General features: G+C 37.5%; 1 long non-coding RNA gene across 1 annotated transcript; it reads left to right on the top strand.

Moving 5' to 3' along the window:
• The first annotated feature begins 32,456 nt into the window (after positions 1–32,456).
• LOC121313237 lies at positions 32,457–68,869 on the top strand. The gene is made up of 3 exons (XR_005949953.1): positions 32,457–32,579; positions 40,396–40,505; positions 68,748–68,869. It is a non-coding gene; the product is annotated as an uncharacterized LOC121313237 (long non-coding RNA).
• Positions 68,870–72,089: the final 3,220 nt, after the last annotated feature.

The following is a 72,089-nucleotide window of genomic DNA, read 5'->3' as shown; positions in this document are numbered from 1 at the left end:
CGTTATACGTTTAAGGAGCATGTGCTGCATGGAAATATAATTAGATAATTAAGCAGTAATCCTTGAACCTGAACAGTTCCTCATTCTAATACAAATTTCCATCCAATAAACAATCTGTAAATGACTAACAAGTACAACGAATTGGTACTGGAAGTACCTCATAATACAATCAAAAACTTGTGTTTCAATCATGAGATTTGTATTTAAAATCCAAGAATATGAAAGGATTTATAAACCCTGAAGCTGCCACTTTGTCATGATATAATGTCCAAATAAATCTGTCAGTAACGAAAACATAATTAAATAATTAAAATAATCTGCAGCACAGATGCTTCCGACATAAGTTAATTCTTCCTCCCAAAATATGTTTTGGAACTGTATTTTTAATTCAGCCACATAACTATCAGATTTAGAAATGCTGTGTGCTGTGTTAACCCTCTGAGTGGGATTTGGTTATTTATAAGACCTATTCATTAACAAATCCTAAACAGATCATTCCTCATTAAAAACACACAATGAAAAAAAAAAGAATGTTTACCATTACTTGTTACAGGGTAGTATACAATATATTTAATGGAAAAAAAATCATATGTATGTAAAAAGTGAATGTATTGCTTGGTGGTTAGGAGGCTGTGTGGTCCAGTGGCTAAAGAAACAGGCTTGTAACCACAAGGTCCCTGGTTCAGAATCCCGGCTCAGCACACTAATTCATTGTGCTCTGTCTTTCTGGTGAGATGTTGTTGTAAGTGACTCTGCAGCTGATGCATAGTTCACACACCCTAGTCTTGTATCTTGTAAAGCACTTTGAGATGGTGGTCCACTATATAAAGGTTATTATTATTCAAACTGTGTGTCATAATGGACCTCAAAAAAGTGAATTTCATAAGAGAACTGCACTTTCACACCATTTGAGGTTATTGTCCCCAAGTTATGGACCTGCAGTTGTCCATTTGATCAATTAATAAAAAAAATAGTCAGGAAAAGGAAATTCCTTTAAAAAAAAACTTTAGTTTTTTATAAATAGTCTCACAACGCCACATCACCTGTAGGCCTCAACACAGTATTACAGTTCGCGGCCCTTTAACGCTATTCCTGAGTACAATCTTCATTTGTGTGATATATAATAAGTTCAGTTGTAGTGCATACACTGTCTCTTACTGTACAAGAGATTTCATTTCACACAGTGTGAGCAGCTTAGCTTCACGGTCTTCTTGCCCAGACTGCACTTCATCCTTGGTTTGTTCAGTCCCTGGTATATACTATTCTGGAACTTGCTTTCTTCTGAAATTAAGGTCTTAAGTGATCTTTTGCAACAATGTAAAGATTTGGCTTAAACATTCTCAATTGAGTAATCATGAACTTATTTAGGATGTTTTTAGTAACTGTGTCACTGGTTAATAATGCATTAGGACTATTTTGTAAGCTGCTGATTATTATGTATGTACATGATTTCCATTACATGAGAGTAGATTTTGGACTTCATGCTCTCGCCAAGATAAGCACCAACTCATAGCATTGCAGTAAACTAGTGTGATCCATCTGATTCTCCATCCATTTGTGTTGTTTGCCATCTGATGATGTAGATATCCTTCTGTCTGGTGTTGATTGCTGAAGTGTAATGCTGGCTCCAGGGATCAGCTCATTTTGCCTCCCCAGCGCATCAGCACACACAATGGCTGTAATGCTGGCTCCGGGGATCAACCCACTGCGGTCTCCCCAGCACATCAGCATGACAACCGTCTGGATTGAGCTAAGCAGGGTACATCTCTAGGGTCTTCAAGTGGGCACCTTCCATCCTCTGTGTTTCGTTGACTAGCCCACGACACCTCAAGAGGGCTCAACAGTGATTCTGGCACCCCAGCATCACCCCCCTCCATCCCCCACTCAGCTCAGCCCAGCTTACTTACCTGTACATCAGCACTGCTTTCTTTCTATTGTGCTTGAGATTCCCATCCAGAATCTTTCTGTCTCAACCACAGCCAATTGCTGCTCCTTTCTGCAGCTTCAGATAAGTTCTTAACTGTGCGACGCAACTCTTGGCCACTGAATCCGACGTCTCTGAGAAACCGGGTTGTAGAGTGTGCGCCACAACCCACCTCCACTGGGTAAACTCGGACTCTCCATTCTCGCTGTTCCGCTTCAGCAGCTAGTTGAGCATACCGAAGTTTCTTCCTCTCATACGCCTCATCCACGGCATCTTCTCATGGCACTGTTAACTCTACCAGATGAACAAGGAGTGTTGATCCAGACCACAAGACAATGCCTGGTCGAAGGTTAGTGGTGGCAATCTCAGGTCGAAAAATAAGCCATTGACCAACATCTGCCAGCATCTTCCAGTCTCTAGCAGCTTCCAGTTGTCCCAGTCGAGGCTTGGTTTTAACACCTTTTCTTGGTGGTTACTCTCCTGGATGGAGGAATATTGTCTTTTGTATGTAATGCTTTGATGGAACTGGTGGCAACTTATTGGTCAGGTTATGCTTGTCTTCCAATGCTAAAGCCAAACATCGCAGCACCTGATCATGGTGCCAAGTAAACCGTCCTTGGCTAAGACCCACCTTACATCCTGTCAAAATGTGCCTTAATGTTGCAGGTGATGAACACAAAGGACACAAGGGATTCTCACCCACCCAGAGGTTTAGGTTCTGTGGTGATGGGTGTAACCAATTAGTGCAGGCTACGGTTGTAGTCATTGTTGTCATGTCATCCATGTATGCTCGAATTGGTGGTAGTCGCATTCCAGAAGCCAAGTTCTCTCCCCCCACTACCCATTTTGAAGCCTAATAATTACTTCCATTGCCATGGTAAAAGCAAGTGGAGAAATGTTACATCCTGCCATTATTCCAACATCTAGGTATTGCCATGTAGTGCTGAGTTCTAAGGTTGAAAAACTAAATTGTAAATCTCCAAAGTAGACTTGTTATTGTCATCGGTATGCTGAAAAAATCAAATGCTGCCCAAAGAAGTTCATGTGGCACTGAACCATATGCATTATCCAAATCCAGGAGCTCCTTCCTCTCCTTTTCTGCTGATTGAATTTGTTGCCAGATTACGCTGATATGTTCTAAGCATCCTGGGAAACCTGGAATGCCTGCTTTTTGTACTGAAGTGTCAATGAAGCAGTTCTTTAAAAGGTAGGTTGACAATCTTTGAGCAATAATGCTGAAGAAAATCTTGCCTTCTGCATTTAATAGGGAAATAGGATGAAACTGACCGAAGCTTGTAGAATCCTCTTCTTTTGGTATAAAGCCTCCACCTGCTCGGAGTCATGCTCTTGGCACAATCTGTTTTTCCCATGCCACTTTCATCAATTTCCACAGGATTCGCAGAACTCCTGAAGCACTCTTGTACACTCTGTATGGAACTCCATTAGGCCCTGGAGATGATGATGCCCTTGCTTTTTTCACAGCTTGCTTTACTTCTTTCCACTTAGGTGCACAGTCCTCCATTTGGTATTCGGGTGAATTGATAGGTGGGATATCTAAAAGAATTGACATAGCTCCTGCCTTTTTAAATCTGTATCTGTTTCCTCCAAATATCTCTCCAGCTCAAACTTAGATGATTTTAGTGTGCCATTTTTCTCACTGGTGAATATCTTCTTTACAAATTTGAATTGATCTTTATAAAAGTTAGTTCTCGCATGCTCTTTCTTTTTGTAGCGTTTCCGTAGGCGCTCATCTCTGCATAATGTTGCAAGCTTATCTTTTATGACCCTTTGTAACAGATTGAGTCCCTCCTTCTGACTTTGTTCTGCTTTTTTCCATTGCTTCCTCAACTGCCTCCTTTCTCTAACTAAGCGTTCAATCTCCTGCTGCCATTTAGACTTTCCAGGAATAGTTTGTACTTTTTCCTTCCTTTTTTCAACTTCAAACCTCTCGTTTCCATATGCGTAGATGATGTCCCCAAATGTATCCAGCTTCTTTTCAACTGTTCCATTTAACCTTTCCAAAGTAAAACAGAGATCTGTGTTTACTGTGTCCCATGCAGTTTTCTCACAAGCTCTTGGCCATTTAACTCCAGGCTTGTGCCCGTTGAGGTTCTTTTCTGTTTTACGTTGGTTCGTCTGACTGGGTTCGCAAGGATCATTAGGTTCATCACTAGTTGTATCCACGCAAGTCCTCCTCACATCTATGACAGGGGTGCTGATATCCTGTGAACTGTGGTTTGCTTCCTGTCGCTGGATTTCATTCGACTGACTTGACTGACTTCGTAAGAAGTACTGATCAATGTGAGGCCCTTGTCCCTTCTCCCTCAAGCATTTCATTCTCCCTTGATGAATCTTCAAACCCCTGACCGTTGTTGCCTTGCTCCATTCTCATATCCGTTTCCGTTCCTAAGTCGTTAACCGTGTTATCCAACGTTGAGTCATCTTCCGCCCCCGCTCTCGCAGACTCTAGGGGTATTTTTCTCTTTAATTTCTTAGAAGCCTTGGGTGGGTGTCTCCAGCATCCTGTTTACCTTTGAAAACATAGAGCTGGATACTGCCAACCAGGGTAGCTAACCCTTGCCAGCCCCAGTGGGGTCTCTTTCCTTCTGTCAGCTGTCTCTCCATGCTGTCACGAGGTCTTTCCTTGTTGCCAGCTGCACTATTCACAGCAGTCACTGGATGTATAAGTAATTATTATTTTTAATAGGTGATTTATTTATTTATTATTAAGTGACATTTTTAGAATTGTTGTAGTGTGCGTCCGATCTATAGAATGTACTATGTATTATATAGATTATTTATGATTGTAACTTTAGCTCTGATAAAAATAATTTAGAAGTGGGAAAAGGAGTAGTAGGTGTCACCGATGTCTGCCCTGGGACTATCAATGGAAATTCACCAACGGCTAAATTGAAAATACAATGTATCGTGTGTTATATAAATGACTCTTATGTTATTATTGTATGTATCCCTGACAAATAAATAAATAATACTGTGCCATTCTTTATTTGAAATCTTTAGCAGTGAATTTGCCGAAGACATGATGGCGGTGCTCTGAGCCTTCTGCAAACTCTAGCAATTACACAATGTCCAACTTGTCTGACTTGTGAAGAAGCATTAAGTGATTCAGACAGGCCTGGCTCATGGTTGCACAGAGTGAATTTTGTTTGCTGATTGCATTTTGTGGCAGGTATAACAAGTATCAACGTAATCAAAACCTTTTTTTCTTAAATAAGTTTTGACCGAGATATTAATGGTTGAAAATCAGAGTTTAACATAAAACAAAGTTAAAACCATAAATCGTGCCATTATAATGTTTAAGTAAAGGAAGCTAGTTTATAGCAACCATTAAATAGTTCATTTACAATCACTGTTAAGTTTTAACTAACAGTATAAAAGAAACAAGTGAGGATCGTCTTTAAATGCTGTTAATTCATTTACATTTATGGCCAGTCTGTGTTTCTGTGGCTTTCTTCAAAGATTTTTGAAGAGCAAGCTGCAGTGAGTGTCTGTGTAAAAAATAACAGCCTGTTGGGAGTGGCATGCAGAGAGAGAGACGGTCGCCACGCTGCTTCACGGAATAGTGATGGAAGTTTGCACTGGGAGGCTCGCGGCCTGAAATCTGTTCCATGAGGCCGTCCGTAGAGCCTGTATCTCCCGCCAAGCTTGTGTCTCTGTATGTGTGAAAACTGCCACCCCTCAAACATATTTGACACGTGACAAAAAACAACAATAAAAATAACTTAAAAACTACAAATCAAATTAAATTCTAACCGCCGTAGGAAACTAAGTCTATCGTGTTGTAAACAGGGCAGATTGTAAAATTTTGATCCCCTTTTTATCTTTTAAAATGCTAATCCTACTGAAAGACTGTAACAATTTAAAGAGATAATGTAGCAGTGTTTATGTTCCAAAAGACATCACTCTACCACCTACCATTTCTGAGATATTAATGGTTAAAAATGTAACATGGAAACAAAACTGAAATCATGCTGCTATAATGGAGAACAAAACTTGACCAGGCTCATTAAAACTGGCCGGACACATTACATTACTGTTCTTGAAAAAGAGTTTCAAATGGACATTTTAATTTTTTTTCTCTCAAAACATGCTGCCAAATCACCGTGCCCACAGGAAGTTATGGTTTTACTGCAAGAATATGCAAAAGAAGACTGGCAATGGATCTGTTATTAATAATAGATCCATTGCCAATCCAAAAAGCCTCAGAGTTATGAAATGCTTTTATAACAGAACAAAAGACACTGGCAAAGACTTATCATTGAAACATATGCCTTGTTTTATAAATGTATTTCCTCTGCTGCATATTTTATGGGAGAGTTTAAAGTTATGCTTGAAACCAGGGGTGAAATTCTGCCAGTACTCTGTACAGGGACTTATTTTGATGCTGGTACTGGGTACCAGGATTTATTTAATCTGCTTTTCATCCATTGTGGATGCATTCCATCCACTCACACAGTCCGCTAGTGCAACGTTTCTCAAAAGCGCTTTCATTCTACACAGTTCTTGCTGCTTGCATTCTGTTTCCTCATACTGCTTCTGTTAGCTACTATTGGCCACCATTAACGTCAGTATAATCATTGCATGTTGATTGGCTGAGCTTTTCATTCTCAGATCTCCACTCATTTTGCTTTGTATCAGTGCTCATTTGCTGATCAATGAGAGAAGACCTTAGCAGTGCAACGTGAAAACAGTGGTATGGAGTAATTATCATTATTATGAAGTAATAATTATTTTCTTTAGTGTGGCAGAGAAACTATCTGAAATACTCTAAACAAACATTGCTGCACATGAATTTGAAAGCAAAAATCCACGTCAGTGTTCTACATAAATTACATAGTTGATAAATATTAGAAATAATTATCATAAAGTGTTTTGCCTTGCACCGATTTACCACATTGCCAGAATTTGCATGAAAGTTTCTAAAATTGCAAGTGATGTGTGGGACAGTAGAGATTAACAATAACATAAAAAACAGGAGCAACATGCAGCTTGGTAAGCGTGTCAGAATTGGGATACAGATGGAGGTGTGCTTCACGCTTTTCAAACACGGGCCCAACTTGCAAGGTGCATGTTAAGCATAATGATCAACGTTTTGTTTTCTTGTGATCCTAGTATTTTCTGTTATGAGGACGGTAATAAATGAAACCAAAATGGTGAGGTGTTTTTTCTTTGTACAATGCTCCCTTTTCTAAAACATTTTTAAGAGTTTATTTAAGTTAAACATGAGTTTTCACTTTTGTGTACTTCTAAAAAATAAAAAAAAGTCTACTTTTATACTGTTTCTGCCTGGAAAATCTTTTTATGGAATAGATCATGGTAATCTATGCAGAAATACAACAGAGAAACACACAGAATATATTATTGAAGGATAAGTAATAAGTGAAAAAATACATAAAAGAAACTGGCATGTACTGTATGTTGTAATCCAATTATTGTAGCATTGCCAGGTCCTATTGTAGGTGAGTACCCAGGGTCTGGAAAGTATGGGGATGATTGCTGAGAATAGAGATTAAAATGGCCAAGTCAAGTACCCCTCAATTTCCCGATTTCCATGAAATCGTGATTTAGCTAGACCCCTAATCATTAGTGGTAGTAGTACATGTTACATTAAAAAAAAAAAAAAAAATTGAGCCCCTATTGTGCATTGTTTGACTTAAATCTTTTTGTATCATTTTATCATAGCACAGTTGTTATCAGAGGATACAACACTTTCAGTATTTTCAGCTTCCTTGTTTATGGTGAATTGATTATAACTGATGAGTTATTTTTTAAGGCTTATTTTGTGTTCATAAATGTATCATGTACAGAAATGTTAACATTTTAAAAGTTTCACCTCTGCTTGAAACATTATTTAATTGTACAAACAAGCTACTGTCCTTCAAAGCTAAAACTCATGCTATTTTGAGTTTCTTGAAAATTCACTTAAAAAACTAAAATAACAGTAATATTATAGCTGGGTTTTTTAAGGTCCAATATTCTTCTTCCTGCATTTTAGAAAGAAACAAAGAGCCAATTTTTTTTTAAGTTATGCTTTTATTTTTTTTATACAGTAAATATAGAAACTGAGGACCCTCACGTCTATGATTGAGTAAATAATTACCTCGATACTGCAGCTCTTTAGACTTATACAGATATACAAACAGAAACCATTCTTATTGTATTTGAAGAATAGGGACTTCTTAAATTATTTATTCTTGTTTTATTTGATGAATAGCACTGTCTTTGTTAGGAGAGTCCAAGCATCCATAATTACCTAAAATTAAGATTTTCAGGCTGTTTTTTGAACATTCACCTGAAACCAGCCAGAGCTTCTTTTAAACACATATGGGATTGGTTTACGTAACAAAGGATGGTGCAAACCCATGGGGGGTGGGGTTTTATGGTGCAAACCCCCCATAATGCTAGGGGTGGGTATTGGGACTGCGGATATGTACTGCAATATATTGCAAAACTGAAGAAAATATTTCGATATGTATTGTGATACATATTAGAATTCAACACCAAATAATGCTAATGATGATTTTTTTGCTACAAAAATAAATGTCAAGATGGAGACAAAACAGAGCTTCTTGAAGTACAACACTTGGCTTTATTTCGCACACAAAACACTGACCAAAATAACAAGTTTAAACAATTTCCAGGTCTCAGTCCCTTTTCTCCAGGCTACCTCATTGTCCAGCTCCCAGCTCCTTTTATAGGGGAGCCGGAGGGAGGCAGTGCCCGCTTCAGCCAATCCAGAGCGGACACTTCACCAGCCGGGAAAGTCACTGCACAGCAGCTGAGGGGAAACTCCCCAGCCCAAGGATTTTGGAAAGTCCCTGTCCGGCAGCTGTGGGGAAACTCCCCAGCCCAGGGATCCAGGAAAGTCCCTGCCTGGCAGCTGTGGGGAAACTCCCCAGCCCAGGGATCCAGGAAAGTCCCTGCCTGGCAGCTGTGGGGAAACTCCCCAGCCCAGGGATCCTAGGAAAGTACCTGCCTGGCAGCTGTGGCACCCACCGTTACAATATATAAACTGTGATTTTTATAGAATTTAAAGTATTAGAATGTAATATGACAAAAAAATCACAGAGAATTTACATATTTTCCTGGGTAGTTTGTTGAATAAAATTGAGATTTCGCTGACCTGTTTAAACATTATATAAACTTAAGTAGATCACATTTCGGAGCACTATACAAGCCTAAAAATAGTGGTACTTGCTTCCTTACTAAAAGAAAGTACTGTTATTTGTTAAAGGCAAGCATGTAACATCCCCCAGCAGTTGCTGCTGACATTTATACAGATGTGGAAATCAATTAGAAACAGTCCCAAAACTCAGTTACACAAGGGCATCTGGCATTCTTAATAAAGGCAATATATGCAGCACGTTCGTTGTCCCATCCAAGAATTTACTTTACTAGTACCGAGTCAAAAGAAAGAAAACGTGTCTATTCAGGTCTAAAATTCTAACTGCGTTTAAAAAAGTAAGCAGCAGGTTGTTTGAAGTGAGGGGACTGTGCTAGATGGTACTTGTAATAGCCTACTGATTTAACTTGGCAAAACAATTGACCTCCATCTATATGTAAAGCTTCTTTGGGAAATGTCTTGACACAACAGAAATAGACTTTGCTTTTTTTGCTTTGCCATTAATTTTTTATATATTTTTTTCTCTCTGTACTAGTCTGGTATACATTGGCCCCTAAAAGAGGTAAAATTTGCGGTGACCTCTCAATTTCCCTATTTCTAATAATTAGGTAACCCCTACTCATAGGAAATGCACAGTAACTCATTTTTGTTGGATCTCTGTAGTACCAGAGCTCCCAATAGAAAAACAGTACTGGTTTGGAAACTATTTCAAACTCTCTAAAAACACTGATTTTAAATTAAATTAAAAATTAAAAACATTTTCATTTTCTATTAAATATGTTTTTCAAAAGTGCATCCTGTGACTGTGGCCATAAACACGGATTTAAAGCTGCTTTATATATCGATCAGTGCAGAGACCCGGGATTTGGAATAAACGACTGACCTTGCTTTTAAGATTTATTAGAAATTACAAAACCATAAATAAGTGCAACACATTGATTTAAAATAATAATACAAACAAATACTGGTAAGTAATGTTGTAAACTATTTATTCATGTATCTGCTTTGTTTTTGTTGGTTTTTTTCTCACAACTTGCAGAACCAGAACCACTGTGTTTTTATCTGACAAGATCAAATGAGGTAGGTCCAGGGAAAAAAAAAAAAAAAAGAGAGATATTCAGAATATAGTGTAAAATGACATTGTCCAGAACTGTCGGCAGATAGTCTTTAACAATAAATGTAAAAACAATTAAAATTGCACTGGTACAGTTCTTAAATTGGGGATGAATAAAAAATAACTAAGAGCTTGCATAATTCATAATTTTATTGAATGCAGCGCGCCAGAAAAAAAGACGGGGGAGAATATGATATACTACACAGGGCATCATGGTTATACATAATCAAAAGACATAGAAAAAACATACATAAGAATAGCTAAAAAATAACCAAACCACCAAAGACAACATTTACCCGTTAGATGCTTTCAAAGCAAGCCAAATTTCGCTGGAAAAGGGGGAGTAGCCTAAAAGTCGTATGCGAGACGCACGCATTACCTATTAAATGTTATCTCAAGTTCAATGTACAAACTAAATGCAAATTCACATAATTTGCTTTAGAAAAATCAATAATTTAATTGGCGTTGTATTGCCTGATGAATATCGCAATATACAGGTATATCGGTATTATCGCACGCCCCTACATAGTGCTGCTGTAAATCGTGTTTAGTCGCCGGAAAGTCTGATTTTACTGGTCGCTAAAAATGCGGCGTATGTAAAGAACGGTGTTCACCAGACATTCTGCACCCGCTATCAAATTTACACTTTCCATTCAAATTATATTGAAATGCATTCAAATGAAAAAAAGAGCATGGCATTGGACGGGATCTCGATACTAAGGTAGCATAAATATTATAATATAATGCACAGATTTTGCCTTTCACTTGCTGAAGCTCCAAAAACTTTACATCTCTTCTTTAGGGGGTGCAGACCACTGTAGAAGCAAGTAACTAAAAGCTGTATAAAAGCACACACCTGCAGAGACCTGTCATTGGCTTCAGGATGGCTGCTGTGGTTCACTTTCTGAAGCGGCGACACTTGGCTCTTGTTGAGGAGAGACAGGAACACATTCGGAGGAGAAGGGCAAGACAAAGAAGACCCTGCATATTCAACCCCAGGGTCACTTTGTTTGGGATGCCGGGGGATGTGGTGTGAAAGCGTTTTTCGCCTCACTGCGCAGGTCATCCTTGACCTCATAGCTAAATTGAAGGATGCGCTAGACACCAGCGTCAATCTAGGGACATGTGAAAGTGCTGTGTTCTCTGCACAACCTCTGGTTCCTTTCAGATCACAGTTGAAATGTCTGGAGGGGTAGCCCAAACCATTTTTTCCACAGTGCTAAGCAAATTTCTGGATGTCATACTGAAAACAGGAAGGCCAATACATATAATTTCCTTAGGACACTCACATAACTGATGTTGGCGGAGGCTTTTCCAATACAAATCTGTTTAAAGCTGAGTGACCTCAGGACTCTCAGTTCCTCAGAAAACTTCTTTTTTTCCCATGCTCCAAGAGGACTTTGCTGCCCTTCTGACATATTTTATTTATTTTTTGCTTTGTATATTCATGCTCCACAAATGTCACACAGCGACTAATGTACTCTGCAAGTGCGGCCACTAAATAGACCGATGCGATCGTTGAGACCCTAATTATCATAATTGCGGATCATTATTTATGCTTGTTGAGTAATTTGCATTGCTCTTAAGTTTACATAGGACACAGTGCAAAATAATTGCCTGGCCGTAAAGCAATTATAATTTTGCATCAGCAATTATTTGCACTTGGCTTATACTTACATCACCCCCTTAATATCTAAACCACCTTGGACAAAATGTTGGCAAACAATGCTATTTCAGAGGATTCACCAATTGAAACCATTTTCAGAAAATCTGAACAGAATAGGTCAGTCAAATGAGGAGCCATCTCTCCCAAAATGAAAGAAGCTGAAAACGACTTGGCAAGGTCAGAAATCAGTAGTGCTGACTCCTGCATCATTCAAAAGCCATTGAGGAAACACCACATACAATAACAATTAAAGATCACACATCAAACACTTGAACATTATGCTTCTTATCTACAATCCTACTTGCAGGCAATGCTATACATATCCTGGAAGGTGACCAGACCCCAGCTTCACTTAACATGAGCTGCCTGTCTTTTGTACAGAGCTAGTTTGGGCCTGGCAGCACTGAGCAAAGGTCAGCCATGGTTTATGTTCACAGTGTGCTTGATAAGCTGACACGAGACAGGTGCTTTTCTCACAGTTGTATCTGTTTATCTTTCCCTAAGGATGATATACAATACGCTATTATATATATGGAACCTTGCTGTTTGCAGTAATCCACTACAAGTGTATGAGTTCTGCAGTACATCATGCATTTGTTTATGTTTCATAATGGCAAAAACAATTTTTTCTTTAAAAAAAAAAAAAAAAAAGTAAGGTGTTGGGAAGGTTTAGGATTTGTTACACTTTGAAAGTCTTTCTTACTCATATAAGCAGATATTTATTTTTAAATTTAGTAGTCAACAATTAGTTTTAACCAGTTTTTTTTTTTTTTTTTTTTTTCCAATTTTGGAATGTTCAATTGTATTTAGGCTTAGCTCAACGGTACCACCCCTGTGCTAATTCAGGAGAGGCAAAGATGAACACACGCTGTCCTCCGAAGAGTGTGTTGTCAGCTGACTGCTTCTTTTCACTCAGCAGGCCAGCCAATCCAGAGCTAAAGTGTCTGAGGACAACGCAGCTCTGGGCAGCTTACAGGCAAGCCCGCAGGTGCCCAGCCAGACCACAGGGGTCGCTGGTGAGACAAGGACACCCTGGCCAACCTAATCTCATGGCAATGTGTTTATGTATTAATTAGTGCATGTAATTATTAATTAATGCATGTAATTGTTTTTAATTATGTTGTCCTCCCAAAAAAAATACAAATAAATTCATCAGGGTATGAAAGCAGGATCACCCTGCTGCAGCAAGTTAGCCATCATGGGACAAGATGTTAGATGAGGAAAAATAGCTGTAAAATGTTGTACACTGTTTAAAAAAATAAGTATATAATAGAAATAAACAAAAGAAAAAAAACATATTTCGTCTTTGCAGAATTTGATGGTGTCTGCTATAAATATTGCGTGCATTTTGGTAGAAAATCAGTAAAAAAAAAAAAAAAATGCAGAGAAACTTGGCATATTCTACACAAGTCCCTTAAAAATCTAGGGTTCAGCAGTTACAAAACTAGTAAATATGTTCCAAACTGCACTGAAAGAAACATTTCTTTAAAGTATGTTATACATTTATTGAGGTGGGGTCACAGGGAACCTTTTGTGTATGTTGAAGAATTAAGTGAACCAGTCAAGCTACAAGGCTTGATCTGCCCGTTAATCACTAATTGATTGATTGTATTCACTGTTAAATAAAACCACGTGACGGGGAGGGGGCAACTACATTTTTAAGAAGGACAAGTAGATTTTTCTAGCATTTTGTCTCTTGGACAACAAGTTTTTTTCGCCCCTGGTGTGTGCATATAACTATCAATGTGCGGACAAAATTTGAGAAAATGTCCCCACACAAACGTCCCCTGAAAAAATGACGTTGTGGGGATGTCCCCATTGTGGAAAGCACATTTATCAGAGTTAAATATGCCTTAAAATGTGTTTGTTATCGACTTTCACTCTGTCTGCAGTTTTGTCTGACTGGAGTTAGAAATAGTAAATAAAAATATAGTGAGAGTCAATGAAATACAAACATGTGTGTGTAAAAGAGAGAGAGAGAGAGAGAGAGAGAGAGAGAGAGAGAGAGAGAGAGAGAGAGAGAGAGAGAGAGAGAGAGAGAGGGTGGGTGGGTCGTGTCTTGCTTAACTTTTTAAATTTATTTTGACATGTCTGTTTACTAGTGCTAAACTGATCTTTTCTCGGGCCATCAGTCAAAGTTCATTACACTAACTCGAAGCACCTATTTTTAAAATAATCAAAACTATTGTTTCTTCCCTTGTCTATCTTTGAAATGCTATTTGATTAAAATCAGGACAGTTTGGGCCACACATGTCAGATTAAATAACTGTTTATCAAAAATTATTGGATTTGAAAGCGGCCCTGGTTTGGCACAAGGCATTGCAGAGGGAGATGCAGTCACAGGAATGAATGAATGGAGGCCCCCATGTTTGATAAACTAGAGCTTTGATTCGTGGCGCATTGCAGATAACATATGCTTCTCAGCTGGGAGTTTTACGAAAAACAAGAGTCTTTATAAAAGTCAGATGGCTTTATAAACTAAAGAATAGCAATACATACAGCAAGTACAAAACAATAAGTAACTTTAGAAATAATCTTTTGAAATAATTGGATATTAACAAAATAATCAATAACTAATACAATGATCAATCTTCAAAAGCCTGCCTGGCTTCTCAAAGCAGTCTTGGTTAATTCATAAATCAACTTTTTAAATACGCATTTCTTATTATCATTACTCCTCAAACTCAACTAAATACATGATATTTCTGGAACATGATATTTTGTGTAGTATCACTGATACTGTGACTGAAGTGCAAAGTTATTTTAAACAGTATTTTGAAAATGTAATTAAGTGCCAGTGCACAATGAGGTTCTGTTCGCAGGAAGACATTTTACAAGAGCACTGACCATTCTAATAACTATTTCTGTTTCACTGATTGAGTCAGTTGCACTAGACCATAGTATCTTGATTTTTATAAGACTGCAAAATTTTGTGGCTTCAAATTGCCATACTAAGTTGTACAAGTAGCAATACTTGCAATGAGCCAGTTTTCCAGCATCTGTGAAAACATTATACCCATTATTACATTGCACAACTTAATTATTTGCCTTTTTTCAATTAAAAACCAAAACATCAACACATTCACATTTGTGCATATTTAATTTAATCCTACCTACATTGGTTTGAAAATATATTTTAAAGCACCCACAACAAAAGCACTGTACAGTATATGCTGACAGCATCTAAATTCTACAGTATTCTTGGCTTCTACAGTTGTATCAGCAATAAATGCTTACAGAAACTTATCAGAGAGTTTCACACGGACTATAAAACACAAACCAAAACTGCTGCACTCGCTGGCAGATATTAAAACCATCATTTAGAACTGGCACGTGGCCTAAAAAATGTACACAGGTGGTTTCCAAAATCCTACCTCCGGTATAAAGTCACCAGAAGTGTAACAACATATCTATGAATTTAAAAATGCACAAATATTTTCCACTGCCAGCATTTCTTTAAATCTTTTCTTACATTTAAAAAACAATACTTAAAAAAAATGTAATCGGACCAAAGCACTGCTTTTTTATGTTAACAAAAACAATTTAAAAAATGCTTGAAGTCAGTCCTCTAGTAGAGGCTGCAACCTGCAACAATGACAATATTTTTCGTACTTTGTCACAAATAAGTGTGATTCTGTTTAGTCTAAAAAGTGCTTCTCTACACTTTATCCTAACTGAAACCAGGTAATAAGAGTACTGCATAAAAAATACAGTTGTTATTTGTACTTTTGGGTGAAAAGATAGCAATACAGAGTTTAAATAAAACATTTCCTAACAGTGTACAGTAAACAGAACTGTATGTACTGGCATGACAGTGATTACAGAAACACTGTGTTGACATTACAGCATGACTATGGAAAGGGACCAGCCACATACTGCAGCCCCATATTTAAAGTGCACTTACATTTTCCTAAACCATTTTTAAAATTGTACACCCCAGGAATATAATGTTCCTCCTATTAGATAATCATTAAGCAATTATCCCATTTTATTTCGAGAACCACAGTGAAGATTGTGGCTTAACACATGGGCATCTAAGACCAACATATGTACTTTTTTTTTTTTGAGGTTTCCAGCAATCTGCCAGATTATCTACACTTACTGTGTTACAAATACAATTCTGTTAAGAATAATGCTGTTAATTAAAACCAAGATTTTATACTATAGGAAAAACATTTACATCTGTTAAGCCTGGTGTAAACTAATATAAAAAATCAATAAAAAGGGTTAGTAGAAACAGGAATTGAGCTTGCAATTGTTATTTTTTCTTTACATATTTGCAACTTGTGAAAAACATATCCCCCTTTAGAAAGGGTTTGCACCTCTAAAAGTGTAAGTGCAAGAAAGTGAAGCACTATCATATGAAGCACTATAGCACCTGGTGGCATATCATTCTATCACACTCTGTTGTTGAACATTTAAAACAATCTCAGTGTGATCTAAATTGGTCAAATGTGCCAAAACAAAGCGTGCAATACCGGTAGGTTCTATGACATTCAGTGAAAATGAGGATGCTTTTGGAATCAAAAAAGCAACATGAAGCCAATGATTTTGACATGACTCTTGAGACAAATTTAAATGTGTTACCTTCAGCTGTAAAAAAACTCCTTCAGGCTTCAAATATTGAATTCATATATTTGTTTTTAATTTAGTGATTACTGATGTGCCATCAGTGACAGTCACTAGTTATGCCAGCATATTTTTAGTAATGATTCACATTTAAAAATGGCCCTGCTGTTAACATTTTTGTTGTGTGGCTGTTCATGCAGCTGAAATGTATTGTCCATCAACTGCTTGTACTAAAAGCACTGTCAGGCAGATCTCAAACTTTCAATGATATATACAATACAGAATACAACAATATAAAGGTACCATTTAATAGAATAACCTTTGAATACAATAATGTGTAATATTATTTACTTATCATTTATAAAATTATATGATAATCTCTTACTATGTCTTTCTGGTAACAATCGGTATGTTTAGTTGGCAAATAAGCCTTTTAATTGTGGCTTTAGCTTTGTGGTTATTTTAGGATTAATTATTTCCTGTCTAATGCAGTATGCATTCAAAAATATGTAAAAAAAGAAAAGAAAAGAATGTATCATCATTTTCATTGCTTAGAATGTGATGCGATGAATTTAGAGATGCTCTTATTTTCTTCCTCAATCTTGGTTATTGATGGTGGATATCCAAATTTAACAAAAAATATGAGAGAAAACAGATTTATAGTACTTAAAAGTGACTTAAGAAACTGATATGTGAAATAATGTTATAAAACCACACTCAAAAAAAAATAAAGACCACTGTGAACAGACTGGCTGTAGGATGATGTCAGGCCAGAAAGAAGTACACAGACACAGGCAGCGCTGGCAAGTGAAACAGACGCTGCAGCGCTCAGTGCGTTTAATAAACAGACAGAAAAATAAAAGACTTATACAAAACAGCACACGGCACTTTAGGCCAAAATAAATAGACGAACAGAACGGTGGAGGAACAGACAAACAAATACTGTGCTAGTGCTTCCAGCACATTGCAGCAATTGTTGCTTTCTTATTTTTATTTTCTTCTCCACACCCATTTTCCACTCATGAACACACAACCCTGAGTGAGTGAAATGTGCATCTATATAAACTGTTGTGCCGGAATTCAACTACCAATTAATTATTCACTTGAATCCCAGCATGTGAAATGATTACGCAATCCCCGTGCCTAAATACAACTATATATTTTAAATCACTCGTGCTACACAGACCCATTTATATCCCGTGCACCAATACCTATACACCAACATTAACATACCACACGCAACCTATAACACACAAATACACACATGCGCGGCGCACACTGTCACAACCCTCCACACACACCAGGTTTGACAAACAACAAAAAAACAGACTCATTCAAATGTTTAATTTTAATGTATACACTTTTGTTGATGAAACACACACCAGACAAACATCAGATCTTTTGACCAGCAAACTAAAACAGTCACCTTAACCAACCCAAGATAAACCCCTTAATAAAATAGGCAGAATGTATATTTGAAAGTGCAGATAAAAATAATATTAAAGTGTCTTCTAATTCTACCAAACTTTAAGTACAGGCAAATAACTACAAGTGTTGTGGTGCAAATTCTCACTGAAGAAAACCCTGGGAATAACATCACAGAAGCCACAGATATTTTTGGAATGAACCACAAGCTGTACACAGAAGTCAACAAATGCTACATTACAGATGCAATATGGTTAACTCCCTAACGAAAAACATAGCGATCCGATGATATCTAGTCTGTAAGTAAGTAATATATATATATATATATATATATATATATATATATATATATATATATATATATATATATATATATATATATATATATATATATATATACACACACACACACACGCATACTGCAGTGCAAAAGTCTTAGACATGTTGCATGTTTCTACTCTGATGCATTATGAGCATCAACAACTCACTCAAAGCCTCCACTAGTGTTTTCTACTATTATAACAACCTCGACTTGCATAAAGAAGGAAAAACATTGAGTGAAATAGCACACATCGCTTGATTTTCAAGGTGTGATATCTGAAACATAATCAACAAGTAACAGAGAAACATCATCTGTAATTAGCAAACCCAGGACTGGAAGACCCAAATAACTGTCTAAAAACCATCCATCAACAGTCCAAATCACCTTTGATCATTGTTCCATAGTCCAATTTCTGTGTTTTTGTACATATTTTAGCCTTATAGTCGTTCCCCTTCTTAACAGAGGTATTCTTACTGTATCTCATGACCTTCGTATGGTTGATTTGATGGACAACGACACCTGTGCCTTCTGTCAGTTCTGTTATCAATTCAATGCTTGTCTTCTTTCTATTCCTTACGATATTATCTTCCAGTATTGCTCATCCTTGCTAGAGAGTTTTTTGCATCTTCCAGTCCTGAGTTTGTCAAGGACAGATGATGTTTCTCTGCACTTGTTGATTATGCTTCAGATACCATACCTTGAAAATCAAGCGACGCAAGCTATTTCACTCAATGTTTTTCCTTCTTTATGAAAGTCAAGGTTGTTATAATAGTAGAAAACACTAGTGGAGGCTTTGAGTAAATTGTTGATGCTCATAATGCATCAGAGTAGAAAAATGCAACATGTCAAACACTTTTGCACAGCAGTTATATATATATATATATATATATATATATATATATATATATATATATATATATATATATATATATATATATATTATAATTTTTGACCCATGACTTAAACAGCCTCTGGAATGCTTTAATGTCTTAACACAAGTCAGATTTTCATTTTATTTTTTTTCTATCGGTCATACAGTAACCATATGAAGTAACTGGGGCCTCCTTTTTGTCATCCAGGTGTTTCATTTGCTAACCTACAAAAACGCTTATTTTGGTTGACCCAGCTCTCCTCCGGATATTTTTGTTTTCTATCACTGCTGTATATTGTAAGCATGAGGGGAAAAAGTGGTTTTCTTTGAAGTGTTACTGTTAATACAGATTGTATTTCTGTGAGGAATGTGTCATCTATCAGTACCTTAAAACCAACCTCCTGGCTTACATCGAGTCCTGCTGAGATACAATGACAACCAAGACCCTCTCAAGGCACCTGGGTTTTAATCACAGCCTAGACACGTCTGCAGATATCTGATACTGGGCAAAGAAGCATGAGTCTACATTGCTTTAAGAGAAACTTGGTATGGGTATGAAATATCAGAGATATCTTAACTACTGTATTCTTCCTGTTTACTCTCACTTTGTATATCAATTTCTGTTGTAGTCATTTAAAAAAAAAAAAAAAAAAAAGTTTAAAGCATCCCAGTGCTTGCTGGTACACCAGAGAGTAACCACTTACATATTTCCCTGTGGCACTCTGCCGCTAGTTGATGTAAGAAATAGGCTAGTGAGTAAATGCCCTGCAGAATGAATGTTATTTCTTAAATCCACTGGTGACTGAATGTGGACATATGACTTGCTGTACTGTAATGCAGAGAAAACATGTTTGAGAACTCTAGACCCTTATACAAGTTGACTGGTATTTTTCCATGATAATTTTGCAGTTTTACCTTGTTTTCCCGTGGTTATGCAATGCATTTACCAAAGTTTACTCTGGTTTGCCATGTTTATTGTTATGCTTTACCATACCTCGCTATTCTTAACCATGCTTACCTATGCTTTGACTATGCATTATTACATTGTCAAAGCATAGTTAAGCATTTTTAAGAAACGGTCAAGACAATGGCATATAGCAGTATCCTCCAGCAGTTTTCCTTTGAAAAGAACCCCCATATTATCTCTATTTCAGGTTTAAAGAAGATAATGATAGCATGACAACATTATAAAACCTGGTACAACTTAGCAATGGAACATATGAAGCTGTATAACCAAGGATAATTGCTCCATTCACACAAATAAAGCAATAGTCCCATTCAACTACAAAACTCTGAAATGCACAAGGTGGCGGCAGTAGCTACAACATGTGGTTACAATGGTTCATATGTACATCTTAAATAATCTCTACATAAAAATAAAAACAGATTATGAAGGACTGCACAGTGAGCAATTCTTTTTCGCCTTTAAAGGGGTATTATAAACTTAATCAAAACCTTCAGCAAAGATGTTTTAAAGTGGTTGTTTTAATGTGTTTAAAGTCCTAACTTAGGGTTCAAGAGGCATGCGTACTGCTTCCCACCAGACTGGTGTTAATTAACGTACCTTTTAGGGCTGGGGTTGGGGGTAATTTAGTGCAGGTGGAAATCATGCAATTGATAGCAATGGAAACTCCACAGGCCAAATTACAGATTTTCCCACACTTACAGTACACAGTAAATGGGCCTTAGTTCAAGCTCAAATCTGAGCTAAGTGAGGGTGGTTTTCAAAGTATATTTATCTACACTGGAGAGGGCTGCATGTGAGGCTTCTACTGTTGAACCCAAACCACAAGAAGCCTTCCAAACCTAGAGAACAGTGAATTTTGGCCTCTGGCTGAGTTCAGTATTTCACCAATGTGACTCCTAAAAGATTGGAACAATGTTAAGTTATTCAGACTTAAGGAATAAGGCTATAAACTATTTACAGTACATAAATAATGTTTACGTTGAGATCAGTGTACAGTATGTTTCTCCTGGTACTTAAAATATTTAATTCATATTTTATTTTATTTTTGTCCCTGTGGCAGTCCTGCCCTTATATACATGTGTGCGCTGTTCTATTATTATTATTATTATTGTTATTATTATTATTATTATTTGTAATGTATGTATTTTGTGTTTACTATTTGAGACCGGCGAAAAAAACAGTCTCATAAAGTGTGGATGGGATTGAATCCCCATCCCTGTAAAGCTCGTGGGAATGTGTCTGGAGCCTTAATAAGGTCATTCTTTAATAGGTAATTAAGGCTCCAGTCACATATATAAAAGCCCATCTCCAAGCTCATTTTGGGTTGAGGAGTGTCGGAGGAGAAATGTAAGTCTGCAAAAAGAGTAAACAATTACTATACACGCTGGCTAAAAACCATCAAGATACTTGATTTGTTTCTGTTCATTATTTGTTTATTTGGCCAATGCGCCTTTTCTTTTTTGTGCAGTTTTGTTTCAACTGTTTATTTTTGTTTAATAAAACACTGAGTGCCATGGCATTAGTTCTGCCCCACCCTTCACTTGTTTGGAGTCTGTTTCTGGTCTGAGGCCACCCCTGCAGCGCCATCATCCTATTCACAGTCCCCTTTATATTTATGTAATATTCTGCTTGTTTGTGTTTATGCTGGGAAAGACGAAGAAATGAGTTAGTACCCAACTTGCTAAACTGAATTCTGTCAAGCACTCTATATCAGTCAAATATTTTACTTATAGTACAAGAAGCTGTCTGTTAAGTTTCCCAAGTACAAGATCGCAATGTAAAATGAGATCTGTGAGATTTTACAGAAAACATAACCACAAGAAAGTTAGTATTGAAGGCATGCAGGACATTCACATATTTTGAAAAATCCATCTTTTTAAAGTTAGAAAAATGATTTCAGCTGTAATAATTTATATTCTAAACTCATGGGACAAATGTATGTTATGGAGTGATATTGTTTTATTGTATTCAAATGAAAAGCTGTTGATTCCACATGAGTCTTTATAAGCTCTGTGCTTTGCAAATTGTTTGTTTTCCTCCTTTAAAGTATTTTTGTTTGTTTGTTTAGTTTTTTTTTTTAAAAAACAACTACTCACACTACACTGTATAAACATTTCTAATTTTAATTCTTACTTTCTCTTCTGCCAACACCTTTGTAGTGCTGTGCAGCTTTGTAATGGAAAACATTCTACAAGGTACGATAATTACTGGCTTGCTGTGTGGAATGTTTATATCTGTAGCACACTGGTGATAGTTCAATAAAACTGTATAATAAAACACAAGCCAACAGGCTAACTATGGAATGCTGCAAAGACAGGGTTTCTTTCTCTGTTTTGATTATTTTTTTAAGGAATTTATGGTTTAACAGATTATGTATCATAATATGTAGTGTGTTCATGCATTGAGATACCATTCCAGTGCTATTCTATTCTATGAGACAATGAAACATGATTCACATAGTCTTGTTCCCGATACACTACAGCTCTAACTCTAACTGTCAAGCAGACCTCCACCAGATATTACCACCAGCCCCTAATAAAAAATGTGTCTATATTGTAAGACAAGCCACTCATGATGGCAACACACAAAAAAAGAACAGATAATTGAACAGATCTCTTTTATGTACCTTTTCTTACTAATATTAACTGTCAATCTGCCTCTTGTGTTTGGCAGCAACGCCAGCTGTACAAAGTATCATGCATTACTTTTATCTTGCTCATTACATATGTTTGCCAGTCCGCTACCCATAGACGATTGGTGTGGTTTGCACACACCCATGACACAATCCAGATCATGAACATACACAGAAAATGTGTTTATACTGAATATTTCCTCAGAAGTTTGCTTTTCTTCACAGCTTTGATCCACATGGCACTAAAACTTGTATCAACAGTCTTGTGTTTCAGATGCCTGCTTACATTTCATTTAAAAAAAAAAGTCACTCCTAGGGAGTCAAACCACATTGAAGAGCTACCACTGGGCTCAGTAGTTTTAAAAAATGACCTTCTATCATCTGAGTAAAATTTTTCTTTGAACAAAAGAAGCCCTGAAAAATGGAACTCTGCAAGAAGTAATAACTTCATGTCTACATTTATGAAGTGTGACTTACTTTTATAAGCTAGACACATTTCTAGCAACACTTTTAAACAAACTGTGGTCAACATTTGAGTTTTAAATAGATACACTTTGAAAACTTTTAGTACAATCCAATGGCATAGCTAGGCTTGGAAATGTCAACAATTGAGTTTTAAATAGATAGACTTTGAAAACTTTTAGTACAATCCAGTGGCATAGCTAGGCTTGGAAATGTGGCTGGGCCCGAACTTAGGGTGGATGGGCAATGACCAAAGGTCTGAGTTCACATGAAATGGTTTACTTTGCAAAAATGACTTAAAGTCATTTAAACCCTGAATACATCCACTATTTCCCCTGTAAATCGATTTAAAATGTTTGAAGTATACAAAAAAAATACATTTACATATATCCACAGTGAATGTGCTTTAAAAACCAAACATGCAGCATCACCAAACCAGCAAGAACACAGCAATATTACATTGTAAGCAATTGTTAAATATAATGAAAGCTAGTAAATTATTAACCATTGCCTACTTAATATCCTTTCGTCTCCGCACCACTTTACAGTGTAAGGCGTCTGGGCTTACTGCTGAATATTGCAATTATACAGTCATACTCCAGAGAATAGCACAGGTCTCTTTCAAATGACAGTATATTGAAGTGACTTGTCAGCATTGAGGCTCACATAGCTGTCTTAATCATTTTTCCTCACAATCAATTTGCACTTTATTTGTTGAATGAAGACTAAAAACTTCATTCATTTTAATGTTGTACAACAAAATAAGACTTTCTCTATTGCTGAATGTGTCCATTGTGGGTAAGCATGCAGATGCAGCTTTCATGAGGCCATATCATGTGTCATTTTGAAAGCGGCTGTTAACTTCGTGAAGTTGACAATCTAGTAAAATATGATTCCACATTACTCTTAAATCTTCATTAGAGCACTCCCTGGTTGACTTTCCCAAAGATAAAGTAACAAATTAATCATTCAGTCAAAGTAGATGTAAATGAATAATTTTCAGATTCGAAGGAAGAGGATAATATGTGAATTGGTTTTGTGGCTTCATTATCTGTCTGTTGTTTTAAAAAAAATAAATACTCATTTGTTTTTGCATGTTGACTGTCAAACTACTACTAATTAGTCTGCAAGTTTGCTTAAAAAACTGCACATTTTAAATAAAGTTGAAATATGGAAACGTCTGTGATTTAACAGATCTGTGCCAACTGCCTCACAAGCTGTCAATCAAACACGGCTTGCCCATGATTTATTGTGTGAGAGGACGATTTGATTGGCTAAAGTCTATAACATTTTCTCTTTCAGAATCAGTTAGAACATAGTAAGGTCATGGCTCACATTTTCCCCCCATAATGCAATTTGATTCAAACGTTGGGTTTTATTGTTGTTTTACAATAAAACATATTTAATCCCATTTAAGTTGAAACTGGGGCATACAGTACTTATAAAGCCCCCATGCTTGCAATGTTTTTTTTTTCTAAAAGTAAAAGCAAACTGTTCGATAGTGCTACAAAACAAGTATGAAACAATACAAGTGTGTATAAACTTCCTTGAATTCTCTGTTATTTATTTACAGTTTACAACATTTGTTATAAAAATTCTATAATTTAAATAAGAGTGGTGTAAACTTTAAACTATTTTTTATCTAACATAAACTTTATTTTTTGTCACATATTTTAAAAAGTCAGACAATAGTTGATAATTAATTTCCATAGGCATGCCCAGATTTACCTGTGCAATTTATACCAACTCAGAAGTTTAGGTTAAGGACTCACACTGTCTGTCTCTAGTTTTATAACTTAAATGATTTGATTTTCAATTGCAATTGTGAGAATTGCAATTTGGTGTAGAACCCTTCATAAATCCGGACGTGAATCGTTTTTTATTTCATGTTAAATAGTTTTGTGACATATTTTTAGTATTATAGTAAGTACTTTAATAAGTCCTCTTTTCCAACTAATCTCACACAAAATGCAAGTAAAATAATTTTAAAATTGCTAATTGATATATTTTGTTGCTCTCATTTAATTAAGATACCAAAGACTTAAAAAATGTTAACTGTGAGCTAGCTGTTGGTTTGACAAAATTACTACTACAGTAATTATTTTCTGAATATCTTTAGTACAAATTGAAAGAAAGCCAGAAAGTAGATCTACGCTGCTCTTGTGCATCGTCTATACCAGGCGTGGCCAATCCTGGGCATGGAGAGCCGCAGGGTCTTCAGGTTTTCGTTCCACTTGAGTTCTCAATTGTTGAATTGAACCAGTTATTTTCTTAATTGGTCAACACGAACATGTTTCCTTGGTATTTAGCCATTGATAATTTAAAGAGACCCAGAAAACCTGCAGGATTGTGGCTCCCCAGGACCAGAATTGGCCATCCCTGGTCTATACTATACTATAGGGTTATACTGCATACCCTCCCTGGAAAAAGGGATTGGAAGGAAACTGTAAAAGACTTTCTGACATATGTGCATTTAATTGTCTTGGATGACCAATGCAAATAGATTATATCAGTAAGAGCTTTCATTAACTTTACAAAAGGGTGGATAAAGAGTCTGCATCTGTGTTGTTGACGTTTCACAGCAGCTTTTTTGGCATTAGTTCAAAAATAAAAATGAAATGATAGAAGTGGCCATCACACAAAGCAGATAAAGTGGGTGTTAAAAAAAAAAAAAAAACATTATACTGACATGTATTCATAGTTTACATTTCCAATCACTTCTAGTGGGGCTTTTTTAATGGTAGGCAGTGCACCAAGAAATCCAATGCTGTAGTTGTTAAAGAATCATAATGGATTTTCCAAAGGAGGAAAAAAGCCAGAGAAATGACTGAAAGGATTTTGCTTGCTGATGGGTCGAACCAACATTTGTTCAACTTGTTAGAAGAAAGAAGGACATCTCCAAAATGCCCTGGAGACCGACGGCCTTCCTCAAGGCTAAGGTGATGAATAGGGGCAGAGGGGCAGGAAGAGATTTAGACTAAAAGCAATAAAAAGCCATAAGCTGAAAATTGATAGAGATCTGATAATTTTTGCAAAAGGCTGGAACAGCTTCAAGAAACAACATATGCATGGCCTTATCCTGTGATTTTCTCTGGCAGAAATCAGTACAGCGATTATTTGTTAGGACCACAATTAGATGATGTAAAGCATTTTTTTCTTTAAATATCTAGGCTTATCATACTGCACAGAAGAAAAAAAAATGGAATAAAGCCATGGTACAGAGCTAGAAAATTGTATGCAATTGTACCTACAAGCATACTTCCCAGGTCTTATTGAACAAGAAGATTAATAAAATGCCCCAGGTTTGGAATAGAAAGTTCTGAAACAACACATGTTACTAGATAAAGTCTCACCACAGATTTTTCCTTGCGCTGTAGAATCACTCCTAAAAACGGTCCTGCCTGCCAGCCTTCACTTGGCCTGGAAAACACAATGTCCACCTTGTCTAATGATAAGCTTATATTCTAAACCTGCAACTTCTACACAGCAATAGGGTTTTAAATCATTAACACAATAAAAGAGTATGGAGAAATACTGCTGGGCAGAAATGATCGATTCATTGTAATATGTTAGGTTGCTTTGATTACTTACTCAAAAAAGGGTAATGACAATAAAACTGAATCATAGCAATATAAACCAGGTGGTTGAGTTCAATCAAAAGAGCTAACCTTCTATAATATGTCTAGAAACATCTAACGAAATCACAGAGTTTATTACCATGGTCTATGAGTTGCATATCATTTGGTCTACACTTGGCATATCACATAAGAAGGATGTTTTGTACACTGAAGAGACTATGCAATTTTGGAATACATCAGATTATGAATTCAATTTTCATCGCCAACATTTCTTGTGGTATAATAGGAACCTTCTTTACAGAATAAGTCTACATTTCCGTGTCAACCACACACGTGGAAAGAGTAACACTTTGCATTGACGACAAATGATTATAGCACCGATAGCACCCTTCCTGGACTCCTGATCTAAATCTAATCAGTCCATTACAGGATACTTTGCAATTACCTCAGCGCTGGTGGGGCTCTGTCAACTAAGGATTCTAATAAAACATGGATGGAAATAAAACTCCTATAACAGGTTTCATCCATTCAAGGTTTTATTACAAGCTTGATTAGCCACATAGGTAGGTAACAAGCTCACGTATGTCTTGTTAAACTCATAGTAAAACCAGGAATAGATCAAACTGCTCTGTAATGGGAGTCTTATTTCCAACTATTCCAAACACAACATGAGTGTAATTAATGTTTAAAGAGAAACTTTGTACTGGTATAAAATATCACAGTTATCTTAACTACTGTATTGCTCTTGTTTAGATTCACTTTATATTTTTCTGTTTCAGTCATCACTTCCTGATGACCTTTTTAAAATAATCTGTTCTATGTGTTATTGATATCTACTGGTGTAAGGGAACAGATTACATGTGTGCCAGTTGTACTTGCAAGACATCATTCATAGGCTCCATTGAGTGCTATTAACTTGAGAAAGTGATACAAAAGTAATCTTAACAACAACAACAAAAATACAGTAGTGTGTTAAGATGCTCTCTAACAGCTAAGGGTGGATTCAGATTTCATACATTTAAGATACATGACCCTGTTTGTAGGTTGACTGTTTTTAGTGGTACCTCATCATTTCAACTGGCATTGGGAATAGTCCCGGAAAAAACTTGAAATCTCACAATTTCAGATTCACCGTATATTCCTATTACCAAAACTATTTTCTGGAAAATGTTAACTATGTGGTGGGAAAATTATTGAATTCAGCTGGTACTGAAAGAAAACAAAATTATAGGTTATCAAGTTTTGTTCCAGGACAATCAAGTAATCTGTAAAGTAAGTTTTTGTAAAATGTGCTTCATAACAAAAGATAAATAATGTAAAAATCTAAACCTGTCAATTTCACTAGAAAAGGAGAGACAGTGTCCAAATGTACCTTCTCTTGTAGTGATCAATGTTGAAGCTGCCTACTTTACATTTGACCTTTGTGTAAACGTCCTTGACATCCACAGATGCACTTAGGTCTTCCAGTTCACTGACTACGCAGATCTCTGTAACCAAGGATAAAATGTTACCCAGTTAAATTCCATGTGACCTACCCTGCAAACATTCAATTAACCCAACTTTATTAAATCAAAACCCGTTACATAAAGCAGGCAGTGCTTGAAAACCTCAGGCATATAAATACTGTGCTTAACACTAATTCTGCAAAGGTCACGGCCAGAGTGATGTGATGTGTATGCTTTTCTTCCATGCTCCTTTGAAGATTCAGATGTTAAACTTTATTCCCACTCTACACTGCTCGAGTCACCTAGTAAGAACACATGTTCATAATAATACTCCACATGGTACTGTATGTTCAGATCTTTAGTCGTAATGAACATCAGCTTCCAAACTAAAATAAAATTGGTTTAAAACAATAGTGATGTCATATAAAATATTGTTACAAAAGCCTTGTTGCTAAGTGCTATGGGCAGCCTACAGATGTACTTTCAAAGAGTAATTTTTTTTGTTTAGCAAATGATGTAACTAGCCCTTACTTCCTACTGATAACAGCATTGGATACCTACTGACCTTAGTACTTAATATTGTAAATGAACCACAAAGAACTATACAAACCAAAGAATATAAAAAGTAAATGTTGCCACAACCATATACAGTACAACAATGTCACCAAGTGTGTAAGTTTTAGCACTAATGATGGTAATTTACATGAGCTTAGTTCAACATGCCTGAAGGACATTTTATTCAAACAAGAAGGAAACTTAATCTCCAAGTATTTTTTTGGCATTTGCAAATAACACAATATTTCAGGTTCAGTGAACATGCTTTACAATTATGCAACTGATTGTCTTAAAGCAGATCTTTGCACTCGTTTTTACTTTGGTCACAACACTGAGCTGTAATTTGAATCTGCTGTTTGAGCACCAGCCCTGACAAAATGAACATCTGGGTATAAAACCGTTGTTTTCATTCAGTTTGTTAGCATGTCCGCCTGTACAATTTCAAACTTAATTAAAAAACACAGATGTAAGCAGAACAGATCCTTCTGGGATCCTAATCTAGTGCTCCCTCGTTAGTTTGCTATCTGACTCAGAAATTGTAAAATATTGAGGGCAGTGGTGGGCCGCTACACAGTAAAGTATTGAATTTATTGTCAACCGGACTTAAATGTGAATCAACCAAATTCATGAATAATTGAACAGTGAAATAGTGTAGGTGCACAGAGTTTACTTATTTTCATTAAGCATTAAACCTTATTTGCAAAAGAGAATCTTTGTAAACAGATAGCTTTTCAAGATTCCCCTATTCCCACCACACCTTCAAGAATCATAGACATTAATGGTCATAAATCTAACTAATAGGTTGTGACTGTTGCATACTTCGGTTTAGACAGCAATTAGATTGTTTACATATCCATAAATGTCTCATAATTCCTCTACCCAGTAACTCACATGGCAAATAGATAAATCCCTAATAATTCCCATTTAAAATGCTCCTAAATTGAAACATGTCTGCAAGTTAAATAAAAGCTGAATTTCCTGTTTCACAAAAGCTAGACATAATATAAAGTGACAAAAACAAAGCTTTTTTTTTCAACCAACATCAATCGTTTAACATTACATGGATTCATTCTCACATTGTTATTGTTATTATTATAGCCACAAGGCGGCACAGACATAATACTTTTGTAAAAAGTTCATTATAGCATCATACAGAAGCCATGTTTAAAGAATGGGTTATTTGCAAGTGACCTCACCTGCTCCCTTTGTTCCTTGTTCTGGTGAAAATAGCTGTATTGTGACTTTTGGCAACATCCACTGCATCCACAGACTGACACGACCGCTTGCTCCACAAGTATTGATGGTTTTTTGCTCTAAGGTTGCAGAATCTGAGAATGAAGAGGCATCCCCACTTTGCAATGCATCGCCCTGGAAATATATGTAAATGAAAAGAAAATATCTTTTTTTTTCCTTAAACCCCATCCCATTCACACACACTGGCATACAATTCTGTAGGAAATACAGTGTATGCCCTGCCATGGCTGTAGATACAAACGACAGTACTGTTACAGGATCATAAAAAAAAACAGATGGCCATGCCGTACATCAGGCATTCCCAGACTTTTTTCTACCTGAGGCCCACCTGTTCAGCTGCATTAGCCACTATGGCCCACTATTAGCACTTCTTCAGAAAAATGACAAATTCATAATCACAAATGGACAGATGAATAGACAAAACATATTACTCCATATATTCCTGGATTTGGATATTGTCAACAACAAAGGAATGTTGTAACCAAGTTTTATCACAATGTGTAAGCAGTTCTTGAGATACAAGTAAAATGCAATTGTGACATATGCAGTGTATGTTATCTCTATATATCCCCAATCTATATAACTCAAGGTAAAGAATTTACTAACAAAGTTTCCTCACACTTGAATACGATGTTTCATTTCAATTCGAAGACGACCAGCAACGTGACTATGGGATATCCCTGTCCATGGGTCGGTATTACTGAGCTCTTTATACTAGAGCTGCCAATAGGCCCCTTCCTGGGATGACGCACTCGGTCCCGCCCACCGAGGGATTAAAACTGTCATCCAGAGGAAGCCATTTATTTTTTTCCTTTTCAAGATGGTACAGTAAGACCTCTATGTCTAGCTGGGAGTGTTGATACAAAGAGCTTCTGAGTCAAGTTGTACTTCCCTTGCATTCGTGCTGAAAGCCGGCTTGCCTCTTTCCTTGAATCACTGACTCTCTAATTCGAGTCAGTGCTGTCTTTCAGCAGCCTCCTCGCTTGCGTTGCAGGCTGCTCTGCTTTTACTTTCTGTTGGGTGTGAGTGACTGCCAGTGCAGTCACCCCGTGACTGATTGTCTATTTCTTTCTTGGGAGAATAGTTCCTCCACGGGGCTAGGACTTGTCGCATCCCTGCTGTCAAGCGATTCCCCCAGCCACCGTTTGGCAGCTGAAGTGGGCCTTGTTGTTTGGCTGCCGCTGCGCATCCCCCGTCTCTGTACTAGACCGCATGTCCCAGTTTTTCAAGGTCGTGCTGAGGATTAGTTTGCAGCGCAATTGTTACAACAGACATCCAGCCGTGTATTCCTCCACCAGGCTCTGTTACTTCATCCCACTGTAGAGTAGACCTCGCTACCTGCGTAGGCCCGTCCACCTCGGCAAGTCAGGCCTTGCAAACAAACAACAGTGTGTTCATTCCCATCTGTTTCTACTGTGTTTTTTGCTGTCTGTCTTCAACCTGCCCGCCGTTGCTTTTGCCCTTGTGTCTCCCTGGTGTCTCCTTGGTGTACCCTACGCGCTTAGGTTAGATATCTTTGCATTGCTGCCCCCGGTGCTTCGGGTCCTCAGTGCACGCATAGCTCTTGGTACTTCGGTATCTCGGTGCGCACGGTGCTCATTCCACATGGCACATGGTGCCAAGTGCTAAAGGGCCAGTGCACGGACACGGTGCCGCATGGTACACGGTGCACTTCGTGTTCACAGTACTGGGTGCGCATGATGCTCTGTATGCACGGTGTTAGGGATGGGTCGGTATAACGGTTTTTTGGTGTACCGCGGTTTAGGTACATTACGGTAGTAATACCGTTTCTTTTATTTAAACTGCAATTATCATAATTCGGCTATACACTGGTAAATGCATTTTTTCAACTGCAAACACGCTTCTTCTAAATCAAGCGATGGTGCTTGCAGCCTTAGCAAAGTGTCTGAGGATGATCATTTTGTTAACTGATACTGTGTTTTGATAATGTTTTTAAAGGAAACTGTCAACGACACAGAATACACGTTTCAGTTGCTGCGTGCTGTTACCCACAGCATGCTGCGTCGGCTGCTCTTGGCTGCTGTTTTTCTGACCTCGCACGCAGCTTTTAGAGAAACAGCTTCTCCAAACCTTGCAGCGCAGAACACATTTTCAGCATGCTATATTTATATTTGTCTGGATTATCAACAGCCAGTTTAATGTAATAGAGTAACATTAACTTTGTTGTAAAATTATACAATCACTTATCACGGATTTAGTACAGTTTTTTTTTCTTTTTAATTATTGAATTATTTGTTTACTCTAGAGTTGACAAGGCTGTTCACGGCTTCATTGTATAATGATAAAATGTCGTTCGCCTCCGCTACAAGGTGGTAGCAGTAGTTTTAGTTATTTGCTTTACGATTAGTAGGTCACTCGTCCCTTTGGTTCACAGCCGCAGCCAGCCTCCCGCAGTAACATTTCAAAGCTGCGCTGGTCTATGCAGAATCTGCACAGATTTCTGTGGGTGTTGACTGACGTCTACAGCGCATCTGCAAGATTCTGTGCAGCACTGTGGAAATCTGTGCCATAAGAACACGACCGATGTCTCAAACAAAACTAGCACAGACCTGCGACTGCAGCAGGATAGCCTACTTATTATCAACGTAGGTTTGTTTAAACTAGTTGTAACAATATTCTAATTCTCTTAGGTAAGTGAAGTTTTTATTTTTTTACATACTATACATGTGTAATAATCATTGGAAGCTTACTTGTGCAATGTTGCAAATGTACATCCAATAACACGTTTTAATATTAAAATCCTTTTCTTTTTTTTCTAGATATTTTATTTATCCGGTTGAAAAAAATAAACGACTCATCTCAGCTCATAAATAATAGCCTGTACGGGTACATGTTTGTGTTTTAAGCAAAAAAAACCCGATCATTTCCCAATTATATTTGCCATCAGCTAAACAAAGTATTTATTTATTTGTTTATTTATTTAATTTTATACGTTAAAATGTTTTAACAAACTACAGCACCACGTCATTTTGAGCAAATAGTATATCTTAATACTGTTGTAGTATAACATTGAGAGTGTACAACTTCAGTTTTTTTTTTGTTTTTTAATTATTATTCTGATTGTCTTAATAAAAAAAAAAGAAACGTACCAAGTTATTTGTCATAGTAAAATACTAAATACCAAATGTATTTATTCCCAAATGTATTTATACCAAATCATTCCATGAAAGGAAGTGTGTTTTGTTGTTTTTATTTTTGTGAATTATGATAATTTAACAAGTAAAACGCAAAATGAATTATTGAATACAACTTAAATGTTTTGTTTTTTGGGACTATATAACATTGCGGATATACACATAAAGTGTTTTTGCTTTAAATTTTATTTAAAAAGAGTTTAATTATTTTTCATCCCCCCAAATTAACTATGAAATAGCCATTTTGTAAGCGGTATAAACCACTTCGGGACGCGTGCTTCCCATGAAATACACATGCTTCTGGGTGGTTAAAGGCCCCTGGCTTCGCCCCGGGCTTAATCACCACCCAGACGTGCGTATATTTCATGGGAACCACAGGACCCTTTGTGGTTTATATAAATGTTAGGCTTGTAAGTTTTTGGCTTCCTTTAATTCACTAAAAATTGCCCAATGACATCTTTCAAGTGTCTTTCAAGGATGACTTGCTCATCTGTGGAACTCATTACTGACCACCTTCATCGGTTGGGCCTGTCAGTGAATTGTGCAAAAAGCCAGCTCACACCTTTGCAGACAGCCTCTTATCTGGGAGTGTGCTTAGACTCAAGGTCCATGCTGTCCACTCTGTTGGACGACAGGATGTGGAGAATAGCCGCCTGTCTGGAGTTTTTTCAGCTCAACAGAGTGCTTACAGTAGTGATGTTCCAGAGACTTTTGGGCTTGATGGCAGCAGCTTCCAAGACCTTTCGTTTGGGTCTCCTACACATGCGCCCTCTCTAAGCCTGGTTCAACAGCAGGGTTTTTCATCTCGCGTTGAACTGTGGCCACCTAGTGACAGTGTCTTGCCGTTGTCCAAAAACGCTCTCTTGGTGTACACAGCCTGCCCATCTACGCCTAGGCATAGCGCTGGGCAGCATCACCACGGACGTGTCCATCCTTGGCTGGGGCGCTGTGTGGAATGGTAGGGGGCTATGGCAGGGTCTCCATATTAATATTTTCGAACTGCAGGCAGTTTATCTGGGCTTGCAGAATTTTTTGTAAGAGGTTCAGGAGAACACTACGGACGGACAACACTACCGCGGTGGCTTATATAAACCACCAGGGCGGCCTCAGGTCTCCCAGTCTCCATTGTGTAGCCTGCAAGCTTTTGCTCTGAGCACACGATCACCTCCTGTCACTGCAGGAGGTACACTTCTCTGGGATGATAAACTGGGCGGCAGACTTCTTCTCAAGGGGAGTTCCCAGTGCCTCAGAATGGAGGCTTCACCCTGAGATGGTGAGCCTCATTTGGGACAGGTTCAGAAGACCAGAGATAGATCTCTTTGCCTCCCAGGAATCGACACTGTCCCCTCTGGTACTCCATACCAGGAGCCAGGGACCCACTGGTGATAAATGCCTTGGCACAGCAGTGGCCGAGGTAGCTGTTATATGCCTTCCAACCACTCGTCATGCTTCCGATGTGTCTGGAGAAAATCAGACAGGACTGGGCCAGGGTGCTATTACTAGCTCCTTACTGGCCCAGGCCTGTGGTTTTCAGCTCTGATGCAGCTCCTGAGCAGCCAGCTGTGGAGCCTGCCCAAATCTTGCCACCTGCTCAATCAAGCGCGGGGTACATTGTGGCATTCCGATCCATCGAGCCTATGGCGCTAGGTCTGGTCCCTAAACAGCTGCATTTCAGCCATCTGGGGCTTTCTAATAGGGTCATTGACACCCTGCAAAGTGCCAGAGCAGCGTCCACGTATTCCCTGTACAGGTACAAGTGGGGCGTGTTTCAGACGTGGTGTCTGTCTCTGGGTTTTGACCCCATGATTTGTTCCACGGCAGTTGTACTGCAATTTTTGCAGGACCTGTTTGACGAGGGGAAATCCCCTTCTACATTTAGTTATATCTGGCAGCTATTTTAGCTTGTCATGTCAAAATTGATTCAGTCTCCCCAGGAGCTCAATTCCTGGTGGGGCAATTTTTGAAAGACTGCTTCGGCTGCATGGGAAGTAGATTTATTCCTTGCTGGAGGCTTAACTTGTTGCTTGGAGCACTCATGAAACCTCCATTTGAGCCCTTGCATTTAGCTGATCTGAACAATGTATTGCTCAAAGCAGATTTCTTGCTTGTATCATGTCCATTAAACAGATGAGTGAGATGCAAGTGTTTTCAATTGCGAAAATCTGCTTAATTTTTGCAGAAGTCAGGACCAATACTGCTTTTTTGTAGAAAACTGTATTGGCTTTTTGTGCCAACCAGTCTGTGTAATTAGAGGCTTTCCATCCGCCTCCTTTCCAGTATGACAAGGGGGCACTAGTGTGGGCACTAGCATATTATGCTGACAGGACAGTTGGGTGCAGTCTGGACAGTTTTTTGTAAATGGATAGAATATTCAGTCAGGACTGCCTATGAGCGAGCCAACTTGGCCCCTCCTGGAGCATGCCAACTTCGTGGGCTTTATTCCAGGGTGCATCTGTCAAGGACATTTGCAATTGAGCAGTGTGGGCTACTCCCCATACCTTGACAAGGTTCTACTGACTGAATGTTATGGATCCACAAAACCTTGGCTTTGGAAATTGAGTATTGAGGGCAGCTTCAGGGTCGACTCTTACAACATAATATAGAGGTGAGTTTCTTCCACAATTTTTTAGACCTTGTTACTAGTGTTCCATATGGTAACGCTCAAGGTAGCCTTCGGCTCAGCCTTGTAGCATTCCAGTCATTATGCAATATTGCCTTTGCACCGTCTGTGGTACACCCCGCCCCTGTGCGTATTATTTATTATTTTGCTGTGTTTTTGTTTAAATGGACTGTTTTGTGTTTGTTTGACACAATGTTTTGTTATTGTTATTTTAGAGCTAAACTTGTGCGTAATGTGGTCATCTCCCAAATTTCTTAATTAATTACCAATTATGGAGGTGGCCACATATATAAAAGTAAAGCATCTGTTCCGGAAAGGTTGATGAGAGTAGGAACCAGAGAGAGCGGGAGAGAAAGTGATAGTAAGATAAAGGCTTTAAAACAATCATTTGTTTTACAATGAATACACGCATCAGCACTACACTTGCAGTACTGTGTCCATTCTCTTCCTGGTCTGACGTCACCACAAGCCACCCCTGTCACAGCAATATTTTTATTTAAATGCTGTTACATTTTGACTCTGACATTGTAATAAGCAGGTCTACACTGTATCCTAGGATATATCATGGACATTTAGACCGAGGATCAAATAACATTTAAACATCACACGTGATTGGTTCTCTGTTGCTTCACAAACACATTATCACCTGATTCTGTTGGCCTATGGCCAGTCAAAGTACGATAAGACAGTACTGTCCATCAGCTAAACACTGCCTAACGCTGACAATCTTATTCATAAATATTTGACAGAAAATAATGATGTTTTAGTTGGTACTCGGTAAACTTGGACCATCCAGTTCTGCCAATCTGCTTTTCTTTTTATGATTTTAAGGTGAATAAACCTGGCTCGTTTTGTGCTGATGTCACGTTCATACCTTGAGCAGATACTAGCTCTGTCAGTACACGACTGCCCAAACGTTTGCAAAGTACCAGGTAACTTAGGAAAATGTGGGCTCGATTTGCACAGATTCTGCTTCATTATACATCCCAGGGACATTAAACTTAATCAGAAACCATAAATGCTGCGGATCATATTCCACATGTAAAATGTGTATCCTGAGATTTATTTTTCTGGATTTTTTACCGATGTTTCAATTAAAAATGAATTTTTACAGATTTTATCCCTATTTTAATATTTGTAAAATAAACTCCAGAGAAAAATTCCCGGGAAAAATTTGTTAAGAGAAAAAATGAAAATGCGGAATACCATTGATAAGGAATGTTAGGTTATTATCACAACCCTGGTTCCCTGAAATAGAAATGTAACCATTACCCTTCAAGGTTGCTGCGTCAATGACAGCCTTCATAATGGTGCTGCAAGCAGTCACCAAGATGACAGCGAGATACAGTCTGAGCCGAAGCATGTTATCTCGGTCAAAGCACAGCAGCTGTGTTTGTGTTGTTGCAAAAAAAAAGAAGACACACACAAGATAAACTTTCTCACAGTAAACAGTAATAACAATATTACAGTTTAAATAATAAAATTGTTTAAAAAAAAAAAAAAAAAAAAACAACAAAAACACCTTAGTTTAAAATCGGAGCTCAGCAGCGTGTGAGGAGAGCACAAGTCAGCTGACTCAAGTTGCTTGATCCCTGGGAAGGGGTGACAATAGCCACCGGCTTCATGCGGGGCACGAGGCCACTGCGGGACGTCACAAACAACAGGCTATGTGCAAAAAATTAGTGACTGCATGACTGCCGCTTAGCTTTGGTATATCTATTCAGGTTCGGGGTCTTTAGGAGGTAAACACCCATACGGTAATGGTTACATTTCTATTTCAGGGAACCAGGGTTTTGATAATAACCTAATATTCTGTATATTCATAGGATTTAGAAGATGTAAGTGATAAATAGTTTGGAGCCTTTGGGCTATTATTAAAGGTTATTAATGCGTAAGGCAGTTTTTCTTAAAATAATAAAACTATGATTTATGTCTTGAACTGAAAACCCATCAATAAATATAAAAGATGCAAACTTTTTGGAATTAGTTGCTAGCATTGAAGGGTTTGTGAGCGACCATACAGAAAACCTTACCGAAAAAGGAAGGAGTAGCTATAGTACCAGTATCTCTATTACAACATTTGAATAATTTGTTTTAGTTAAATTTTGATGTAGATAGATATGTCTGCTTCCCTTGTCTGGTTCACTGGTTCACGTGAAAATTACATTCACTCCAACCCCATAATAAGCAGATTCTTTACAAGGCAATCTGATTGGCTTGTCAGAATCGATAAAAAAACTGACAAGTATAGCCAGCATGTTTAATTTGTTACCCTGCAAACTTCAGCTTGTAACCTCTGCTTTAGATTCCTTTCTTCAGCTATGGATATAACTGAAAATGATTGCAGTGCCCTAGGATTGCTAATTGCTAAAGTCTGTTTGGAATGCGGATACATGGACCCGTTTGGCAGAGAGTAAAAGTAGCACAAGCACATTTCCCCCTCCCCCCTTTGCTTGCTAAATTTAAGCAGAAGGTAATATATTTTCTCATTCGATGATTTACACTGGATCTGTTTTAAGTCAAACAAACCAAAATCCAGGGCTGATTGCCGGCATCCTTTATGCAGTGCAGCCAAGTGTATTTATGAGCTTCTCACACAGTGACATGCCTCAGATCTCAGGTTCCATAACACAGTAAATCAGCTTTTATTAAATTACAATTGAGATATTACACTTGTGTCAACAGGTTGCTAATGCAAAATACGTTTTTGACCAAGTACTTTGAAACTGACCAAACACCTGTTGAACATATATGGACTTTGAGACACCTTTTAGTCATGAGGTCACTGGGACTATAATTAACTACATAGCACATGTTGGTGTAATGTTTTGTTTAGCTACTTGGCTTAAATATTAACCAAACCTGTCAAAATTCATTTCCATGGCAAACCCTTTTTAAGCACACAGTTGCAACTATTAAATGCATTTTCCTGGTTTATTTAGTTAATTTTTTTTTTTATTTTTTTTTTATTATTATTTTTTTTTAGCAGTGTTTTATTATTTTAAGAGGTGAGAGTCAGGCAGTCTATGGAGCAGATGCAGAACAATCTGGTTTTGTAAGACTTCCCTTAGTGCTCCAGCCCTGTGATTTAGTCATGACGTGCAGGGACCGATAATTCACTGTTAATGCTTGTTTAAATTATTAGTTGGGCCAAATTATATGAATGTTTTTCGTATGATCTCAGCCGAGCACCACTTCACCCTTAACATTTTTATTTTTTTTTCTTTTGGAGAGGGTGGTTTGGTAGGTGAAGGGTATCAGAAATCTGACTTACACTTTGAATCTGCAGGGCAACATACACTGTATAACATATATCCAAGGCAAAATGTTTGGATGCATGTTTTTTTTTTTTTTTTTAATATTCTAATTTAAAAAAATCTACTATTGTTGACTTATAAATTTCATCTACTTATCATGGTGTAAACTCAATGACCACCTGCTACACCACATGTAAGTGGCAGACTCTCTGTTTCAACAAGTTAACTTATTAAGGCATACGTCTCGAATTTTTCTGGCTTAATTATGCATGACCTCTGTCAAATTTCATAAATATTGCCTGGCTGTATCAAAATGTATTACATTAAACATTGTATTTACTGTTTAAAAATTACTAACAATATACTAGTTTTGTATAGCTCCAATGTATTTAGCACTTGAATAACAAGTTATCGTTCAGTTTAGGCTTTATCTGAAAAACATTGTTTCAAAGGTGAGCTAATTATACAATAGCAGCAAAAAACGTTTCTTACTGGATTTGTTTCAGTTCCATGACGTGGAGCAATTTAGAAACTGACCCCTAACTATTACAATAGTGCTCTATTGGTTTGCAATAAAAGTTTGGGATATAACTGTGAAGCCCTTTAAATCTTGTAGTTTGTCAAAGAAATGAAATCTTCTCTTATCACAAGATTGAAACATTCCATAGTGCACTAGGGAGTTTCATGTAATCCCCAAGGCATGATACTAATTATTGAGAGAATCCTAATGCATTACCTCAGACTGATATTGTTGGTAAAGATTAATTTTTAAGAATAAACTAAACCCAGGGAAAGTCTCAAGTTTCATACAGATTTATCAAAATACATTTTTTATTTTTTGGCTTGGCGTTTAACACTTTGAACACAATTGGAACAAACTGCTTTGCTGCTTAAGTTGAATACTTTTATTATATGCTGCCAATTAATTAAATATGGTGTAAAGGTTTTGTAATTGGATAAACTGCACCAAAGTCAAATAACTGGGCTCAATAGACGGTATTGCTTATATTTAAATATTCTAATTTAAAATATAACCACTTGTTTGGTCTAAGATTGCTATAAAAGAATCATGTTTGAATTACAGAATATGCTTTTGCAGTACATAAATGCATATTATATCATGTACTATTCACTGGAATACTTACTTTACATTTCAGTAAATTGTTTATATTTAAAATTTAAGACAAAAGACCGTATTGTATTTTCATACTTAAAGTCTACTTTGTCTATTTTGGAGGCTTTCCATCCCCTGAAACTAATTTTGGAAATAATAAACAAAAAAATAAATAAAGAAATACAGTGGTCTGCATCATACTAATAACTCGATTTTGAGCTCAAGCACGAAATAACTCTAGCATTCTAGTAGAAACCATACTCATTTTTAGGTAAAAGTCAACTAGAGATGTAAAGTATTTGTATCTTTTCAATATCCCAGGTGCTGTGTTGCTGGTCAATGTTAAGGGAATTTCAGTCAATGTGGATCCCATCTTCTACATTCGGCTCCTCCACCAACCTCAGAAGGGAAGCAGCCGGCACTCACACCAGGTATTGAGATCAGAACTAACTAACCATCATTCATCAGCTTTGCAGCAGTGGGGGTTTATACATTTTCATTTCTTGTTTGTCTTTTAAATGACTTCATGTTTCCTGACAGATTTTCTCTTGTTTTAAACTGCTGTATATTTCTGACAGCTGCCATGTGTGTGATTATTACATTGTAATTGTGTTGTACACACAAGAATGGATTTATGGTACTGTTACATTTTACTTTAATGCAACAGACATGCTGTCATCTACACACACACACACACACACACACACACACACATATATATATATATATATATATATATATATATATATATATATATATATATATATATATATATATATATATTCATGAAATGTGCACATGTAGTTTTGGCTTTTTTCTGTTTTGCTTTTATATGAAAAGGCACACCTAATGTTTTTAACCTAATCTTAACAAATATTTTAAAAAATGTCAACAAATAAAAATGCTTTTCATCAAATTATTGAGTTTATGAAAAACACTGTTTCTTCACTGTGCATTAAAAAATACATTTGATCTTATTTCAAGAAAGTTCTTCAATTTTATAATATCAGGGACGTAGCAAGGAACATATTTTAACCGAGGCTTGTTTTAAAAAAAAAAAAAAAAAAGTAGACATCATGTATGTTATGAGACACTTTTATTTTAGCTTATTCATGATTATCTGTGTAAACGTGTTACTTAAAACTTTGCTACATATTTCTACTACATTCCTAGGAATGTGGTGCTTATTTAGCAGTGTAAGGGTTATATTTGAAACAGTCTGATTTTGAGAAAATAGAGGGTTTTTTTTGCTACCAATTATACGTCTCGATTTTCAACAGGGGCAGGTTAATTTCTCCTCGCAATGCCCTTTGCAACTCCTGCTACTCATTTAATTGAAACAACAATTGATTTTCAGGTTCATTAACAAGCCAATTAGTCACATTTCAAAAGTCTGGACTTCCATTTAACTGGAAAACAGCAAGGCAGCACACATGTAGTTGCAACAATTGTAAAAAAGAAAGGAAAAATACATTCTTAACCACCCAAGATGAGCTTTTGCTCAATGATATTTTAGCACATCAGACTGTTATTTTTGGCAAAAGGTCCAGAGCCACTGCTAAACTAAAAATAAGGAAGGATATAACTGAAAAAAGGTCAAATAAAAAATACCAAAAAAGATACCTAAAGTTGTGCCGCACCCCCTAGTCTCTGTAAGTCGCATTGTGTAAAAGTGTCTGCTAAATGACTAAATAATAATAATAATAATAATAATAATAATAATAATAATACAGCGTGACTATAGAAAAAAAATCCTTAATTTATTGACATATCACTGTGATGCAATATTAATATTCATATTCTTTACATGCAATAGGCTATCCGAATGTTTATGTATGTTCGAGAAAAATCATAATAAAAATGTTAAACATTAACATGCGTTTGTTACATATGTTTTCGAATAGTCATATGTTATTTATGTATTTAATATATTTTTAAATTAGCAAGCCTCCACTTATAAGCCCCTGTTCCAATTTTCTGAACAAGGCACTGTACTCCACGATAAACGAGTCGTGGCATGAGCCAGGGTACTTAGCAACTACACTCGTGATAATACATTGAGCATCACATAAAACTTGTACAGTTATGATGTTTTCATTCCTTGAATCTGGGGATATTGCAACATGTGTACAATCTATTACACCTAGCACATTTGAGAAGCCAGACAACTGATAATATTTGTGTTCCACATCCCCGGTTAGAAATAGTATATATCCTTGCCTAGGAAAAAGTGCATCTGTGACATCCAAGGGCGCTGGAACTAGGGGTGCTGGGGGTGCGGCTTCCCTGGCTTTGCATGGCTTCCATCATAAACAGGGGGTACTGTTTTGTTCAATGGCTTTCAGCACCCACACTTTCAAAATTGTTCCATTGCCACTGGTGACATCAGTCAGTACCTTTGACATAGAAGAACTGATCTGTCCCCAGCTGTTGTCTGGATGGCCCCCGTTGCATGAAAATGAATGGCTACTGTAACCTTTACAGTTATAGCGTGATTGCAGGCTGTTTGTGATTCTAAATCAATCTTAAGCAGATAACACAGCGTTGTTATATTGCCTATATGCAATCTGTATCTATGTATAACTTGTTTTATAATTATAGGTAGAAATGTCTGACAGGGATGAAATATTCTGGGTTTAGCGTTGGGTCGTTTTTTCCTCATCCTTTCCCTAGTGCTGCAGTCGAAGAATTGGAAGCGGTTCGATATTCTCCTTTGTATATTACAGCTCAGTAGACCTGTCAGCTGTCGCAGTTTAAAAATGACACAGGAGGCTAGCATATCTGAAACAGCAATTACTGGATCTTTTGGTAAAGCCCACGCATGACATTTTTTTCAATGATCTGAGAGTAGTCTAATGTCCTTAGTGGCTATTGTAAAACAATAAAAAATGATGCTGTACTGCTATTTGTTTAATGTAGCAGTAGTAAGTAACTGTGAAATGTTTACTTAACTGGGATATAGAAAGCTGGCATATTTGCAATTCGGTTGGTCTTTACCCATTATAAACACACAAGTTTCAGTGAAAACGACGACCGTAACGTTATACACTTTATTACTATAAAATGAGACTTAGTGGAACGACATTTTCGAGTTTGTTATAAACCACTGCCGTGTTTTGAAAATACTGGCATGCACATTGTGTATAATTTATTTTAAGAATAAAAACGTTATCTTGTTGTAAACTGGACCAATTATTGCATTTTAAAAATTATTTGTAGGTTTTTTTTGTTTTTTTTTCCTCTCATGATGCTATTTGGGACAGAGAATATTCAATGTTGACACAGCTTTACCTCCCAGAATTAAATGCTTTCGCCAAACACTGAATGTATGGATTGAATAACACAATTTTTGTTCCTGGGTAGTAAGTGTTATTTCCTAATTGCTTATGCCTCAAAAGTATAGAAAATGGCTATTATTCCCCACAAACTTTGCTTTTGTGACCAGGACAGTGATATTTCAAAATATCACTATTTCCAATGGGAAAACGGGCAAATGTGTGTCTTTTCGTTCACATAAAGTCAGAAAAAAAACAACATGTGAATCCAAATTAACATGTATTTATACTAAAGTTTTACAAAAATGACTACAAAAGATTTAGAAGTGAGTAGTTTTTCGAGATTTACAATTATACTGTAAATACAGTATAAATACAATCTCGAAAAACTACTCACTTCTAAATCTTTTGTAGTCATTTTTGTATTACTTTAGTATAAATACATGTTAATTTGGATTCACATGTTTTTTTTCTGACTTTATGTGAACGAAAAGACACACATTCGCCCGTTTTCCCATTGGAAATAGTGATATTTTGAAATATCACTGTCCTGGTCACAAAAGCAAAGTTTGTGGGGAATAATAGCCATTTTCTATACTTTTGAGGCATAAGCAATTAGGAAATAACACTTACTACCCAGGAACAGAAAAAAAAAAAAAATTGTTACACAGTGTTATTAATCGTTATATCGGGGGAGGGGAAGGTGTTGCCATTGTGCAGGAAAAACCTTGATTTATCAAAATGTATTGCAACTAAACATCACACAGGACTGTCAACAGGAAAACAATATTAATATATGAATTTAAATCACTAAACATTCTTACCTACAGTTGGCTTCTTCTTAAATAAATGCATTATAGATTGGTTTCATCTACAGTAGCGAACCGTCCACTGAATAATAAACGAAACTAACCGCTGCTCCAGGGGCTGTACTAACGAGAACAAAAAAATGGAATTGGATCTGAATTCATTGGAGTCGGATCGTAAGAAGGTGTTATACTAAGCGGATCTAGATCAGCCTCACTGATCAGTAATCTTGATCCAATTCTGAAGCTACATGCGGCGTAACCAGGGAAACTGACCAATGAGAAGCCAACATGTCTGCGTGGCGCGAAGTTTCAATACCCCGGTTGTCAAATAATGTATACAGCCTGAGATCATGAAGAAATGGCAAATAATAAAAAAAAAAAGAATATCATTTTTAAATGTACCTAGCCGATTTTTACTGAGGCGGCTGTCTCAATGTATGCTACTCCCCTGAATGTATGTATTCTATTAATAAGTAGTAAAATGATAACATCTACTCTGTGAAATTATGCACTTTAGAAAAAAAAGTTATAAAGCAAAGAAGGAGGGAAATGAAAATATAATGTGCTGAAAAAACACTTTTACGGTAAGCATAACATAATAGAATCCCTAGCTAGTTCAATAAACAAACAAGACAAATTTTAATGTGAATTAAAATTAAGTATACAGCTTGTGAAAAAAAATGCCACATTCAGTAAGTTTTCTTTAAACTTCAAAGTGCATGTGTGTATAATTTACTTTTGCTTTCATAACCTTTACCCTGTATTGCATGAGTCTATTTCTGTCGGCTTATGCTTGCTATTATATTCTTAAACGATACACTGTTACACCATATACCCAAAACACATTTTTTTATTAAACTTAAGTTTACTACTTTGATTTGCTGATTACAGTTAAGGCCTTTTTAATCTAAGATATTGTAACATTATCGGTTACTATCGACTAAATCTAAAATAATAAAAAATATGAAGATGCCAGGATTGTAGTGTATCACTGAGGTCAGGTTTATTTTATCACTCTAACAGACTAAAGACTCTGTTGGCCAAGCCCACACCAAAAGAAAATGACATAACCCTCTGTCTAACCACTCGCTCTTTCCTATCATACAGCCACAGCCACTCTGCAACTGTTTTTCCCCGTAAACTAGCACGTTGATCTGGTTCGTCACAGCACAACACAGCTTCCCTTAGTACGAGGTTTCTCCCACTCAACATGGAGGACCCTGTGGCCACTATTTATAGCGCCATCCCCTGTGATCCCCTTCCCTCCAATCGCTGCACCCCTGCAGTTCCTGCGTCGGACTAACCTTCGACCCCAGGAACTACCACAGCCCCTAAAGACCAGAGCGGTGACGGAGGGTTCACAGGGAGCCTCAACTACTAGTCCACCCACACTTGTTCCCCATTTACCCCACCCCACCCCCCACCCCAATTCCCCTAATGGCGTTGGCGGTCTCAAAATATACAGAAATGACAAACAAACTATGTTTACAGTCCCTTAAGGGGCAGCAGTACAGCAGTCCTAAAGTGCCACGATCGCTACAATATATTTCATTTTAAAAGTGAAGGCTAGCATTTGCTTAACCCAGCACCCTTATTTATACCACATTCAAGGACCCAAAGGCTTAGATAAGATAATGCTGTTTGAGCCAAGGATTTGTCCTAGACTCTGTTATTGTAGCACTGAGAGGTTATAGGTCTGGTCGGTAAAAATGCATCAGAAATACTGACTGTTAATAAGAGCACTATTTTTACATTTTGAGTGATTTTTTATAATTCTGTCACTTCAGGAAATGAAATTGAGCCACAGCTGCCTCCATGCCTCTTATATGCTGAATTGCATCTTTATTTGATGTTTTATTTTTTTTTTCCCTCAAATTTGGATATTTCTTAAATTCAAAGAAATATCATATATTTTTTTTTTTTTTTTTTTTTTTTTTTTTTTTAACCAAAGAGATGGATTTATGAAAGTCTTTACACTAAAGTGCAGTTTTCTTCAAAGCACTGTAAGGTGTTTGTTATTAGTTCTGTGTCACTAACAGTTTTATTTTCATGTTAAATTTGATAAATTTGTCTCAAAAGATGCAGTGTGTGTTAACCCTTGGCTTAGTCTCATTACTGTCATTGTGGTATTATTATTTTAGCTACCAACCCTAAGGTTGTGTGTGTTTGATTACATTTAAAGAGCTCAGTTAATTGGATTGTCATTAAAATAGTTAATACAGTATATTTATTTATTGTGTTCTATTGCTGCAGCCTTCAGGAGCCATACCTGTAATCTTCCCTGTAACCAAAAAGGAGGATGAGTTGTTAGTTGTCAGTGCACCTTGGCAAAACAGCCTTCAAACCAGGCCTCTGAGTATGCTAGCAGCCCTGTCAAAACCAAAATGTTAACAGATAGGCAGCTTTTCCCTTAATTGAACTTGTAAATCACACTTCAATAAAATCAGCAGTAAAAACATTATGACATATAGTATCTGTCAACCTAAAACACACACACACACACATATATATATACACACTACCGGTCAACAGTTTTAGAACACCTCCATTTTTCCAGTTTTTATTGAAATTTACGCAGTTTAATGTCTCAATGTACTCTGAAATTAAAGCATAGATTAAATAAACAATTGGAGATAAAAAGGAAATCATGGAATCGTTTGGTTTAACAAAATTTAATCTAAATTTTTGACTCAAAGTAGCCACCTTTTGCAGATATAACAGCCGAACACACTCGTGGCATTCTTTCTACAATGGAAATCAAATATTGTTTGGAAAGTAAGTAATCAACATTACAAGATTATTGTAATGTATGTCTTTCACCCTAGTTAGTAGTTCCGCACACTTGAAGTAAAGCCATACCACTGGATCTTTAATAGAGGAGAGATTGAATTATGACTGCATTTATAGGCATACCTAGAACAACCATGACCGGTCAATTTGACCGGCATATTAAAAACAACATAAATATTATAATGAAAGGACAAACAATTGAATATAAGTCATAGTTTTATTCAGGAACATCATATAAAGCATATATAGAACCAAAACACTGTAAATAAATGAACATTTGACCAGAAATGTGTTTATATACAGTCACATTACAAATCACGCATCCTCAAAAAACGGTAAAAAAACAAAATAAACAAATATTTGAAAATAAATGTGTGTATATACAGGTATATCATATACATACAAAATTGTACAACCAAAGCAATGTAGTATAAGTAAGTATCCTTTTATAAGTATCCTTTTTTTAATGGGTTTATATTGCCTACATAACAACGCACATATACACAACTAAAGCTATGTGTTTAAATACAGACATACTGTCATCTAAATGGCATGAATAAATAAACATTTGAACAGAAAGGGCTTCGCTTACAATTTCTTTTACAAAGTCTAAGTGTTGTAATACGACAGGGATGGGGTTAATAGTTTTCCTGCCAAAAACAGGTGTGAATGCACATTTTTGTTGATTATTTTATTGTATAATTGTCACCCGCACCTGGGGATTGTTGCAAATTAGGACCAGGTGCAGGGTCTAAATAGTCAGCAGCCAGTCTACTCAGGGCTGTTGAGTAGTAGGAAGCATTAGGTGTGCTCTGTTTCCAAGCAGTCGATAGTAAAGTAAGCGCTGTGTTAAACCTGTGTGGTTTGTGTTGGCTTGTGACAGGTAAATGGCTTAGCCGTCCTGCATATTAGTCAGAGTTCCAAAACTGAGTTAGGTTTTGTTTGTTTGTTTATTTTTATTCTGTGTTATTAAAATGTGCGCGCTATAAACTTCCATTTCCGTGTCCTGGGTCCTGTCTTAAAGGGGGCAACGAACGTGTGTGAGTTGCAGCACATTTACAGTGCTGGCACAAATAATACAGATACTGTGATTTTCAAAATATGCAATGCACTTACCACATTATCCGTCTTTGCTGCATCAAAATCTTATTTGGTACAATTTGCAGTAATTCCAAGCACTGCTTTGCTGTCCTGCGTCTCTTCAGCGATCCGTTTGCAGTGTGTATTGGGGTAACACTGAATTGCTTAGAAAAACATGTGACTTATAGTAACTATTTAAAGACAGACAGTCTGGCGCCGTGAGCTGTCAAGGCTGATTGATGGGCTATCAGAGGTTCATTGAAACAATAGCAATGTCAACAGAGCTCACTTGAGGAACACATGACTAATAAGACTCAATACGGCTGCAAGTCACGACTGATAAACACAAACAATACCACAACATTTCGCTGTTATAATGTCAATTTGACTGCTCCTGGTCAGAATAGGTATGACAGTATTTTATCTCCCTAATATTTGCAGCTATGCGATCTTTCTTTCTCGGGAAAGCACATGCACAGCAATTTAAATTTAAATTCTCAATACGGTCAAAATTACCACCTTGGTTGTTCTAGTGTTAAAGTAATTTTACTTGCCCAGTTACATTACTTGGAGGTTATTTAATAATCTGGGCCTAGAAAATTCTAGGACAAGTATGTGCAAGGAGGAAGAAAACATCTTGGCAGCACTGATGCTTATATTTTTAACTTTAGTTGACTGTCGGAAGTAGTAATATAAAACACTAAATAATTAAGATCTAGATTATTAATTATAATACTGTGATAAACCATTGCTGTTTCAACCCTATTTTATTTATGATGTTTTCAATATATATTTGCTTAATGTAGTTCTGTATGGGACGAGTTCTCAGACAGTAATTTTAAAGGGCCAGAATTGCGGCCCAGAAACATGGCATGCAAGGGGCCTCAGTTGGTGCAAGTCAGTGTGTTTACAGATCCCTACCCCCACTGCCAGGTTTTTTTTTTCATCATTTAAGAATAGATAAACACTGCACAGCTATAAAAAAGCATGTTAAATAAAATTATATATATATATATATATATATATATATATATATATATATATATATATATATATATATATATATATATATATATATATACTGATGACATGTGAACTTGATTGTCTCTAATCAGAGCCATAAAGTCGGTTTCCATATCTGTTACAGCACATCTCAGTTCAGATTTCAAGTGTTCTGTCAGTTTTGAATAGTATTTGGATTTGATGTAGCCCATAGTAGAGCAGATAGCCTCGCACACATAGGTTGAACCAAATGCAGATTGCTTTTGCAGCAACTAACTGTAGTTCTCCACCTGACACATACTGCCACATTCTCAGAGTCGGAAAGTCAGTGACATTGAAATCACTTGTCTGTAGTTCAATATGCTCTTCCTCCAGTGCCCCTCTGTTAGCATTGGAAGTTGATGCAATGTCATTACATTGTGAAATGGGAAGTTTGAAGGGCTCTTTAAAAAAATGATGATGCAGTTTTAACCCTTTCAAAGTCCTGAAAATTATGTTCAAATTGAGTCAGCGGGTCATTCAAGCATTCAGTGCACTCACGTGTATCCCATGCCTCTTTAGAAGCTGACATTGCTTCTTGCAAATTTTAAAAATGTGTGAAATCACGCCTCTGAAGTTGATCTCGATATAACATTAACTTCATTTTGAAACTTTCTACAGATGTGATGAGATCCGTTAGCAGTTTTCCCTTTCCTTGCATTGCAATATTCAATTTATTCAAACGCCCTGGCAAGATGGCAGAAATGCAAGGTTACGCACCCAGTCCTCCGAGTATAGTTCGGGCCACTCCCCTTCCCGACCGATAGTATGTCCACGACTGAGCCACCGTATGTCTGTATGTTGCAGAAGGTCACCATACTCTGCATCAATATCTGTCAGGTATTCAGGGAACTATCTGTGATAAAGAGATTGCTCTGATCAGATTGACTGCACTGATGGCCTTATTCATGACATGAGCCATTTTTGATCATGTTTGATAAAAATTACCCCTCTATGTGTTCCTGTGTATCTCACCAGTTACCAAGTGATTGAAGAAAAAGTTTTTTTTTTTTTTTTAAACTGACTGGATATACATTCTCATAAGTGATTCTGTGAAGTATATGTGGGTCACAATTTGAGAACGCTGGATATGGGATATTATAGCACTCTGATTGGGTTGCAAACCCAGAGATGCACGCTATACAAGTAATGTAAACTAATGCTGCTCTTCCATGCACGCTATACAAACGTTATACAAACGTTATACACGTGTTATATACGCACATTATACAAACATTATACACGCGATATACAGACGTTATACACTCGTTACACAAACACATGTTATATACACGTGTTATACACGCTATACAGACATTATAAACTTGTTACATACACACATTATGCACGCGCTGTACAAACATTATAAAAGCATTATACACACGTTGTACAGTGGCTTGCAAAGTATTGACCCCCTTGGGATTTTTCCTATTTTGTTGCTTTACAACCTGGAATTAAAATTGATTTTTATTTGGATTTCAAGTAATGGACATACACAAAATAGTCCAAATTGGTGAAGTGAAATGAAAAAAATAACTTGTTTCAAAAGATTCTAAAAAATAAATAACGGAAAAGTGGTGCGTTCATATGTATTCACCCCCTTTGCTATTAAGCCTCTAAATAAGATCTGGTGCAACCAATTACCTTCAGAAGTCACATAATTAGTTAAATAAAGTCCACCTGTGTGCAATCTAAGTGTCACATGATATGTCACATGATCTCAGTATATATACACCTGTTCTGAAAGGCCCCAGAGTCTGCAACACCACTAAGCAAGGGGCACCACCAAGCAAGCGGCACCATGAAGACCAAGGAGCTCTCCAAACAGGTCAGGGACAAAGTTGTGGAGAAGTACAGATCAGGGTTGGGTTATAAAAAAATATTCAAAACTTTGAACATCCCACAGAGCACCATTAAAGCCATTATTAAAAAATGGAAAGAATATGGCACCACAACATGTGTGATTGGAGTATCTGTCCATAGGACCACTTTAAGCCGTACACTCCGCAGAACTGGGCTTTACGGAAGAGTGGCCAGAAAAAAGCCATTGCTAAAGAAAAAAATAAGCAAGCACGTTTGGTGTTCACCAAAAGGCATGTGGGAGACTCCCCAAACATATGGAAGAAGGTACTCCGGTCAGATGAGACTAAAATTGAGCTTTTTGGCCATCAAGGAAAACGCTATGTCTGGCGCAAACCCAAGACCTCTCATCACCCTGAGAACACCTTCATCGGCAGGGACTAGAAAACTGGTCAGAATTGAAGGAATGATGGATGGCGCTAAATACAGGGAAATTCTTGAGGGAAACCTGTTTCAGTCTTCCAGAGATTTGAGACTGGGACGGAGGTTCACCTTCCAGCAGGACAATGACCCTAAGCATACTGCTAAAGCAACACTCGAGTGGTTTAAGGGGAAACATTTAAATGTCTTGGAATGGCCTAGTCAAAGCCCAGACCTCAATCCAATTGAGAATCTGTGGTATGACTTAAAGATTGCTGTACACCAGCGGATCCCATCCAACTTGAAGGAGCTGGAGCAGTTTTGCCTTGAAGAATGGGCAAAAATCCCAGTGGCTAGATGTGCCAAGCTTATAGATACATACCCCAAGAGACTTGCAGCTGTAATTGCTGCAAAAGGTGGCTCTACAAAGTATTGACTTTGGGGGGGGTGAATACTTATGCACGCTCAAGTTTTCTGTTTTTTTGTCTTATTTCTTGTTTGTTTCACAATAAAAAATATTTTGCATCTTCAAAGTGGTTGCATCTTAATGGTTGTAAGGCAACAAAATAGGAAAAATGCCAAGGGGGGGGGGTGGCCAATACTTTCGCAAGCCACTGTATCCTGAAAATATGGGTGGATGCTACTTGTGCTGTTGTGTCTTGACCTAAATGTGCTTCTCGTCTATTTTCTTTTATTTAAATAAAAAGAGTTATTTTATGTACTGATGTTTAAATTAAAGCATAAATATTTGGGGTAAAAAAAATTCCACTTCATTTTCATTCTGCACCACTCATCTAAGAACAACAGAACCATTAGCAACTTAGTGATTTACTTTAGCTTTCAAAAGCCAAGCTGTAATGGTTTCCAGTGAAGGGTCAAGTTGTATTTCTTGGTATCCACCCTTGCCTCATCAGTTCTCTGAAATGAAGACATGTTGGCTTACTTATATTTATATAGTCTCTACTTGTAACTGTTGTATACACATGGAGCCAAACAAGCTGCAACACGTCAGCCTCACTTTAAATGGAGTGCTTTTTTTTTCCAGTGGACCATCTGCAACCAACCAAAAATAAACCATGACCCAAATATAACTGATCCACCCGTAATCCTCGACAGTCAAGTCTGATTTTTGAAATGTTTCACAATCCAAATTCCACATGAAAAAGATACCGTATTTATGAAATATGTGTAATAGATTGTCTGCCATCTACCAAGAGAAACAAGCAAGTGAAAAGTTCTATTAAAGGAATAGTTGCATTGTGCAATGTAAATCACTCTGTTCTGTAAGTCATTAGTTATTTCTCTAACAAAGCTGTCAGTTCTGTCATATTTAATTCTTCATATATTATACTATATAGAAACTAACATGTAAAGTACTAAACTAAACGTTCTCAATTCTTCAATTTATAGCTTTGGATATTAATGCATATTAATATTGTGCCACCTCAAAAAAACGTAATTACAAGAAATAAAGGTCACTGGTGCTTAGTATTTAATAGATACATTAAAAAAAAAAAAAAACAATAATTCAGTAGTCTCCAGCTAAAAGAACACCCCATGGGAAGCAAAGTATTCTTTAAGACCCCGTTCACACTGCTGGGCCGGTCCAGGGCCTCCCCATATTTAGGTCTGCATCCCTGTTCACGTTTGCGTTTTTAAGGGAAGCGCCATAATCTACAAACAGCAATACACCATCACATACCAAATACACCTTGCTCAACAACATGCACATAATAAACCACTGCGGCCAGTAGACTAACATTAGCAATAATAATCACAATAACAGGCATTGAAATATTACAGTGAGGGTCACATCCTCACATGGTGCATCAACGGTCTTAGTCTTGGATGAGAACAGTATTTTATGTGTGTGTAAAAGCAAGCAGGTAAAAGAAATGATCGGCATTTTAATGTAAAGACGCACTTCTGTAGTTATGATATATCGTTGCATGCAAAATAAACAGTGGTGGCTGAATATGTCAAGTCACAGGCATTATTGACAGCCACAATCCTGCAGTTTTTATATTTATCACTTAGTTACGAAATAACATGAAGAAAATGTAATTGTGACAAATTAAGCATAATTATGAATGCACTGCAGCTTGTATATTATGTAAAAGAAACAACCTGAACGTTAACCTGCTGGAATTTTTAAAATGTAATATTTTTATAATTAAAGTTGTATGATGTAGAAATAATTACCATTCAATATTGATTCACTGCCATCTAGCCCTGTGCCATCTCAAATCGCAAGTGTGAATGGGGTCTAAGACGAAGTTGACCACCAGACACAATATGAATCAATCAATAAATAAATATAAGAACATAAGAACATAAGAAAGTTTACAAACGAGAGGAGGCCATTCGGCCCATCTTGCTCGTTTGGTTGTTAGTAGCTTATTGATCCCAAAATCTCATCAAGCAGCTTCTTGAAGGATCCCAGGGTGTCAGCTTCAACAACATTACTGGGGAGTTGAGTATTACTTGTCATGACGCACATGCATCAAAATATGAGATTAACCGAATACATAATAGAAAACCAATAGGCAAGTGTATGTTAATAAAGCATAATAAAGTAACAGACAATCTAACGTTAATAAACTGTCAAACTAAATTAATACAGAACCAGCAGCAGCTCTAGATTAATTATGAATACATGTACAGGAGCAATATTCAAGACAAGCACAACATTATTTAACAGAATGGTGAAGCAACTCACCAGAATGGGAAACGCAAATGGCTTGGCGACTTGGGTCTCATTCAAGTTTTTTTCAAGAGCTCCAACAATTTCCAACTTTTTGTAACAAGAGAAACAGTGATTGTGGCAATGTGGTTTGTGGTGCGCAGATGTAGAGGTGATGCAATGCTCCAACAATAACACACAGACAAAGTTCACAGTGCAAACAGTTCTTTTATTTTTATTTTTCCCAGTTTTGCACCGTTCAATATTAGCACTGGCAACTACACAGCAATGTGTTGTTTACATAGCGAAATAATCCTGGGTTTCAGTCCCGAAATAGTAATAAATGGCAATGTTCGGGCAGGGCTCTGTGTCCTTTCATGGTGCTCCTGTGCTGGTGGTGAATACACAGTGATTAGTCGCTTGGCGCAGTAGTTGTAATATGGGTTTTAATGCTGGTTTGACAGTGACAGCTCCCAGGTGTTTAGCCGTCTAATAATAACAGTTATAAACAAACAAAATACAGCACTCACAGGTATCTTATCTTTGAACTCCTTTCACAGGTCCACCTGTAACCATAACAAAGGATCAGATTGCTCGGCCACACACCCTACTATACCTTCAGTATACCCTTTGGTAATGAGTGCAATCACGTCTCCTCTAATCCATGACTGACACATTGCCTACCGCAGTAAGGCGCTGATGTCTAGTATTGTGGCTTCGCCCCTTTTGGATGGCTGACTTCCGATTGACCCTGGAATGAAGTGTCAAACCATCCAGTCCGGGGCACACTGTTCCTGTTATACCACGCCCCTACAGGTCAGGAGGGAGATTATTGACTAGGATTCATTTGCTCTCTATCACAGATATGACGATGGTTCTTGAAAGATTGAATAAACCAATCAGTGAGCCTCAAGACACTCTTGCGATGACAAAAGGTCAAATAAACTATTTTAAATCAAGTTTGATGATGATGAATTATCAGGTTCCAAAACAGTACTGTATTAGTTGTGAACGAATCACTATTGGTGCCAAGAAGGTGTTATTTCAAGCGAAGTTCCTGTTCCTTTAGCCAGAATTTACAATGGGAAAAATATGTTTCACCACAAGGGTGTTCTCTTAGGCAAAGTGTTCTCTTAGGGGGTGTTCCTATACATGGAGACTACAGTAATCAGAATACAATACTGCATGTAAAGAGGGCTAAGACTGTTAGTAGAAAAAGAACCTTTCTGCAGACTAAAATGTCCACTAAAATCTTCAGTATTTCTAGCAATTATAAAAAGGCTAACTGAGCCTTGAGGACGTTTAACCTATACAGTCCAGTATATCTGGAGGATCTTCTAATTTACTGCATTCTAGTTTTCCGTCTAGATCACTACAACATGTGGATTCCTGGTGAAGTTGCTCGTGCATTAGGGAGGTGTAATAACTGGAATTGCAAAACAGATGTAAAATTACAAATTGTTTCCCAGTCTAATCAAATTGTGAAGAGGGTAAAGCGCTTATAACGTGTGGTTTTAATTATTTGAAACAATAACCTGCTCATTTTCAGACAATCAAGGAAATGGCAACTCCTTTGTTAAGTTATTTAGGGGGACGACAACTCGGTTTCATCATTTAACTAAACTTCCTTCTCTGTCATAAAATCCCATTCCCTTCGTGATTAATTAGGGATTTCATTTCTGTGTGAAATTACGTTATTGCTCTGAGTTCAATAGTAATGAACACAATGTGTAAGCTTTAACTCTCCTGGGACCTTGTGCTTTTTTTTTTTCAACATATATTCTTTATCTTCATTATTTCCTTTGTGTTGTAAGTAAGGGGTGTGGGAGGATTGTATAGAAAAGCTGTTTATGTTGGACTACTTAGAAAAAGCCCTAGAGTTATATTTCAGAGAACTGATGACATTTTACATGTAATGATTGGAATTGGTTTATTTATTCCTTTTCCACATGAGCCAGTAATGATAAGAACATGAATAGAACAGTTCGGCAGTGCTTTATTGTTAAACCTACAAACATGACAAACTAAAGAGAAAGCAAGCAAGATCAGGGGTGTGCAATTTTTATCGCCTGTCTGGGACAAGTGTTGTGTGACAGACAAGTTTTGAACGAGGGACAACAAGTTTTTCCGTTATACTTTGCCCATTGGATAAATTTCCTATGTTCGTTCTGTTGCTAGAAAAACACTCTGGGCATATTTTCACAGAGACACCAAGTTTCTGAAAACTGAATTGTGGAAGCCTACCACCTACAGATCAACATTTTAGAAATTGTTTACATCCTACCCCATCAGTTCTGATTGGCTGTGGAAAAAGTTGATCTTCTATTGGTTACAAAGACCCAGAAATGGCTGCCAAGAGAGCCTCTGGCAAGTCACAGACTAATCTTTTAAACTTAAGGTATTATTTGCATTTTTTTTGTAAATTAACAAATAAGAGTGTAACAAAGTGCCCGCCCCTGTGTATATTATCTGTTATGTGTTGCGTGTGGTGTGTTTAAATGTTGGTGTATAGACATTGGTACACGGGATATAAACGGGTCTGTGTAACACGAGTGTTTAAAAATGTATATGTGTATTTAGGCACGAGGATTGCACAGCACTTCACGTGCAAGTAAAATGTAGTAATATGTGAGCATGGGGAATTGCACTTTATTAATTCACGTGCTGGGATTCAAGTGAATAATTAATTGGTAATTGAATCCCAGCACAATAGTATATATAGATGCACGTTGTCACATACTGGCGGTTGGGTGTTCGGTGAGCGGAGAACGGGATTGGAGACGGAGGAAATAAGCAGCAGCAGTAGTAGTAATAATAAGAGGAGAAAGTATCCGCTCACCGTGTTTGTCAGTGTCTGTCCGTGCACCGTTTTGTTAAGTTTAGTATGTTTTTGTTTGTCTATTTATTTTTGTTTAGAGTGCCTGTTTTTGTGTTTGTTTAAACCTTTTATTTTGTATTAAACCGGCGCCAACAGGCGTCTTCATCATTTCATTTCATCCGTCCTGTGTTTTGTGTATTTCATTCCCTTTCCTGGTTCTGACGCCGCCCACTTCGGCCGTCTCTGTGACACGTGGGGTCCTGCGTGGGATAAACAGCGCCTCCCAGCGTCAGACCAGGAGAGGTGTTTTGTCAAAAAAAAAATAAAAAAAATAAAGAAATGGAAGGCTGGAGCTGGAGAGATGGCTGCCAGGACCTGGAGGAGTTCCTTGGTGGTCTGGAGGACCAGGGCTGGTGCCTTGCCTGTGGGGAGTTTGGGCACCCGGTGGTGCGCTGCCCCTACCAGGAAGGAGAGGAGGAACTGCCGCAGGAGAGGAAGGTGAGGAGGTGGCAGAGAAGGGGAAAGGGGAAGAGGAAGGCAGAGGTCCCACCGCTGTCTCCACAGCCGCACCAGTCTCCTGCAAGGGAGGAAGAGCCGCACCAGTCCCCTGCAAGTGAGGGAGAGCCGCACCAGTCCCCTGTATCAAGGGGAGACTACACACCGCTCCCACCTCCACCACCAGGAGACTACAAGCCGTACAGGATGTAGTGCACTGCAATGGGCAGAAGCAGAGCAGCAGGAGCTGCCTCTGCCTCCTACACATCCAACGGCAGGCGCAGAGCAGCAGGAGCTGCCTCTGCCTCCGCCACCCGTCACCGGCAGGGGGAGAGCAGCAGGAGCTTCCTCCTGCATCCACCTCCATCAAGGGGGAGAGGAGCAGGAGCTGCCTCTCCCTTCACCACAAGGACCAGGACTAGATGCTGGCGGTCCTCAGCAGCCCTTGCATAGGCTGCTGAGGGAAGCACGGGGAAGAACCTCCCGGCTGCAGTGGCCGAAAAGAGGGCCAACACCCGCACCCCAGCTTGTCCTGACTGCCAGCCTCGCTTCGCCCAAGGATGCCAGCCTCGCTTCGCCCAAGGATGCCAGCCTCGCTTCGCCCAAGGATGCCAGCCTCGCTTCGCCCAAGGATGCCAGCCTCGCTTCGCCCAAGGATGCCAGCCTCGCTTCGCCCAAGGATGCCAGCCTCGCTTCGCCCAAGGATGCCAGCCTCGCTTCGCCCAAGGATGCCTCTGCATCGCCTGGGGTTGCCCGCCGCTCTGCATCGCCTGGGGTTGCCCGCCGCTCTGCATCGCCTGGGGTTGCCTGCCGCTCTGCATCGCCTGTGGTTGCCCGCCGCTCTGCATCGCCTGGGGTTGCCCGCCGCTCTGCATCGCCTGGGGTTGCCCGCCGCTCCGCATCACAGCCGGAAGTACTGTGGCCGGAACCCCACGAAGGGGAGCTGCCGGCCACGAAGAAGGGGGAGGAGGTCTGGAGACCGCCAACCCCAGCAGCTGCTTTCGCTGCGGAGGAGGAGGTCTGGAGACCGCCAACCCCAGCAGCAGTTTCGCTGCCGGAGGAGGGGGAGGAGGTCTGGAGACCGCCAACCCCAGCAGCAGTTTCTCTGCCGGAGATCGTGGGGGAGGTCCGGAGACCTGCTCCCTCTGCAGTTTCTTCCCTGCAGGAAGAACGGTGGTTGAAGCCCCACCAAGGGGAGCTGCCGGCGCCGAAGGAGGGGGAAGGTCAGGAGACCACACCCCAAGCAGCTTTTCCGCTGCTAGGACTACCCTGGCAGGAGAATGCTACCCTGCTGACAGCATTACGACCTGTGGGCCCCTGGAAGCCTCTGGTCCTGGCCAAGGACTTTGGGCGGGACTTTTGGGCTTTTAAGGGGGGAGGTGGCCATTGAGGCCATGTGTGCTTTGCACAGGGGGGGTATATGTAACAAAGTGCCCGCCCCTGTGTATATTATCTGTTATGTGTTTGCGTGTGGTGTGTTTATATGTTGGTGTATAGACATTGGTACACAGGATATAAACGGGTCTGTGTAACACGAGTGTTTTAAAATGTATATGTGTATTTAGGCACGAGGATTGCACAGCACTTCACGTGCAAGTAAAATGTATTAATATGTGAGCACGGGGAATTGCACTTTATTAATTCACGTGCTGGGATTCAAGTGAATAATTAATTGGTAATTGAATCCCAGCACAATAGTATATATAGATGCACGTTGTCACATACTGGCGGTTGGGTGTTCGGTGAGCGGAGAACGGGATTGGAGACGGAGGAAATAAGAAGCAGCAGTAGTAATAATAATAGAAGAGTATCTGCTCACCGTGTTTGTCAGTGTGTCTGTCCGTGCACCGTTTTGTTAAGTTTAGTCTGTTTTTGTTTGTCTATTTTTTTTGGCGTAGAGTGCCGTGTCCTGTTTTTTTCGTGTTTGTTAAACCTTTTATTTTGTATTAAACCGGCGCCAACAGGCGTCTTCATCACTTCATTTCATCCGTCCTGTGTTTTGTGTATTGCCTTACCTTTCCTGGTTCTGACGCCGCCCACTTCGGCCGTCTCTGTGACAACAAGTCATGACAGTTTTCCTTAACAACTTGGACTGTAAATGTTTCCGTGCGTTAGATCGTTTGTCCCCAACCCCCCCCCCCAAAAAAAAAACAAAAACACCATATCGCGCTAAGGTATTAGCTGGTTAGAATAAATTCAGCTGTGTAAAACTGTCTACTTTGTGGTCAAGCGTTGGGATGTTTATTACAACATTTTTTTTTTAACTACTACTGCTTAATTTATGACAAACTTATGACGAATTAATATATATAGTATATTAGATATATATATCTATATTAAAATAATCTAAAATATTAAACTGTAAATGTGGATAATGTATAAATAATCACAACTAAGCCCGATATTTATGCAATTATCATTTACAATTACATATTGTTTTAACGATTTTTGTGCGCTGTTCAAGATGTGTTCACAAACAAAAAAAAGTAGAAAAACAGTAAAACAAAATTGCAGAAAAACTTGACAAGTTCTACACAAGTCCTTTAAAAATCTAGGGTTCAGCAATTACAAAATTGAAAGAACGTCAAGAGAAGTCTGAATTCAAGAAAGCAGCAGTAACAGTTGTATCAGTGATGAAACAAACTAAAACAACTGTACAGCAGGAGTCGAATTCAGCTTATAAAGAAAGAGTGGAAAAAAAAAAAAAAAAACTGGGAAAAGCTATTTTTATATTTGAATAACTCCAAGTGTTAATTGTTATGTTGTACTCTTAGTATGTTACTTAAATTTACTAAGAAATGTGTTCCAAACTGCACTGAAAGGAACACATCCTTGAAGGATGTCATACAGTTGTTTACACCTTTTGTGTATCTTGACGAATTTAGTGACTGTCAAGCTACAAGGCTAGATCTGCCCCTGTTAATCACTAATTGATTGATTGTGTTCACTGTTAAATAAAACCAGAATCCTTCAAGTTATATGCTACTTTCGTGAGTGTGTTTTGTGCAACGGGGAGGGGGCAAGTAGATTTTTCTAACATTTTGTTCCTTGGACAAGAAGTTTTTTTTTTCATAAACATCCTCTTTGTATTGTAGTCAGTACTTGAATAGATCTCATATACTGTATATACGTTGTCCAGGCAGTCAAAGATTCTTATTTGGAGAATTGATTAACTTTAAAAAAAAAAAAAAAAATTGATATTAGTACATTACAGTTTAAAATACAGTCAGCCCTCTTTATACTGCTTGGTAAAGAACAATGAGCAAAAATGGGCATTAAGTGAGGGTCCATAAAAAAAAAAAAAAAAAAAAAAACAATCACACACACGCGTCCTGGAACACGGTATTAAGTTTGCAAAACACAACTTATTGAATATGCAAACGTTTTGTTTTTTTAACTTATACAACTACAGGATCTCCAGGCCATTTAAATAAAGCATTAATCTTTTTAAAAATAGTGGCGTTTTATCACCTTTTTCCACCTGTATTAAACATACATGGTTACTTTTAATGAACAGTTTAAACTTTTTTTTTTTTTTTTTAATTTTACTATTGTGCACGTGTCAGTAACACTGAACTTATTACCTGGTTCAAACACCGTGCTGACATAACCCCTCGGACGATTCATGATAGGGGAAACAAGCTTACTACGAGTAGATAAATTGTTAAAGTTTCTTTAAATGAAAAGATTGTCGTAACAAAAAATACGGCCGTTAAAAAAAAACAAAACAAAAAAAAACCATTGAATATGTACAAGCAAACACTTTTTTTGGGAGTGGGAGTGTTGATGACATTGGGATGAACGACCACTTAACAACGAACTGTGAAAGCAAGTCAAAGGTTAACTGTATAACTTTGTTGTTTTAATTGGCCATGATTACTTCGCTGGCGCTACAATTATACAATATATAATAAATGTATTACAATATATTTCCGTTTGCTTGGCTTGGGAAGTTGGTGGATGGCGGACAGCGGGATGGCAATATAACGGGTAAAAAGAGCTATAAACTGTTTTTATATGGTGACATTTGTTCATAGAGAATAGTTGCCGGTATGTGAGGGTGGCATTATAAATGGGGGCGGTATAACTGTACATTGTGATGAAGCCAATAAGTTAATAATCTTCATACTTTATATAATCATGTATTTTGTTTATTTTTTAAAATCTAATTACCTTTTAAATAAATTACATGTGGATTAGGGATGTAAATATCGTTTAATAGAAAATTGTTTATATAATTGTTGTATAGAAAACTACTTGATTTCTATCGCTTAACCGTTTAACCGTAGTTACATCATTGCACGAAATACCCTTTAAATAAATACCCTTTCCACATATATTTTGTCACGGATTGACATTTGTTTAGAGTACAAATCCTCTTTAATTACATCACGATTGTATCACACTGACGATGATATCGCCATCATAGTTAATCTTAATCCACTGAAGGGGACACTGGTTTCACATAAAATAAAACACCATTAAAAATAATAATAATACACGTTACCATCCCATAAACTTAGTGTAGCTTTACAAGATTCTTGAATCCATGCTATGAATCCATTTTAAAAGCAAGTACGAAAAAACCAAGACTTTTCTTCATTGCTTGAAATGACCACAGATAAACTGCAACTTTAACAAACTGTGCCCACAACCACTGCACTAAAACATAAAAAAAAAAAAAAAAATTAAAAACTAAACCACAGTGCTCACAAAAGATGAACAAAAATGTAATCTATTCTCAAACAGTAAAAAAAAATAAAATTACAAATGTGTCTCAGCTGCCATGGTTTACGCGATCGCACCACAAGGTCAGCTTCTTGATCCAGCTTTCGATTTTGTCAGTGAGAGAAGAGATACGTATATCTCATCCTTGGGTTGATGTGTTAAGAATATTGACGTGATCAAAAATATCTGCAAAGCAATCCATTTAGCACAAGCTTTTCCGGTTCTTTTTCTTTTTTTGTACTGTGCCGTATATACAGTGTCTACTTTAATCATCATCATCATGTCCTTTGCGCTCGTAATAATACATTTTTATTAAATCATCTAAATTTGTGGTTTCAGTTTGTTTCGTAACAAAATATTGATAGAATCAAAAGCGACTGAAATCACAACGTTTTTTTCTTATTCCATCAAAAAGAAATGCATGACTTAAGAGATCACAATCAAGACCTTTTGAGTCACCATTCAAGTGATGACTTTGCAGTTTATTTGAAAGCAAAAATATTATGTCAGATTTTAGACATTTACTGAAATGTAATTATACATTGGAGGGAATTATGTAAGTAAAAACAGTACACTTTTGCGGCGAGAGCTGTCCTGAACATTCTTGTGGCTGATCCTGCAGTAATAAAGTCAGATTACGGTTATTTTGCAAAGATTTACAAATACATACACATACACATTTAAATCGTACTTTATATATGAAACATATGGGACCCGTACAAAATGTTTCTTTCCCAAAACATTCTTTTGTTTAAATATTTTGTTGGTATTGCTGAAGACTTTTTTTAGGGACTGTCATTGAAACGTACACAGCCATTCCTCACTCTCTTAACTTTAGCGAGGAAGGGTTCAAGCTGGTTCTTTCTTTTTAACTGAACCAGTGAAAATATCAAATTATTTACTATCCCTGTGTGTGTGTGTGTGTGTGTGTGTGTGTGTGTGTGTGTATATGTGTGTGTGTGTGTGTTTGTCACACTGCAAACAGGATCCCAAGAGAGTGGATTTGGTCCAGGTGCCCCAGCAGGTTCGGGAGGTAAAACCAATAAGGCTCGAGCAGACACCTGCAGGACTGTCCTTTGTCGTCCAAGAGGCACTAGCCTGCTCACATCCAACATCCACTCCCAAGATCCTGGGTGTAAAGAGGCGATTGGCTTTACTATGAAAAGAACACTCGCTGACTGTCAGTTCTCCAGAGCAGCCATGGAGTGATCCTGAGGAATCAGAAGACATGCTAACTTGGGAAGAAAAACTGGGGTAAAAAAAAGTATTCCCCCACAAAGTACAACTCCTGTTTGAAACTTGTGGATGCAACTCTACCTTGTTAACGAAGTGGTGACTTGTCACTTGGTTGGAATAACTGCTGCAGGTTGTGGATATCCAGACATTTAACAGCAGCTACTAACAAGACTTGCAATACTGCTCAAGCATTTTTACAATTGTGGATGAACTTTATTGTAAACTGAGGTGCAAAATGATTGAACCATATTTTTCATGAAGTATCACGATAGAGGGTAGATGCTTAGGACCACTGTGGTGTTATCTATGCACCGGTTATTGACAGTGTATGTCTCAGTCTCTGTAGATGGCAATATGTTGGGTGCTTTTCCTGGGTGAAGTAAATTGAATTTTTTCAGCATATTAACTGTATTTTTCATAAAAATGATTAATTAATTTTGTATGGCTACAAACATACTTGTTCCTGAAGCTGAGAGACAAGAGAGTGATTAATGTGAATGAATCCCTTGGCTGAGGAAAAAAAAAATCAGGCTGCTCTAAAAACAAACAAACCCATCAAAAAAAAAAGATTCCATAGTACAAAAATACAGAAGCTAATTTTAAGAAAAAAATGTTTCTGTTTGAAATGTATTCTTGCGAATGTTGGCTGCTCAGACTCTGCAAAATTACATCTGGAATTTCTTATACATGATTTATCATACAACAACAGTGCAATATAAGGACTGCTTTTAAAGTACTGTTTTTGAAGACGGTTAAACATTCTCTAAGATTAAACAATTCTCAAAATTAACTTAAAGATTTGTGATATGGATGACAATTTCTATTCTATATAGACATATGTTTTAACAACAGTGTTATTTAAAAAGTTTTCTTCCAGGACAACCTTGTACTTGGCTTGAGATGAGTCCCATTTTCAGCTTTGCCCAACACCTGGTCATCTAATGATTAGATGGAGACCTGGAGAGGCCTACAAGCCACAGTGTCTCGCACCCACTGTGAAATGTGGTGGAGGATCGGTGATGATCTGGGGGTGCTTCAGCAAGGCTGGAATCGGGCAGCTTTGGCATGAATCAAGCCAAGTACAAGGTTGTCCTGGAAGAAAACTTGCTTCCTTCTGCTCTGACAATGTTCCCCAACTCTGAGGATTGGTTTTTCCAGCAGGACAATGCTCCATGCCACACAGCCAGGTCAATCAAGGTGTGGATGGAGGACCACCAGATCAAGACCCTGTCATGGCCAGCCCAATCTCCAGACTTGAACCCCATTGAATACCTCTGGAATGTGATCATGAGGAAGATGGATGGTCACAAGCTATCAAACAAAGCCGAGCAGCTTGAATTTTTGCGCCAGGAGTGGCATAAAGTCACCCAACATCAATGTGAAAGACTGGTGGAGAGCATGCCAAAATGCATGAAAGCTGTGCTTGAAAATCAGGGTCATTCCACCAAATATTGATTTCTGAACTCTTCCTAAGTTAAAACATTAGTATTGTGTTGTTTAAAAATGAATCTGAACTTATTTTCTTTGCATTATTCGAGGTCTGACAACACTGCATCTTTTTTGTTATTTTGACCAGTTGTCATTTTCTGCAAATAAATGCTCTAAATGACAATATTTTTATTTGGAATTTGGGAGAAATGTTGTCAGTAGTTTATAGAATAAAACAAAAATGTTCATTTTACCCAAACACATACCTATAAATAGTAAAACCAGAGAAACTGATAATTTTGCAGTGGTCTCTTAAATTTTTCCAGAGCTGTATATCTAATCTCCTCCAGCAAAAACTTCAGAATGAAATGTTAGCAATAGCCATTTAAAAAAAATAAGAGATTGTTTACACTGAAAAGGTGTCCTGGGTTGTGATGCCGCCATTCAGTACTTTTAGAGTTCTTTTGAAAATGTCATATTTCAAATGAGGACTCCTAACATATATTGTATTCATGGTTTAACATTGAACCCTATGCCCCCCTCTGATAAATTTGACTTCAATTATCACACTGCTCAGCAATTATGTATTAAAATAGAGCAGTATAATTTTGACAGAACTTGATGAAATTTGTATGGTTTTCATTGGCTACCAAAAAAATTATATAAAATTAGCAATCCCAAGGGTAATACAGTATTTTTGAAAGTGAAAAAAAAATCGTAATGTAAACTAATACACCAAGGCTGTTTAGCCAATAGAAATATAATAAAATATTCCAGTTTTGTGAGCAGTCAAAATTAATTTCAGTTGGGTTTATTTTTGTGATAAAGCCTTCAGGGTGGGGTGAGGGTGCAGTAAGTATAAGGGCTTTGATAATTCCACTCAATCTTGACAGATGGATATGATTGCTCTGTGGTGTGCAACTTTTCCTCTGGTTTCTTGGAGAGATAGTTGTGGGGGTGTTGGCACACACTGCCATTTCCATAGGTCATCACTTTGGTTCCAGGGTTTTAGTTAAGGTTTCCTCTTGGTCCTGGTTCCAAACCCACAGATTCGAGGTTCTTAGTGACAGTTCTGAAAGAAGAAAAAAAAAACACTGTTGTCATACATAATAACATTGTATGCAATCCTGGTTTCCCTGGAGGTTTTAAATATTAACAAATGATGATGAATAAATATTTAAATAAACAGAGCCATCGTCCAAAATAAATAGTACATCTGTTTTTCAAAGTCTGATGTAGCCTTTTCTGCAGCTGTAATACAATATACAACACTTCACACGGTTATAAACTTGAAGAACATACCAGGCAAGAAAGAAACACAAAGAAAAAATTTTATAGCTGACAACTGCTGAAACTTATTTCTCTTATTTCAGATTTTCAGCTTTAAAGTAAATATTTGTTGGTGTGGATGTTTAATAAAACAGCTTACCTTTGTTTTGTTTAACATTCCTATTTGAATAATTTATTTAGGTTTAGATATGCAATTTTAGCATGAAACTAAGTAAGCCTGTCTCCTCACAGAATGGAACCAAAATATCTGCATCAGACATGGCTGTGCAATGTTTCTTACTCTGACGTAATGTTTTCCTGACTCCAAGCAGAGCCACGGTGGTCACCTGTAAATTGACCCCTTAGCAATCAGGTGGATGTGTCCAAAACTCAGGTACCATAGTTTATTGCCAGACAGATAAGCTAAACATCTCTTCAGCCATGTAAAAACGTGTGGCAGCACCTGTGTCCAAAATAACACTTTATTAAAATAATAAATATGTATATTATTGTGAAAGGGTAGCATTGTAGCAAGACTGGATGCCACCAGGAAGGAGGCTCGGAGTCAGGAAGCTGCAGTTAAAGTGCAGAGGTGCACATTTATTAACACACACAAAAAAAAGGCTTCAACAAAATAATTTAAACAAAACACTCCTTATTGTCCAGGCGATGAATCCACCTTCACAGAACCCTCTTTCCAAACAAAGGATTTAGTTCCCTTTTTATACCATGTGGCTGGGACTTGATTAATGAACAATTATTCAATCAAGACCCAGCCACATTCCAAAGGTGTATCTCGCAGGGATGGCATTAACCCCATCCCTGCCAAACAAATGCTTAAATTCTTAAAATAATGTCCATGCTGAAATTGCATATACAAGCCTAAAAAAACTATTCAAAGTAATGGGAATATTAAACATAACAAATGTAAGCTTTTATTAAACTTCCACACAAATAATTGTTTATTTTTATTTATTTGGGTTTTTGATATGATATTATTTTCGGAATGCATTACTTTAATATTGGACATTTTATTAGTAAAACAAATTAAAATAATCCCTTTGGTGATTCAAGTTCTTATGCACAGTTTTTTTTGACAGCAAGGTCAAGAAAAATGTTTCTTCCAATATAATGCCTTTTGTGGATAGCATGTGGAGAAGGGGAAATTATCGCTCTGTTTCTAAAATCACAAATGGAGGGTTTTGGGTGTTTGTGTTAGTAGGGAAGATTAGCCCTCTGTTGGGATTAGTGCAATTCCTCATCGCTGACAAAATGTATGAAATAATCAGAGTGTAATGAAATGTTACACCTATCCCACCACAGGGAGAAGGTTTCCACTGTGAAGTAGCATGTCTAGAAGGGTCACATAAGATACTTCCATAGCTACAAAACACAATAATGTCTACATGTGCTGCACATAACAATGTACCGTTTGGATATATTTCATGTTTCTCCCTACATTTCATCTGCTTAGGAAGATTATGTACTCCTAATGATGACCTCTATCATTTGTGCTGTATATCCAGCTGCAATCCCCAGCTCCTTATGAGCCAGCCTCAGTATAAACAGAAGGTAAAGCAGCACACCTGTAGCTCACCTGCTTACAAGAGCAGTGGTTCCTGTATTAGAGTTTTATACACTTGCCCATTTCAAATACACCTGTGATTTCGCACAGCCGTGTTTATATGCTGGTAACACGTTCAGCTGTTAGAATTATATTTTGGATCGCAGGGCTGAAAACGTTTTTAAAATGGGTGACATCACCCTTTTAGTGATGACTGTGGGATGGCTAGAGAGCAGACAACCTTTAAATTACAGAAGACGTTTCCTTTATTTGCACAAAAAAAATAGCATGCAATTTTATGGCTCTTGACAGTAAATTCAAAAATTTAACTTAACATCCATCGGGTGATCATTTTCTGAAGTCAGTTACACGTAATGTTCACTGGTTAAGTAAAAAACTGTTCAAGATGAATGTTAAGGCAGCTTCAGTCGCCATACTGAACTGAGTGGGATTTAAGTGCCAGCATACTACTGTACTAGCAACATTATAGATTCCAAATGTGCAGATGGAAGGAGGAATGTTTTGAGGACTAAATGTTAAGTTTTTATGCTTTGTCCAAACTGACAAGCCATTAACTTGTAAACTAAAATGATTGCTATAAGAAAAGAAAATGGCAGTGACAATACTGTTTGTCACAAAATTGCTGTCCTGTGTTGTGTTCTTCTTGATATATGTTACAGTTGCCAGCAGTGCCAGAGCGAATCTCCATCCCCAGAGTCATCTCTGCCTTATGAGTCAGGATGCAGCCTAAGTCATTACATCGCCTTAGTTTTATTTATCAGTGGTTTTTAATAATGTAATGGTAAATTAGAAAATGCAGTAAGAAAATTAATAAAATTTCAGAACAAAAGGAAAATAGGAACTTGGTGTAATTATAATATAATGTCTTACCTTTTCTCGATTCCTAGCCATTCCCACTATACGCAAAACAATTATATACCAAATAGAAGACAGGGGTTAATTAAAGTTTGTCGTTTTACAATTGCTTTTCTGACACATTTTTGCATAAAACACCTTATAAAATTGTACCACGGTGTAAAAGTAAAATATCAAATGAATAAATGAGTTATCCTTTTTTTGTACTGCAATTCGGGGATTTATTTTATTTTAAATCTTATTTTCTTGGATTTTCTTTTGTAAATATTATGCATGATTTTAATTATTAATATATTTGGAACAAATAATAAAGCCTAAGGCAACACACATTAGGTAATCAGTGTTTATTTGTGTATTTCAGAATCCCATCCATTGTCATTACCAGTGAAAGTCATGCACAGTGCATCGGAAAGCTATGTCAGCCCAGAGGAGAGAATGAAAGAATTAATTGCACTAGTGTGGAACACTGTCAAACATCTCACATTGCAGGTAAACATGAATGAATTTCATGGAAAAGGAACAACCAGCGTTTTTGAATGGTGAAGTGGTCTTTTGTAATAAGATTAAAACATTTTAACTCATTTTAAACAAATACATATATAATATTGTGGAAGGGGTGTGGGTAATTCACTGACCAGGAGACAGACAGGTGTAATTGAAAACACCACACAGGTGCCCAGTTTTATTTTTAGGCCAGTTCTTATTTTTCCCCGGCAGAGGGCACTGTTGGCCGTGGGCTGCCTATCAACGATGATAGACAGCACCACGGAAATACCACAGCTGGTAAGTGAACAGCAAGTGCACTCGCAGGTGCTCAAAGAAATAATAATGAAAACAGAAGGCGAAAAGAACAAGGGAAAATAAAACAGTAATAAAACTACAAATAAAAGGTGCTGTACTTGGCAGCGTTATCCCGGTCGCCGCTACCCGCACGACCCGGATCACCGTCCTACTCTGTCAGCTCCCTGCCTGCTCTAAACAATAGTTTGGGGTCTGCCCAAGGGTTCCCCGCTGTCACTCTCTGACTTGTTCGCTGTTCTCAGCTGGTCTCTCCGTCCTCGACCAGCGCTTCCGCACACACACAGCGCGTCTACAAAGGCAGACCTGAGGAAACAGCAGAGCATTTATAGGGCTAGCAATCTGCCAAGACTCGCCTCTCAGCCATTCAGAGAGGGGGAAAGTCCACACACCTACTTTCCCACCTCCCCGTGTCACTGCCGTGACTCACAGGCGGTTGTTGGAAGGCTGCCGCCCTCTTCCTGCAGTACTGTGAACACGCCAGCAGAGTCAGCACAAATCTCTGCCTGCTACAAATATGTAAAAGCTTAAACTTTTAGATGTCATATACTAATCTTTTAGGCATTTATTTTTTCATATATATGCAGTGCTCCCTACTGTACAAATAACCACAACAATTCAGTGGATTTTTGTGCTGTTGATAAAAACAGAAAGTTGTTGTAGGTTTATTTAAAGAAAAGCATGGTCTAATTTTCACAGATTAATAACAAATACCAATTTCTGTTAAATGTGTTTATGTTGAGAGTGTGATATTTTTGTATTGTGCAAAATGAAAACCTCTAATGTCTGTTGAAGACAAACCGTCTCAGGCACTCATTATGTCATACATAGAGAGTGTAATGTAAAAGCTGGTGAAGTAAGTCCATCTCAGGAATGCAGTAGTTCATCACTAAAAGTAAGTTACTGTATGGTCATAGGTGAAGTTGACTCCAGCAACTTCTTAATCAATTTGACATGCAAAAAAATTCTCCAGAGCAATCGTTCATCGGGCAACAGATGTTGCACCCCCACAACAAAGCAGGGGTGGTTGAATCCATTTTTAAGTCACTGTAGTGCAGTGCTCCCTGTAGTGTATCATATCCTTTCTGATTGGGATGGGTTCCACCAATAACATACATCTCCTGTCCATTGACGAGTGTCCAGAGATTGAAGTTTGAAGAGCACAGGCTAAACTGCACACATATTCTTTGACCTCCCCAATGCTCGAATGATCCTGGGCAGTTGCATTTTAGAAAAGGTTCTGATTTATAAGAATAACAGAATATCTAAATGCCTGTTGGTAATACACGTTTTCCAGTCATGAAAATAACCATCCTTGTAAGATCGTCATTGCCTGCTACAATGTGGGAGGTGTTCATCATAAGTAGGAACCTGCTTAAAAATTACACCAGACCAGGGATGCATAATATTTAGTTTTGTGTGGGGTAAACTCAATTTGATGTATTCATACTCATGTTGAATTACTGCAGACGGGGGCAACAGGAAGTTTAAGCTGTCTGGGTGGATGGTACGATATGAGGTCTAGCTGCTAAGGAAATATTTTATAGTATACTTTGTATTTTATTGTATTTAAATAGAATACAATAACTTTCTTTTGAATTAAAATGGTTTTTGTTCACGTTCAGCCTTAAAGATATTTTGGTTTGTTGTTTTTTTGACACAGAAGACATAAAAAAGAAAATGTTTCGCTTTAAATAAACATCACCACAGTTGATGTTATACATTATAGCGGCACACAGAAAGAAAATGCAATTTCTTAATTAAAATCATAATCGTCAACATGTATTTTTAGAGTGTTAAGATCACCATGCGTGTGAACCTATTAATCAATCCTGGGTGAACTTTCTTGTATTAAAAGTACAGCTGTACTGATAGTTCAAAGTCTGCATGTCAAACTTTCTGCTATGAAAACAACACGAAAAACATTGCAAAATGTGTTTTTAGTGGACCAATTTCTATTTTGCAAGCTGAAATAAATATTTGTGTTTAACAGCAATGTTCAGTGTCTTCACTCACTTTTAACATGGTCTTGCTTAGGTACAGAAACATGCTAAGAAACAATATTATAAGAACTGCTCCAAAGCATTACAGTATATATAAAAATTTAGATTGGAATTGGTGTATATTTAAATTAAACATTACTGTATGCTGGTTATTATTATACCAATATACAAGTTCCCTTGCTAGAGGGATGTGTCAACTTAATGTTTAAACTGCAGTTAGTCTTGTTTCAAAAATAGTCTTTCAAAATATTTCTAGTATATAAGATTTCTGTCCAGTTTCTTAATCATACATGACTATTGTTTTTGGCTCATGTTGTGCTAAAGGATTGTCAAGGAAAAAAATCCTTGACAATTCTGCTGCCCAAAAGATGCGAATAGTATGCATTAAGTAACATGGACGTACTGTTAATGATGTTATTCTACACAAATTCCCATGACTTTTAAGTTAAAAACAGTAGTTTGTTTTTCATATTGTAATAGTAAAGTGGAATTTTCTCAAACCCCACAAGCCCATTACTGGAGACGTATGGACTTCAGTTGATAAGTGCAGTTTACCAGATTAAAAAAATGTCTGATTGTTGCTAAGACAAAAGATAAACATGAAGCAATTGCTGCCTGCCAGTGTGTTTTATGTATTGTTATTGTTGTCACTGCTGGTTTTCCCTGGCATTAAGATAAATGACACAGTCACCAAACCAAAAGACAGTATAGCTTTCACATCAGCTCACTGCTCGAACACGATACTTTGCATATGCAAGCCTTGACATAGTAAGAATTAAATAGGAGGTGATTCTGTTTCAGGAATTTGCAATAATTCCTTTTATTTAACACATGAATGTGTTCAGCATTGGCGGAGGAACACGTTGCTACCAAAACTGAAATCAGATCCTTGAAACAGAAAG

Source organism: Polyodon spathula, chromosome 3 (genome assembly GCF_017654505.1).
Source record: "Polyodon spathula isolate WHYD16114869_AA chromosome 3, ASM1765450v1, whole genome shotgun sequence".
NCBI classification, from domain to species: Eukaryota; Metazoa; Chordata; class Actinopteri; order Acipenseriformes; family Polyodontidae; genus Polyodon; species Polyodon spathula.
This window is presented reverse-complemented; position numbering and strand designations above follow the sequence as displayed.